Below are 72089 nucleotides of genomic sequence, written 5' to 3'. Positions count from 1 at the left end.
TACCAGTTCAACTAGTTGAAAATTGAACCATGGAGTTGTGAGCAATTTCTAATGCTCTGCTAACTGCTGGGTCAGAAAACAACTCAACAAATTTTGCTACTGCTTTTTCTACCTGGCAATTGAGGTAATTCTTCATCTCTCAGATCTTTCCAAATTTATAAAAGTATTCCGTCTTGAACTTCTACCCTGAACTAAGCCTGGAGAAAAAGTCAGATGAAGGACATTGAGTGAGTCTCCTCAGGGACTCACTAGCTCCCAAGCTCTCTGGTTCCCCCCTAGTAAAATCCATTCTTCCTATTCTGAGCTGTACTTGGATGACTTAAAAACACAAAATTACTTTGGTTGTTTTGGGGTTATTATTTTATATCTTACTACAATATGACATGAACTATTACATTAAATATATATATATATATATATATATATATATATATATTTTTTTTTTTTTTTTTTGAGTATTTATTTTTATTTATAATCATGATTTTGAAGAGGGACCTGTTGTGAGTGAGCTGTCACCAACATGGACCAGACATGTTTGTGTTTTGCACAAAGGCAGAATTTATTGGATGACAATAAATTCACAGCCTGCACCACTTTCATTGGTGCCAGTTTACTGAATATTTGTGAGGCACCTGATAGTCATAAGTCGGGCAAACACAAGTTCTTTTATTCTAGTCTTAATTTCTAATATCTGTAATATTCAAGTCACACATACTTTAAGCAATGATATATAAACAGATCACAGAAAGACTAAGAAAGGATTAAAGCAGCCATGGGGTTACAGGACATTGTGCCAAGAGCACAGGCAGAGAGAGATATGAATGCAGAGTCAAAGAGTCACTGGAGGTAGTCAGATAAGGATTTTAACAAACCGGTTCGGCAGAGTTGTCAAAGCACAACATCTGGATGGATGGCTGTGTCATTTTCAGAGTATCAGCTCAAAGTGCCAGGTTGGAGTGGGCTGTATATGGTCATCACAGGCAGGAGAAACTGCACTCTGTTGAAGCCTGTGGGGGGAAATATCAGATGTTCGTTACTGTGTCAATTTTCTTAGTCAAGCCTTGTGATGTCTGATTGATCAGGTGATGGGATCAAGATGCCACCATGTAAGTCTCAGAGGGTTCCTGCTTTTATGAGTCTTGAATGAGAGGTTCTTATCTGATGAGATTGTTAAGCTTCTATATTTGCTGTTTGTATAAAGAACTTCTAAGTTATTTATCAATTTGTGCCTTACGGTGGAGATGGTGTTGGGCAGATGGTGGTTGTTTGCTTGTATAAAGTGTAGAGTCATTCTATCTCGGTGCTTGCACTCAAGATGGAATTGTTTACGGCAAGCTTCTGTTTACAAAATGGAATAACTCAGGTTTAGGCACATCCTGAGAGCTGATGTTCTGTATATCAAAGAGTAACTCAAAGCAGGACATGGCCTATGGTCCCCAGGATCTCAACACTTTCAATGTCTTATATTTCCTAAATGAAATCCTTTCCTCATTCTTCATTCACTCAAGCATCTTCTCTTCCTTAGTCTACTAATAAAGTTGCTTCCAATTTCAGTGAGAATATAGAAGCAATCAGAACAGGACTTCCTCTCTCTATCATCAGATCACCAACACACACATCTGTGGCAATATAGTCTGGGCTCTATTCTTATCTCACCCCTTCTACTTACATCCTGGGCCTTGTGTTCTCTTGCTCAGTAAGTGCATTATGCTCATTAGCATAACAACATGCTTTCCTATCAACCAACAATAGCAACAAAAAGGCCCCATGACTCCACATAACCTTTCAACCACTGCCTCACTGCCCCAGTTTCTAAGTCCTTGCTTATGACAAAAGTCCTCAAAGGACCTGCCTATACTCACTGTCCACTTTCATTCTCTTTAGTTTCTCTCCAGCCTATTCTTCAGCCTATGGAAATCACTGTTATCAAGAGGCATCAATGACATCTCTGGTACTTAACCTGGAGACCCACTCTCTCTTGTCTTACCCCACTCCTCAGGAGCACTTGACAGCTACCCACTCTTTCTTCGAGCAATATTTTCTTGGCTTATCTATATGGCACTAGCTTTGTTTTCATCCTGCCTCACTGGCTTTTCTTCCCCTTGTTTTCTTGTCTGTATCTTTCTACATTTTTCGATTTATTAATGCTAGAGAATTACTAAGTCTTTGATTTGCTTCTCTGCAGGTCCAGAGTCACTCCTTGGAATTTAAATCCGTAGATGATCTAAATTCAGTGCCATAGCTTTAAAGTTCAATTATATAGCCAGGCCTGGTGGGGCACACCTGTAATTCCAGGGACTCAGGATCCAGGGACTCAGGAGGCTGAGGCAGAAAGACAAAAAATTGGAAGGCAGACTCAGCAAATTAAGGAGAACCTGTCTCAAAATAAAGTAAAGATGTTTGTGGGTCAAGCTTACTGGTAAAACATCCTAGATTCAACTTCCATGCCATAAAAATAAATAAATAAATACCAATTATATGCTTCTGGTTGCTACTAAATGTATGTATTATCCATGCTCTTCAATCTGAATTCATTCTCTTATTAACTCTAGATTTCTATGTTCAAAAATCTTCTTGATAACTACCTTTAGTTTCCAAAAGAGAAATACTGATCAATCCCTTCAAACTGTCCCCCCCCCCCCAGTTTCTTTAATGCATTGAGTAGAATTACAGTGCAATTGACTGTTCCAGCCAAAAAGCTTGTAGTCTTTCTTGACATCCTCCTTTCTCTCACATGGTACAGTGAAGATCAGCATCAGGGTATGCGTGCTGACGCCAGAGAAGATGACTGGGAAAGAGATATTGTGATACTAACATGACAACTTTTTTGGCCCTGGCCCTTTCAACTCATTGCCTGTCCTCAGATATTAATTATTAATGCAATGCCACAGAGAAGAAGGAGAGGAAGAAAATTCTTGAAACTTAATTTTTTAAAACCTTCAAATCACTTAATAATCGTAAATTATATTAAGCTTTCAGAAAAGTGACTAAATAAAATGCTATTAGACAGAAAGGAAATTTGAGTTAGTAATTAAGTTCAGTTCCAGAAAAAACAAAAATGTACATTATTATATGTTGGCCTGGACTGAAGATTCATACCTACTATTTTTAAGGTTTCTCTCCTTTTCATGAGCCTTATGAGTTTTCGTTCATGACTGGTCCCTTAAGTAGGTGAGGGGGAGAGTTAGGGCTGCACAAATTCCAGTGACCTTGTAAATGATCTAATAGAGCATCAAAGTACTAGTATGTTTATTAAATTTAATTCTATTTAAAATGAGATACAACTTAATCTTTACTAAGATATACACATGAAAGGGCATGGGTCCTTTGACTCAGGCCTATGTGATACTGTCAATCATGAGATATCCTTAGGGTAGAGAAAGTGATAGAGAGTGGCAGTCTCATTTTTCATCCCATTTCAGTTCACTGTGACTCATTGCATTGCATGTGGGCCCCATTGGATGAATTCATATATAAAGTACCTATTTTATTTAAACTTTGTGAAATTAGACCAAAAAAAAAAAGTCTAAAAACAGGATGTTGTGGTTTGAAAGTGAAGTGTCCCTCAAAAGCTCACTTGGGAGACAGTGCAAGAACATCTAGAGGTGAACTGATTGTGTTAGGAGAACCTCAACCCAATCAGTGAATAATCCCCTGATGGGGATTGACTGAGTGGCAACTGAAGGCAGGTAGCATGTGGCTGGTGGAGGTGGGTTATTGGGGCATGCCTTTGGGAGTATATATTTTGTATTTGGTGGGTAGATTCTCTCTCTCTGCTTCCTGGTCATCATGTGAGATGCTTCCCTCTGCTACATTCTTCTGCCCTGATGTTCTGCCTCACATTAAGCCTGAAGAAATAGAGCTGACTGTCTTTGGACTGAGACCTCTGAAACTGTGAACCCCCAAATAAACTTTTCCTCCTCTAAAATTGTTCTTGTCAGGTTTTTTTTAGTCACAGCAGTGAAAAATCTGACTAAAATATAGGATGCAAAACAGTGTTAATGTGTGTACAACTTAACAAAGAATGAATATTGATATGTCTTCCCAGTGCTAGGTTTTGTTAGTCACATTATAAAGTATAAATTCAATCAGTATAAATTATTTTAACAAAGAATAACTAAAATTTCGCAATACAAGTCGTCTTGCATACAGCATTCTATACAAGTTATCCATTATTTATACCCAGGTTTACTAAAGATAACTCTCACCCTAAGTGTGAAATTTGGCCTTGAAATAGTATTTAACAACTTTATGAGGCCATCTGCGATTAGCAGAACAATATAATACAATTTATTTATTAATCTATATTTATCTCATCCTTTTTGTTTTATAATGTTCACATTATGTTAGTATAATATATTCACATAAATTTTAAACAAATATGCATATGTTAGGTGGACATTCTTTAATCTATCATTGAAACATAAACAATATTTAGAGACCTTTGCTCAATGGAACAGCAATTATCAGAGTTGCTTCTAAATCTTAACAGAAGAAAATGATAGAGCTACACAGGTTCAAAGAAGTTACTTAAACGACAAACTCCCTTGAGACCAACATCAATTCCTTTTCTTTTCTTGGTTTTTTCCTTTGTAAAGTTATAAAGCAAGGCAACTAGTTTTCATATACTCAGAAATGAGTTCCACACCTTCCCGTGCATTAGTTCATTCACATATACTTATGAAACATATTCTTTATGTACAGTATGACAGTGCAGAGCCCAGAGGTTCCTCTTGGGAGTTTCTAAATTAGGCAACAAGAATTCTTGGAAACAATTCTAAATTGTTCTCAGTATTTGGCCACCATCTGTCCCCACAGGGTTTGCCAACTATGCAAATCAAATTACTGGAAGAGGTTTGTCTTACTAAAAGTTAAAAATCTAGACATGAAAATTAATTCTAGTTAATTTCTGACTTAAAAACTTATTTCCAGAGGCTGGAAATGCAACTCAGTAAAAGCACTTTCTTAGTATGTGCAAGGCCCTGGGTCAGATCCACAGCACTGCAAAAACAGACACAAAAAGCATCAAAAAGACATCCAATTAAAAAAAAAAAAAAAGACCATTTCTCTTCCTCTTTCATTTCTTACCTTTCTTTTTTTTTAATAAAATATTACAAGTTGTCATAAACATTTAATATTAACCAGGACTGAGAGGATATGAAAATGATAATAACTAACACATATTGAGTAGTTGCTGTGACACTATTCTAAGTGTTTTATTTGTAATTATTCATTTAGTCCTTACATTCACATTGTATGATGGTAATATCCATTTAAAAAAGATAGTAAAAAACAGAAAAGTTTAACAAAATTAATTTTTATATGGTAAAGAATGCAAAGAGGCAGGATTTAGATCAGGAATTACTATGCTCTAATACTCTATCGGTGGTTCATGAGGAAGTGTCATCTTTTAAAACTTTTTAAAGATATAATTTATATATTACATAGATTTAGCTTGATATAACTGCAGCCATCTTGAGTTGTAACCACCATAATGGCCTGCCACAGTCTGGCTGCAGCAAAACAACCGGGGGATGACGAGCAACTTGTGTACGTTGATACAGCAGGAGTGGGAGCCGTTTATTGTAGGACAACAGAGGTATTTATACATTCCACACAGCTTATATTAATTAACATAAACTAGATACAGCAGTCAATCAATAAGGCATCTCCACACTTAATGGCTCGCTGGAGTTACTTCACAAACCATTCCCTCTGGCAAAATGCCAGACACCATCCAGACTTGTTTACAGACCCTAACAATGGCCCCTGAGTAATCTTGTTTCTTCCTTCATACTTTCCCAATAAAACGTAAAACCATTAAAGGCATAAGTGGGGCTTTATAACCAGATCCTGACTTTAGGGATGTGCCTGACTCTTCCACATTATCGTAAGATAAATAAAATGCGTTTGAGTCACTGTTGCTTTTGTTCATAAATCTGACCTCTTTCTGAGCCAAACTGTTAGAATACAGCTGGTCTTATTGCCAAATCAGGAGCATACTTCAGTCAGCAAGTTTCCTGTTCTATCCTGTTTCTGATTGCCTCTTTCTTTGGACTCAAAGCACCTTGGGGCCACTCCTCAGGTACTAGGACTGGGTTGTTCAATAACATATATAATAAATGGACTCATTTAAATTGTACAGTTTGGTAGTTTTGACAAATGTATACACCCAGGTATCCAAAAATATCCCCAATCAAATGAAAAGCATTTCTCTCACTCTAAAAGTCCCTTCATGCCCCTTTCAAGAAATAACACTTGAATGATTGACTGTTTATCATTAGAAGATGTTCTTCTTGGCCACTTCATTGTCCTGAAGTCTACCTTATCTCATAATAATGTGACCACTTCAGCTTTCTTATGATTAGCATTTGCACAGTATATTTTCTACACATTTACTTTTTGGGGGATTGAACACAGGGCACTTGACCACTGAGCCACATCCCCAGTCCTATTCTGCATTTTATTTAGAGATATGGTCTTACTGAGTTGCTTAGCACTTCCATTATGCTGAGGCTGGCTTTGAACTCATGATCCTCCTGCCTCAGCCTTTAGAGCTGCTGGATTATAATTATGTGCCCCTGTGCCCGGCTCTATACATTTCCTTTTAAGAAATGTGGCTTTAAAGTAAATATCTTATGAACAGCTTACTTGGGAATTGTATATGTGTGGTTTTTTAATCTGATATTTTGCTCTTTGTTTTATACTTTATTTCAATCTATCTTCTTCTGTTCCTGCCTTCTTTTGAATTAATTTGATTTTTAGCAGTTTTTAGTAACCACTTTTGGCCTATTAGCTATATTTTATTTCATCAGACTCTGAAAAATAAGACTGGGGAATAACTTACATTCATTGTCCAACAGAGCAGGTGTTGTTTTTGGAGATATTTTTAGCTGTACTAAGCAAGCACTCTACCACTGAGCCACATCTCCAGACCTTGAACTGGTCACTTGAAGAACAATTGATCTTTTCTAAGTGGCTTTTTTTTTTTTTGAGCACAGCATATGTCATAGTTTATTGTAATATTATATTGAATTGATTACATTTATGTGATTTTTAAGCTAAACTTACCTTTATTTACCTGAGAACTCAAATGTTGCTGTTTTAGTTCCATCTCTGCTCCCCAATTCTTTTCAAAGGCTAGACATGTTTTCTATCTCAAAGTAATAATTCAGTAGAATTGTTTTGTTTGCCTTCCCTTAGAATCAGGAGGACAGCAGGTATTTGCTTCTGGAGGAATTAGGCAATGTTTTCTCACAAAGGCACTATTAACATACACAGGGCAAAGATCTCTTTGCTTGTCAGATAGGGTTTCCATGAAGTGAAATTTGAAAACTAACCAAATAATGCAGAAATGCCAGAGTTCTGGGATATTAGAGATAGAAGGAACCTAAGAGAGATGATCCCAAGTAACCTATCATTTCCAAACTGTGAATCAAAAGGTTAGGTTATCTAAGGATACATCCTGTGCTTTGAACCTGTCATTAATCATTCAAAATCAAAACAAGAAAATCTTTTCAAAATAGGATTTTAATATAGGGCAGCCAGAGATTACTATATTAATTAATCTAAGTACTAGATTTGAACAGATTTAAGATTAAAAATGATAATCTCTAGGTTGTGGAGTTTTGCTTCATGTTTTTTTCTGTTTAATTATTTTTTGCGACCCAAGGCTGTCTTGAAGAGAGTAAAAAAGGACTGAGAACACAGACTTATATGTACAAAATGTTTATTGAAAGAAATGTGAAAGTTTTGAGTACATGGAGCCACAGGTTCATGGTTGCTAAATTGGAAGACTGCATATAATAATGACCGAAACCTTCCTGAAAAAATGTATAAATTTTAACTCAGTTGTGATCTGCTAAAGTTTTGAAAAGAAGATTTTCAAAAGAAATCTTAAAGAAGGCATTGGACAATTGTTTACCACCCATCTTCTCTTTGATAAAAACTGCCTGTTTTCCCCCAATGTTGTAAGTTACAACAACAGTAATTGTGAACATGGTTTGAAAAATGAATCCAAGATTATCCCCTTTGGAAAAGGATGTATCTGGATGTATCCTATGTGTAAATTGAAAACCACTGCCTTAAAGTCTTTGTCATTGTTTAGAATCTGGACTTGATCCTGAGGATTTTGAAACATGACAGCAAACCTTGATCTTATCTCAAGTGGAAACTAAGCTGTCATGCAATCAGACTTCACTAGAAATACAATTACTGTAGAATAAATTGGGTTACCAAGTTCATTGCCTAATGTGTCTCCTCCTGCACCTCGTAACACATGATAAACATTATAATGAGAATCTCAGTGGATTGATTTTCTCTTCCTCCCTTCCTTCCTTCCTGTTTTTTTTTCCTTGTTTTTTTTTTTTTTCTTTTTGCTTTGTTTTGTTGGTGGTGCTAAGGATGGAACCCAGGGCCTTTGTATGCTAGGCAAGTCCTTTACGTCTGACTTACGTTCAAGATTTTTCTCTTCAAAATCAATACATCTCCAAATCAATGTATTGATTTTCAAGAGAAAAATCTCTTTTACATTCACATATAATGAAAGAAAATAACCCACACTTTTTCAAAACCTTCGTAACAGCTCTGTGTTTATTGAGTATCTAAATGCTACAGTGGAAAATGTTATGGCCAGTCCACTGATTTTTATAAGATTTTATGTATCTTTTTCTCTGATTGAATGTTTATTGGACTTTTTCCTTATTTTATATATTTATAGTTGCATTTCATTCAATGTGTCCTCTACTTTTCTTCTTCATTTTCTCTTTTGTGTTTGCTAAATATATCCACGAATTTCATTCTGGATTTGATTATTTTCTTACTTTTTAAAAAGTGCACTTGTATATATATATATATATATATATATATATATATATATATATATATATATATATATATAAAACAAACAAAAAAAAAACTAAAAACTAAAAAACCTACTCCAGATTGCTAAAGGCTCAAATGTTAAAACTTTAAAATTCTGTGTAGAAAATATGGGTGACTATGCTTTGGACCTTGAGTTGACTGTTTCCTTAAATAAAAACACAATACACATTGACTCTAAAGTAAAACATATCAACACATTTTGACAATATTAAAAGTAACAACTTTTGGTCATTAAAATTGCATTAATGAATATGAAAGTAAATGGAATATATTCATATCACCTACATTCTACAAGGATTAAGAATAAAAAATAAGAAACAGAATCAACTCATAGAAAAATGGGCATACAGACAGAGATTGCAGAAAGGAAGAAACCAATCAATAAAGAAATGTTGAGAACATGAAGAAATGTTCACTTCATAAATGACTAAGAAAATGCAAATCAAGAAAAAAAATTAGATGTCTTTGCATATGCATCTGATTGGACAACATTAAAAAGCTACCAATATTAAGTATTGGGAAAATGTGAATTCACTTTGGAAAAAAAAATTGGCATTACCTTCTAAAACTAAGTATCAACCTATAACTAAGCATTTCCATTTCAAGCTATGTACCCAAAAGAACGTATTGCACATGTAAGTTAATTCCCAGAATATTATGCAACAGCAGTAAATATTTTATAGAAATTTTAAAAACCCCTACATTAGTATAAATATTTAGGAAAATATATCGCTGCATTAAAATTAAATGAAATCAAGGAAATGTTGAACATGAGATTCTAGAAGATGATTACTTTGGGAGATAGCAGGGAAGTGGATGCAAGAATGTTTTCAGAGCCCCAGACTTTGTTTTTGGAGAGAGAGTTCACATGTATTTATTATACCAATGAAAACAAATAATCATGTAATTTACTAAGTAAATGAAAATTGATATTGTGTGGCCAAAATTATTATAACATTAACCAAGGAGTATAGCTAATCTAACTTTATAGTCCAGGTAATAGCCAGATTGCATAGAATTTTCTTTTAGAGGAGAACCTTTTATTTGGAAACACTTTAAGAACTAGTTGATAATACCAAGATTATGAATTAATATGGGTCAAGGAAATAGAAGATATGACTGAATTACTTGAGCTTGAAAATGAATAGAAATTTAGTAGTAGTAAAAATTATGGAAAATAGAAAGATGTTACTATTTAAATAGTTTTTGGTATTTTTTGCAGTATAAACTCTGTCTTCCTAAAACATTAGAAAAATGTGCCAAAGTCATAAAAGCCTTCTGTCAGTTGTTTTCTCTGGGGAAATGAATTAAAAACACAGAGTTCCATATCTTTCTGACATGATACAGAACAGGTTGAGCACATCAGAGTGAGGCAAACCATATTCTGAAATTTTTTAGCAGCAGAAATCTGAAAGTGACTCTTGAAAACTCACCTTAGGGAATTTGAAGATATTGTGATGAGGACAAAGGCATCCAAGAGACACGGGAAGGATTTCCAAATAATGTTATCTGATTTCAATTTCATTTTATAATCTCCAAGACTCAGTTGTTTTCCAAAATCCCTTATTTACAATTCATAAATTACATATATTTGTGATATAAATTATCATATGTAATTATAGATTCATATCTCATTTTAATTTTTACTTCTAGAAACATGTAAATACACAAAATGCATTCTTATATATGTTCCACATAGAAGTTTTTCCTTAACTGATTAAAACCTTCTTATAGGTACCAGAGTGGCAGAAGAAAATACATTCAGTGAATGTAACCGAGTTCCAGAAACACCTTAACTTATAATGATTTTTTCATAAAATCCCTCATATTTATCTATGTCTCAGTTTTTCCAAATGGATTAAAAACTTAATACAGTGAACAGAAAATTTTTGAAATGGTACTCTTTTCTTAAGAGTCCCAAATGTAGACTCACCTTTGACCAAATTGCTTGGTATAGAAGTTTGTAAAGTCATTTAAATATGCTTAAAAACAACAAGAAAGATGCCTTCAACTCATCTTTTCAGTTTCAAAACTTTCTTCAGAAATGAAAAAAAAAATTAAGCTAATGTCCTAATTTTATTTTGTTATTTTTATGTCACTGGAATTCAAAGATATAGTACTATGCTTTCTAGTCAGCTAGTGGAGGAAAAAATAATTACAAATTTCAATGACCTTGAGGCTGGGGATGTGGCTCAAGCTGTAGGGCGCTTGCCTGGCATGCGTGCGGCCTGGGTTCGATCCTCAGCACCACATACAAAACAAAGATGTTGTGTCCGCCGATAACTAAAAAATAAATATTAAAAAAAAATTCTCTCTCTCTCTCTCTATCTCTCTCACTCTCTCTTTAAAAAAAAATTTCAATGACCTGTTTAAAATTTATGATGATATTACTGTTCAAAGTATATTGATAGCTGCTCCAATAAATTATCTTTAAAATAATGTATTAAAAATACTAAAACTTTAGCTGGAAAATATTTACAAAAGGGTTCTATTTCTTCTTTAAAATGAGTGTGGAAATATCTTACTCATCGGAAGTCCCCATGGGACCAGATGCTCTTTAGGGATAAGTCTTTCCAATATTGTCAGAAATGTCGCCATAAAAATTAATAAAGTGCTGATTAAACTTTGTGAATCCTGCATATCTCCATTATGATTGGAGATAGCCTGGATTGTGGCACAGAGCTTTACGTGCTAACTTTTGTTCAATCTTAGGAATAGTATGGATCATGTTTTTTCTTGCTAAATATCACATGGCACTTTAATGCAGAGGCAACTTTTTGTTAAAAGTTGTGCCCTGCTGGGTGTGGTGGTGCATGCCTGTAATCCGGTGACTCAGGAGGCTGAAGCAGGAGGATTATGAGTTCAAAGCCAGCCTCAGCAATGGCGAGGTGCTAAGCAACTCAGTGAGATCCTGTCTCTAAATAAAATACAAGATAGGGCTGTGGATGAGGCTTAGTGGTTGGGTGCCCCTGAGTTGAATCCCCCAGTACTCAAAGAAAAAAAATTGCACTATTTCTGCAATCATCTGAGGGCCAAAAGACTAGTAGCATCACTAGATTTGTCCTACTTTAGTACTTAGCATTAAAGAAATATTAAAATTCAGATTTACTAATATGATTCTGACAATTTGGAAAGGACTAGTTTGCATTAAATGCATTACATATGTAGAATTTTAACCTAAGGTTTTGTTTTCCATACAAATTCCTGAGCCCCAGGCAGTCTATATGAAAACCTGTCTGGAAAAATTTAGAATTTGCATAATTATGCATCTCTGCAGGTGTTTCTAATGATCATCCAATTTTAAGTACTACTGCTCTACAACATTTCTGGACATCTAAGACCTCTTTATTTCTTCATTGTCCCTCTTAACAAACATATTTAAAACCTATCCAAATATTTCAAAGTAATGGATGAGTGCGGTTGATTGGCTTGTCTGACCTATGCCCTGCTTCCTTATAGGTCCTCTCTGCAGAAACAGTGAGCAAGCAACATCTCCAAATACCCCAGAGTGATGTAAGTTTTGCCTATCATACATGCTTATTGTGTAATACTAGAATGCAACTAAGTGACAGAGAACACAAGCAAGACATCCATTTGCTGTTGAACTGGACCCATGTGGTGTGATCTTGAAATCAATATTTCTAAGGGAAATTCCCTTGCTCCCAGATGACAACTGAAACAGGATATAGCTAAAGCCAGCAGGTGGAGAAGCACCTTCTCTTGATTCTCCAGCTTACTCGAATAGTTGAGATCACTGTTGTCTTAGCAGGCCAATTTCTTTGGTCATGTTCTGAGTGTGTTTCTAAAAGCTCAATTTAGCCTAAAATCTATTCCTTTAACTGTTCCAATAGCTTTGTAAGCATCTAATTCCCTGTTTTAGGTTCAGTTTTTCTGTTAAAAATAGCAATGGTTTCTTTAATCTTCAACTGATCCTAGGTTAACAACTTTCTTTACTAGATACCTGTCTGGTAAAACAATGCTTAAAGCTTACTCCAAAGTAAGATTTATGTACCCAGTAAACAGCAGAAATTTCAAGGACTATAAGAAGAAAAAAATATACAGGTTTTGAAGTTTTAGATTTACAAATCATAACCACTCATAATAAAGACACCAAAAGATCCACTAAAAGGACAGTTTCCACGCAAGCTCCTTGGCATCAGGTTTCCTCATATGACATGGCATACAACTCTTCTACTCTTGCATTAATAAATTCATCATTCATTTGAATGTTCTTCCAGACTATCTATGTGCTTTCACTTCAAAGAAAAACTCTAAAAATCTCTAAATTCTTAGTTTTCTCCCAAACAGGAATATTAACACAAAGCTTCCATATCCTGCCTTTGGGTCCTACAGGTTGCAAAGTGAGGAAAAGTTTGGATAAAGACTTGGAAAAGAGTACGTGGACAGCTGTTTAAATTCTTACAGTTTGAAAGCTCTGTTTCTCTTTGTTCTCTCTATTTGTTGATCCTACTCTATGGACTTCATATTACACTAGACAATGGCTTTGGAAAACACTGGGGAATAGAATTGACACATCCAGGATCTTGTTCTCTTACAAGGAAGAAAGATGTTTAGCTAGTGATTACAAAGTACTTAATTCAAATTGTGATATGTGTAAAAGATGTAACCAACACCATGGATGACATAACCGTAGGATTCAGACTAATCTTCCTCAAGGAAAGCATATTTGAGCTAAACTATAAAAGACAAGTGGACAATAATGAGAAAGCTAGAGAGAAGAGTTTTCTTGATAGAGTTGTGGCTTATCATTGGTCTGAGGAGGGAAGGTCCTGGAAGTCTTTTGTAACAAGACTGGAATAAGAACAGTTCTAATGTTGGCAGCAGGTCCACCCTGGCCCCTGGAGCCCTACCTCCACTAGTTTGTTCTGCATGCCAGTGTGGCCAGCTCACAAGGCCATGGCAAACTTGCGGTTTTTCTGTTCCTGCTTGTCCGTCTGAGACATATGTATCCCACGGGAATGCCTTGACCTTTTCTGGTCTGATGGACTTATTGTTAAGGGAGGTTTCGGTACCTGACAATAATAGATGTTGAAACTAAATTTCTCCCCCCTCCCTCCTGCTTTTGGGTAGTTTTCCACTTCTGCTGCTTGGGGTATAAAAAAAGGTGTGTTAGCAATAAAGATTATTATTGACTCCTGGATGAAGAACCTTGGTTTCCTGTGTGTCTTTTAACCTTGCCGTCCCTCGCCGGACTCGGCTCCCTTGGCCGGACGCGGCATTCTAACCTGGGATAATTTGTCAGATCTGGAAGCCAACTCCAGCCCTCTTTTATATTTTGTGTTTAAGAAAACATGGAGAATAGAAGATGTAGATAATGGTAGGGAAATGAAGGAAAAGCTGCTGGAAGTGGCAAACAGAGAAAACATTTCTCCTAAAATTCTTCTTTTCCAGGGTGTGACACTGGGAGATGCTTTTTTCCCCCATATCTAGTCCACATTTTTTTTAAAGTATAATAAGAGAAGAACTTCACATCACCAAGGGACAGAGAAGCCACTTGTTTTCCCTTCACTTCCTCATACTCATGAAATGTCATCACCATTATTGCATCAACTCCTGCTTGAAGTTTGGGATCCTCATCACTCCTGGCAAGAGCTGGCTTAGCTGGTTAATTGTGGAGGTTGGGATGATGAAAAGTGTGCACAGGGCAGACTGGTGAGCCTTAGGGTACGTCTGTAGCATTGTATTAGTCTGATGGTTTCATCTGATCTTATCTGTTACCTATCATAGGAGAGATTGTGGATCCAGGGTGCCATCCTTGTGTTGTCACAATACATTTCTTAGTACAGAGATATTCCATTAGTATTTTATTCAATATAATTTGGTAACAACAACAACAAAAATAAAAAAAACCCTAAAGCAAGTACTTTGAATGTTATTTAATTACTCTTGGTGTATACCCTTGGGTTATCTTGCAAGAAATAGTGTCATGGCCTTGGTTGGCTTACTTTGCTCAAGAACAGTATTAAAAATGTATTAGCAATCTGTTTTCTTAAGAAGGAAAAACTGTTAGAAAGAAGGCACAGTCTCACTTGGAGATTTTGCCAACATCTCTCACAGCATCTTCTCTCCCTTTGTTCCTTCTATTTCACTACTTAAAAACATAAATCTTTATAATAGATTATTTAGAGCCCTTATTGCCATTAGTTAACACGCAAAGGAAATGGTTCAGGAGAGGGATCCAACCTTTCTCTTCTTAAGCTTGAGGATGCATGGAAGTCATATTAAAACCACACAGTGCTCCCAGGTTTAGTTAAACTTGGAAAAAATATGTGTTGAATCCTCCTTAGCACAACAGTCTTTGTTCTTTGACTTTTTCTTCTATTTAAACCCTCAATAATCAGAGCAAATAAGCTCTTATTTGAAAGCAATCATTCTTAGGTATAAATATACTATGTAGCATTTTTAAAAACTAAATTAGGTTAAAAATGTCAGTTTAGGGAGTCACAAAATATTAAACTGCCTTTTCCTAAAATTTCTACTATGGACATTGGTATAGCAATTATTAGTTTGAGAACCTTTTCCATAGAGAATGGTTCACATAGATAATTAGTCTTCTGAATTTTCCCCCCAAAAGACAAAGATGATTTATTAAAAGCATGACTCAGGCTACTGGAGGTATATGGTTCAAGAGCTCAAATTATGTCACAGGGTTTGACTGTACAAGCTTTGCTTCCTCTGGGATTGTTCCACTTCAGGCTTTTCATGACTGCTAAAGGCATTTTCAAACTCACATCACACAGCACCAAGTTCATGTGCCCTCTCAAGTTTAGGGGGTTCCAGTCACTGCTGAAAACTCTGGGCTTCTGACCAGCTTCTGCCTCGTCTGCCCACTCACTGCTGCTCAGGTCTGATAGCATCTGCCCTGTGACCAGGAATGGGGCACTACCTATTGTAGGCAGTGTTTTATCTACAGCATTTATTGCTTTAGGTATATGGTATGTGAGCCACCATTTGGATTCTTACTCTAACTCCTTCAAACATCAGGGGCAGAACTGATATAGACAATCTCATTAATTTTGGTCTTTAACCTGAGAACAGGAAGAATCTATCTGAAGGAGTTTAAGTAACAGAGGGACAAGATCAAATTTAGATTTTTAAAAATAACTTTAATGTGGTAAAAATTAACATAAAGTCATTTGTACTTATTTAATATGTATTCTTAATATTTTTTAAAAATATTTTTCTTTAGTTGTGAATGGGCACAATGACTTCATTTTATTTATTTCTTTTTATGTGGTACTGAGGATTGAACCCAGTGCCTCACACATGCTAGGCAAGTGCTCTACCACTGAGCCACAAATCCAGCCCTATACTTAATATTGTTGACACATCAGTGAAACCATTTTAGCAACCAAAAAAATGAAGAAAAATCAAAAGAAAGAAAAAATTTCAAAACACATATCCAAAATTGACATTTACCTAGAATATAGTTACATAAAGAACACTTAAAGTCTGGTGGCAAGAAAACAAACAAACAAAAAAGAATTTAAAATAAGTAATAGTTTGAATAGTCACTTTGTCAGAGAACATGTGCACAAGGCAGAGAAGCACATGAAAAGATTCTCAATACTCTTTGTCACCAGGGAGATGTAGATCTGTACTTTGAAAGGTCACTTGGACTCCAGTATAGTGAAAGGACTAGAAATCAGGAGTGGCTGCAAAGGACAGTGAAGAGGTTATAGTCATACAACTAAACTAGTGAGAGCCAGTGCTGTTTGAATTAGATGGTGTTTATGGAGATGGAAGGAAAACAACAGAGAAATATTCAAAAAGCAAAAAGAGGTAGGCATTGACATTGAAATCCATCTTGGAGATTAAAGTTTTAGAAATGATGTATATTTTTGGTGTTGTGTAGTTGGGATGATGGTACTATTCACATATGCAGTCCAAATTAGAAGAAGAACAGGTGTGGTGAACGTCTCTGAGCTTCTGGTAAGCACCTTTGAGATAGCAAAGTAGAAGCATGTAGCTAGAAATTGGTTTTTTGTTCTGAGTATCATCTCTTGTATTTGGTGAGGACAGAAGCAGATACATAGTGGTCTGTGGTTTAAGTGATGTGGGGTGAAGAGCAGGAATTGCTAAGTCAAAGTCCTTGAGGGGCTGAGAAGGTAATGTTCATCTCTGGTCTACATGTGCAAAGCAGGGAGCATATCCAGGTGAAGAGGAGTTTCAGATACCTCCTCTAACTATTCAATTAGAACTTTTGAATTATTTTGCCATTCTTGGAGTACCCTGAGACAGGACAATCTGAAACCCAATTTCTCCTGGTTCCCACCGCTCCTCCCCTCATTGCTTATTGCTTCCACTCATTTCTAACTCCTAACATGGACACAGATTATATTTATGTAGATGTGGTCTCAGGAAATCAGAAGGTCCTATAGTGCATGTCGTTTAAGATCTTACTAAATGATCTTCTGTTCGATTCTTCCACTTGGATTCTATAATCTGTTAAAGGAGAGGAAAAAAGAACCCTCTCTTTATTTCTGTACCTCATTAATGAGTCCTAACCATACTCTTCCTTAGATCGCTTTTCTATTCCAGTCTGGTTCTCACATTCTTAGAGGGAACAATGAGATCTTTAAATTCACTCAGTTTGTGTTGCGAAGGGGCCAGATTTGGTTAGCTTCCATTGATACTCAGCATAGCAGTATATCCAGGGAAAGCCTTACACTTCCTCCCTGGCCTCTTTTCCCAGTTTGGCATATTCTAGCCTGCATTTTGCTCTCCCTGTAAATATAAGAGAAAATAAAGTACACTATTCAGACTCTTTTGTCTGAAAACTCTGGCATTTCAGTGGTTTTCTGTAAGGGGGTCCTCATTTGTAACCAGCTTTGCCATTAACGGAAATCAATCTGAATGTCCTATTGTGCATCTTTTTTTCTTTTCTCGCAGTTGGAGATTGCCTTTGCCAAGTTTTTTTTTTTTTTCCTACTGAACCTGAAAGACCCTCTCTCATCTTCTCTTTCCCCTGCCTCCAGTCCCACTGAAACCCTGCAGAGCTTTTTCAGGCATAAGGGCTGCCCTGTGTCCATTAGGAGGAACTTGACCTACTCTGCTAACCCAGTGGCCTGAGCCAATCACAAAGAGGATTGGAGCCTTCCTTCCCATGCCCTCCCCCTGGAACAGCCTACTGGAAAAAGACATACTGGAAGAGTGAGTTTGCAATTCAACTCATTGGCTTTTTGCCTGCTTATTTTCTAGATAAGAAGGCAGGAGCTGCTGCTGCGGTGCAAAGGGGTCTTCTGAATTGCAGTGGCAGAAAGACCTGAGAACCTCTGTGGCTTAGCTGCTTTCAAAGCTAAAGGAGGAAAGGACAAGAATGGTGGAGGCTTTCTGTGCTACCTGGAAGCTGACAGACAGTCAGAACTTTGATGAGTACATGAAGGTTCTAGGTAGGTAAAAATAAGACTTGCTATTTTCTCCTTTCAACCTTCAGCTTCTGACACTTGCAGATTTCTCTCTTTATCCATCTGGTCAGCATGAGACAGACAGATCACATTACCCTAATTTTACACCAGACTATACATTTTCCACTGAATGGATTTTTTTTTTTTTTTTTTTTTAATGTGGCACTTGCCTGCTTTCTTGTCCAGGGCCAAATAACAGAACATTTGGTGTTCTGTGGAGGACAGGAAGCTTCTGTGACTTTTTTGGTTTTTCTTCAGCATTCATTTATTACAATTTGTGCCCAGTAGTTGTATGATTAATGGATAAATCATTAATCATATTGTAATGCAACTTATACTTTAGAACCTGGATTTCAGGATTGGAAAGCAGATTTCTGCTTTCTGAGCTATCTTGGATTTGCTGCTGACCATTCTGGTTCCTTTTGCTATTTTAGGTGTGGGCTTTGCCACTAGGCAGGTGGGAAATGTGACCAAACCAACAGTGATTATAAGTCAGGAAGGAGACAAAGTGGTGATCAGAACTCAATGCACATTCAAGAACATAGAGATTAGTTTCCACCTGGGAGAAGAGTTTGATGAAATCAGTGCAGATGACAGAAGCTGTAAGGTAAGAGGCTGCTGCTTCTCAGTGTGGGGATGGGGGCAGGGGTCATAAAAGACAGATTCCCAAAGCCTGTTTGTTTTCTGAAATTGGAAAGTAGAGAATGTTTCAGGAAGAAGGACATCTAAAGTAGTGTTCTGGTGTGCATAGGTTGTATCCTGAACAAGGAGTAACTGCTCACATCGCAAACCTGTTTGTCTAACACGTTTTTGACATTTTATATCAAACTAGTATTTTAGAAAGTATGGAATCAAGTTCATTTGAAAGAAAGACTGTGCTTCATTTCCTCTCTCTGATTGCCTCTGGTCAACTAACTAGTTTGACTCATTCTAAGGTTTTTATTTCTAGCCTGAAGTTTTTGAGTCTAGATGCATGCATTTCAATCAAATTATAAATAGTTAGAGTTTACATAATAATGAGTCTAGAAGTAACAACTAATTGGATAATTAGTCAATGATAATTTATTCGATTATACTTTTTCGTGTCATTTGACTTCTGTACCAGAAATCTGACTTGTATATCTCTTGCTATACTCTGCATTTTGTTGTCGGTCTCAGTCTGTTGTTAACCTGGATGGAGACAAACTCATTCATGTACAGAAATGGGATGGCAAAGAAACAACTTTAGTCAGAGAAATTAAGGATGGCAAAATGGTTGTGGTAAGTGATAAGTGATAATCCTCCACTTTCCATTTCCACCACCTCTTCCCACCCTTCAGCCTTCCTCTTTTCCTTCCTTCTTCAGTTTTTCCCTCTCTCTTTTTTCATAACATTATGTCACTACCAAGATTTTTTAACAATGTATTAAACAGGAGAAATGAAAAGATTCTAACTAATTGTTTCCTCAGTTCAGCTTCTTTGATTGAAGACAGTCAATTTTGTGTACCTTAAAAAGCAAAACAAACATGCCCTTGTTTTACCCAGTATTGTGTGTCAAAATAAGAATTTTTATAGGATTACTGTGAACATTTGATCCTCAAATAAAATTTAAACATAAACCAATAATTATGAAAATATGTACAGATATTACAAAACATCAAACATGCTGAATCTTGGAAAAGTTACTTAATAATTCCATAATAAATAAGACCTTTAAACATTTTACATTTTAGTTTATAAAGATTATAGAAGTCCAGTGTATATGTTTAGTATCTAATGAAAAACTATAATGAAAAAATTAAAAATCTCTTTAATTTCTCATGTGAGAACTATTTTGATGTTACTTTTTTGTTCTTTTTTAAAAATGCATAAGGTGCTTTTTAAACATACATGTTCAATACTAGGCAGGCATGTAAACATTATACAATAGGAAATAATTTACAAAGAAGTTCCTAATGATAGAGTAGCATCAGAAACTGAGGAAGATGTTATGCCTTGATCCAGCTTTTCTCAGTCCTTTTTATGCTAAATAATGGTATTTTGATGATACTGGCATATCAAGTCGGTTTATTCCTTTGTATATGTGTATGTGGTGGTGGTGGGGGGTTGCTTTACATGTCCCTATTAAGCTAATAACAGAAAGGGTTTTTGTTGTTGTTGTTGTTGTTGCTATTTAAGAAAACCGATTGTCTTCCTCTTGGCTACTGTACTCATAGCAGTTCTAGTAGCAAACTATAGAAATGATCCTTGAAAGTATAGGCTTCTGACATATTCATATTTCTTTACATGCATGGAAGTAAGGATGAGAAGCATCGGGACAGTTTTTCTAAAATGAAAAAAGATATATGCCCACATTTTTCTGCAACGACCAACAAAAGAAAGGATTCATTTATTCTAAGAGATCCAAACAGAAGTTCTCTTTTATGTTTTACTACCATTTTTTCCCCCTGACTGTAGAAAGGAGAGAGCTCAACTCTGGCACATTTGACTGTGATCAGGCAAGACTGAGTTCAGAAGTGTAGATTAAAAGCAATGGATAACCAAGGCATGCTATAGCTTTGAAAATCAAGTCAATACTCAAAAATTATGAGCACGACATCTTTGCTTCCCAAATTTTATCAAGGTACATTATGGCTTTTCTTTAGGTTGGACTTGACATCAGAGGAGTAGAGTCAATGGTCCACATGATACCCAAATGACCACTTAGGTTTATATGGGCTAAATAAAAAATGACAAAATAATGAGAACATCTGTATAGTCACATTTTCCTGCTGATTTTGGAATGAGTCATTGCAAATACCATTAGTGTAAATGATGGGATTTTTCTCACAAAATGATCTAGATATGAATTGAAAACTTCTATGAAAACCTATTATATATATTATTCACATTTGATGCAGAGAGCCAAGAAAAAAGTGAACACACTCCATTTCTCACCTGGTCTTTTCCCTCTCTTCTTCTCCTCTGTCCCCCCCACCCCCACTTTCCCTCTTTGCTTTTCCTCCTTCTGCCCTTAATAATATTATGTCACTACCAAGGTTCTTTAACAATACATCAAGCAAAAGAAATGAAAGGATCCTAGCTAATTGTTTCCTCTTCTCAGCTTCTTTGATTGCTCCAGTTACCCTGATAACTTAAAACTGAAAGAAATCTTTTGTTCTGAATTTAGATTGTGAACTCAGTTTTTTGGTCCATTTTCATTTTGGAGATGTGAAAAATGTCTACTTGTTATTCACACATTAAACATCAAGGTTTCTTTTTTTTTTCTTTCTGTTTGTTTTAAGAAATTAAGACTTTTGCAGTATTTCATATTTGTAAATGTCATCATTCTTTTGTGTAGTAGATAAATCATATACATGATGACCTCTAAAAACTCAACTATGAGAGTTCCTGTGTAAAAAAGATTTGATTATCCTTTAAATCTTTCAGACTCTTACTTTTGGTGATGTTGTTGCTGTTCGCTACTATGAAAAGGCATAGAAAAGTTCCTGCTCTGGGCTGGAGAAGCTGGTTCCTCTCATCTCTGTGCTATCCTTGCTATTGCAGCAAGCTGGTCACTAATTGAAGGTCATCTTTGGCATGAAGGCAGAAAATAGTGACTTAAAAACTTGATACTTCAAGCAACTAGTCCAATTTTGTTATGTAAATTTATCATGGTTTATAATTTCCATTACAATTTTATCATAATTTTTTTTTATAAAGTAGTGAATACATTTTATGATTTCCTTTGGAATGCAAATCAAATTGAAATAAAAATCTTACTCATAAAATTTTGTAGTTTTCAATGTCGTTAATCTGTCTAGGAATTGTGCATTGGAGAGTTTTAAATAAAGTAACCATTCTTTTTTTTGGAGGGGGTGTGTAGGAGGGAGGTTCCTGGGATTGAACTCAGGAGCATTCAACCACTGAGCCACATCCTCAGCCCTATTTCGTATTTTTTATTCAGAAACAGGGTCTCACTGAGTTGCTTAGCACCTCACTTTTGCCAAGGCTGGCTTTCAACTTGTGATCCTCCTGTCTCAGCCTCCCTAGCCACTGGGAGAAAAGGAGTGTGCCATGTGCCTGGCTAAATTAACTATTCTTGTGGCATAAAGTAAGGCTGAAAAATTTGACATCTTGTATAAAATACTAATTTTAAAAAATAAGTAGAAGCCTTCAGAAAATGTGGAGATGCCACATGTTTGAGACTTTCACGAACAATTCATGATGATTGCATTTATTTAGCCAGGACCTAAGAAGTCTTGTCATAATGAGTTGAGCTACAGAAATGACTTTTTTGCTCATAAAAACACACAATCTGAAGAAATAAAGTTATATACTGCAAAATGTCTTGTGAAAAGATAAATATAAGACAAAACACAATACAGTCAAAATGCCATTTACTGAAGCTTCTTATTGGAAGATAAATAGGTAAAGGAAGTAGATTTTACACTAGATTATTAAAAGGAGTCTCCAGACAATGAAACTGAACTCTACTAATTCAACAGAAGTGCTAAAATGATGTGTATAAAGAATGTGCACAAAGGCATTCAAATTCCTCTTTATTTGAATCCTGGTAATGGGAAGAAATGGGATACTGGAACTGAGTGGACCAAACCAAAATAAGTATCTGTTTGCAACTTGCTATGGGTTTACATTTGCAATGTACAAACACACACATATTATTTTGTATTTTATCACTTACAAAATTGTTATTATTATTATTATTATTATTGCATTTTCTCAACCCACAATGTGAAGTAAAGCAAGTATTTATTTTACTTTCCTAATGAGGAAACTGAAGATTAGATTTACATGTTCAAGTTCTCATGACTCATAAAGACAATGAAAACTGCAAACTTTGCAACATTTAACATTGCAATGTTAAAGGACCTGCACTTTGACTGGCACCTGTCACATGAGTCAGGTGTAGAGTTTTCCATTTGTGGTGTCATGTCAGTGCTCAAAAGTATGGGACTTTGGAGTATTTTGGATTTTGGATTTCAGTTTTAGAGACAACATGTATTTTACTATGGCATAGGTTAGAAAAATATAAAACACAGCTATAGTATTTAACATGAATGTATAATGATTACTGTCAAGATAATCTAGCTAAGGTTTCCAGATTTACAGAGTCTACTGCTGTCTTAAAAAACATGAAACTGAACATTGCCCTGATAGCCATCGTCTCTGCTTCTGGTGAGAGTTGCTTGTTCCTGGTGATTTCAACCTGTGCTCTAGGAACATGATTCTGGCCTATTAACTCAAGGTATAACACCAAGGATGGAGAGTTCTCTTCAATTCTTTATGATGAGGGCAAATCACATTCAGTTGGTATTAATTTCCAACAGAACGGAAAGGTGTTGGGATTGGCCTAAATGGGAAAAAATGTCACCATGGGCTAAAGATCAAGGGTGGCAGTGTTAGATCACAAGCATATTTCAAGAAAGATTGTTAACAAATAAATTTGCCTCCTAATTTTTGTGGGGGAGGCACTAGAGATTGAACTCTGGGTCATTCAACCACTGAACCACATCCCCAATTCTATTTTGTATTTTATTTTTACAGACAGGGTTTCACTGAGTTACTTAGCACCTTAATTTTGCTGAGGCTGGCTTTGAACTCACAATCCTCCTGTGTCAGCCTCAGGAGCCTCTGGGATTATAGGCATGCGCCACCGGGCCTGGCTTGCTTCCTAATTTTTTACAGGGTAGGTAGTTGCAAATTCTTTTCCTTTAGGCCAAATTATTTCATAGTAATATGTTAATATGCTAACGTCTGGTTTGTTGCCAGCTGCTCCCCTACACTTAAGATAGAGGAAAGGAAAACAAGCCAAGACCAAAGGTAATTTGACCAACAGGCTTGGGAAGAATATTTCTGAAATTCTGTCTCAAAGATATAAACTAGTTTAAAAGCTATTTTGTGAAGCCCAATCATGCCACTGGCAGCCAGTATCCAGAAGATTCTGCTCTTACGTTTTCCCTCCCCCAAGTTCGCACACATACCTGGGAAATGGAGAAATACAAATAAAGGCCTAAGCTTGAGGAGCACTGCCAGGAATGTTGGGACACTATAGCTGCCTGCTTTAGAGTAAATAAGAAAACGAAAGAAAATAACACTTCTACTTTTTAATTTTAATATCTTTTTAGGGGTGCAAACATTTTGTAGGTTTCAAAATAGGTAAGACTTATTTTATGTTTACTAACTGAACTATTTCACAACCAATTTACTTCAAGTACAGTGTGTTGAAAATTGGAGAACACGAGAAAAAAATCAATATTTTTATAATTTTCCCTTTTCCTATCTTTAAAAAAAAAAAAAGAAGGTATTCTCTCAAATTCACCATTTTTTTTTTCCCTTTTTCCTGCCCCACTTTCCCTCATACTCCACAGGATGAGAACTGAAAAACTGCAAGGACCATTTTATCTGCCATTGGAAAGCACTGTTTTTTGAATCATCTGGAAGCTGAGGCTGGGTTTTGGCTGCCCTGGCCAAACTTAAAATTGAGAAATAAGGTGCTCTGGTTCCCATTTCAAGCCGGAGACACACTTTCATTAAACTACACAGGATGCAAAATAAGATTTTCTCTGATGGGAAACAAATACACTGTACAATATTTTTTATGAGGTTAGTAATTCTTATGTTATTTTCCTATCCAAAGAAATTCTATGACTTATAACTATTAGCATTATCTTAGAGAGATCAGCACCCTCATAAATGGTAAGAGAAAGAGCACAGGATATGTGCCTCAACACAGTTGGCAGATTCTGACTTCTTTGCGAAAGTGTCTTAAAAAATTTCTTGGAAGTGTAAAATCAGCTGCCTCTGTTCATTCTTTCCATACATCTCCAGAATTCATACTGCACGATTCAGAGACAATGGTGTCAGTTGTAATACATACATACAATCCAACCTGGAGCCTTTGAGCAGAGGTTTTCAAGCATCACTGACAATTAATTACCACCTGGAAGGCGTGTGAAAACACGCTTTGCTGGGCTCCCCTCCCAGAGTTTCTGATTCTTTAAGTCCGGGGTGGGGCCTGGGAATTTGCCTTTCTAATTAGAGTTCTCAGGTGCTACTACTCATCCTGCTGATTCAGAAACTGCACTTTGAGAACTACTGCGCTATCCCAAACTTCCGTTGGCCTAGATTGATCAAAGCACAGTTCAGGGCTCTCTGCAAGGCCTTTGCTAAGCAGCGTCCTCTATTTAGGGCCTGATGGCATTTGAGGAAGATGATGTGTGTGGGGTTGGCCCAAGAGCATTCTTTCCCAGACTGACGCTAAGAAACAAGACGGCTTGTAATCACAACACAGCAGCTGAAGGTCAGGCGAACCGACTCGTTGGGGAAATCTCTATGCACGTGATCGGCTGGGCGTCTACACCCGCGCCTCCTCTGCTTCCTCCCCACCCCCAGGCTTGCCGGTCCCAGTGGAACCGCAAGACAGGACAGCCTGAGCCTCCCGGGTCCGCGGCATGCCATGGCGCTGCTGGGCGCCTTCCTCTGCTGCGTGCTGGCCGCCTGGCACAGCCGCCCGGGCCTCGGGCTGCCCCTGGCTCCCGCTGGCGGCGGGTGTCCCGCGGCGGCTGTGGGTGAGTCGTCAGGGAGCTTCGGAGGGCGCCGGGCCAAAGGGCTCCGCAAAGTCGGGAAAGTGAGCGCGGCAGCTGAGCGCTGTGCAGAGGCCCGGGCAACCTGGGTCCCGGCCCACCCGAGTGCGGCCCGACGGCGCTGAGTGGGCCGCGGAGTGTACCAGGGCAGGGCAGGGCAGGGCGGCCAAAGCCGGGAATCGGGTCACCCGCCGGCAACTCGAGGCAGGCGGGGAAATGTCCGCGCCGGCGGGGGCGCTCCCTCGGGCGCACTGGGTTCCGCCCGCCGGGCGTTTGTTTACATCCTGCGTCTCGGTGGCCAGGCCCCGGGGAAGGCTGGAAAAGTTACCGGCTGTTAGGTGTCGGCCACTCTTGGTGTCCCTGAACAGCCCAGAGCGCAGGGGGCCACGCAGAGGTGTCCCTCTCACTTCAGGGGTGTAAGTTTCAGTGGTATCTTCTGTCCTGCTCAGTGAGGTCGCTGGCTTTGTCTGCCGTGCACTCAGCCAGAGAGCGACCACTCTCTCGGTGCTGCGCTCCCCCTTCCTTGGTCTACCAAAGAAGCGCTTGGCCTTTCATTTCACCAGATGCCCACCAGGCTTCCTGCTGCGGGCCCGTTTTATTCATTTCCAACCAAGAATGAGGTGCCTGTTATAACAGGCTTCTCAAAGTGTGGCCCCCGAACAATAGCAGGAGTATCAGCAGCACCTAAACTTTTTTGAAATGGAAAATTTCAGCGTCACGCCAGACTTCCTGAATCTGAAACTGCAACGCTGAGGCTCAACAGTGTTTTACAAACTCTTAAGGGGGTTCGGATGACGCTATAGCCAGTCTAGACTAAATAAAGGGTGAGAGATTGTACAATGCCTTTTGAGCCTTCAGTTTCAAAAATCAAGGAAGCTAACCTCCCTGACTCCCTTTTAAAATAATTGCTGTAGTGGCGGGGGGCGGGGGGGGGGGCGGGAAGGAAAAAAAAAATAGGTGTTCCGTTTGGGGATTAGCAGTCCCTGAGACTCAGAAGCAGGCTTAGTGCTCAACATTCGGTCTTCTCCCCCGCACTCTGTGTCACTCTTGCTTGCTCTCTCCACTCACAGGATTTCAGGAACACTTTGGCTCTCAGGAAAGTGTCTTCTTTTTATCTCAAAGCCAAGTGCTATTGACTCTGCTGTCAGGCAGTTTGAAGTTAAGAACTGTAAATCGGTTTTTCTGATTGACAAATGTTAGTTATAACCAGAAAGCGTCCCCAAAATGTTGATGTATGATGATGACTTCTGCTTTTATTATTGCTGGAGTTGTGTTGTGTTATGTTAACTATGTGGCTATATGGGATTTTCAGATAAAATGTCTCAGGTTGAAATTATTGAACCCTACCAATGGTAAACTCACCTTTTGGTTTTAATGATTGATGCCCAGGGTCTCCATGAAAACTTTATGGATAAGATGTGAAGCTTCTCTTCACTTCTTCCTGTTTTGGTAGGGAAGCTGCAGAGGAAGGGAAAGAGGTAAATGGATTCCAGAGGCCAGAGAAGTGTTGACTTAGGGTTTCTCTGAGCATGTAGTATTTTACATGTTTTCTACTTGAGGTGACCAAGTGTCCCCCTTTTACCTCTGAGCCCTCAGTGCTTAGATACCTCCACAGCTTCTACCATGCCTGTCTCCTGCTTGTTTTGTGTTTGTATGTCTAAATTCCCTGTCTCAGTTTCTGCTCTGCTGGGTCTATTTGGCCCCAGTGCTTTTGATTTAGCAAACTGGGGCCTATTGGTGTATTTAGTAGATAGGAACTAACATTATAAACAATAAATGACCCCATGTCCCAACATCTGAGCTAAGGTTCAGTGGGTTCTTTAGGATAAATGATACTGAAAGACTTGTATGATTTTGAGCATTTTTTTTTAGATAATGTTGAATACACACACACATACCCATACACACATAATTTTTGGATATTTTTTTTTTAAGCACTCTGGACTTTGAACCAGGGAACTGGGATTGGTGTGTGCGTGGGCTCGGTCACAGGCCAAGTCCATGTCTTTAGATAGACATACATACATACAGATAGGCAGACAGACAGACAGACACACACACACACACACACACACACACACAAACAGCACATTTTAAATACAATTCATTAGGGATTCCCTAATTAATCCAGAGTTCATTATGCATAAATCTCAGGTTAAGAACTTGTCAGAGTTCTTGGCTTCTATTTAAAGATTTCCTTTAGTCAATCTAAATAATTAGCCCCTCATTTATCTGTCTGGCAATGCCATGTAGTAGAAAGAGCAGTGGAGTCTGGGGAGTTTGGCTCCAGTTCAGCTTTCATTACTGAATCATCATGTGATCTTGAGTAAATCCCCCAAATTGGCCTTGACCTAAAATGTCATCATATATAAAGAATATTTATTGAGGGTCTCTGTTGGTCAAACATACTCTAGATGCTGGAGGTATATAAACTAGGTACTAGATTACATCGTAAAAATGTTCTCTTAATTGCATTTTAAGTCTTGGGTTACACAAATTTAGTAAATTAATTTTCTTGTGGGGCTTACTCTTCATAGTATCACACATAGATGCCATTGCCTATTTTTGTGTGAGGCAAGTGAGAGGATATTTGACTGAACACACACAGGGAGGCAGTGCCTGCAGTTCTGAAGGGCAGCAGCAACACTGGGTGGGATTCTGGAATTCATGTGGCAGCTCTGTTGTGTAAGATCTATGTGACTGGATTTAATTTCTGTGTACTTTAGTTCCCTATCTGTAAAATGCAGAAGAATAATGAATTAATGTATGTAAAGTATTAAAAAGCATAAACATGTGAGAAACATAATAAGTACTCCATAATTTTTAACTTACTTGCCAACAGGGAAGTTCAATTTTAAATTAAAGTTTTGGAATTATAAAGTAATAACAGTCAAACTAAAGGTGGTACGTACTAGGTGCCATGCGCCTCCTAAGGGCTTTCCTGCTATGGAGTCTCTCAACCCTCACAGCAGACACTATTATTATTCCCACTTTACAAATGAAACCAGTTAAGGTCACTCAACCAAAATAGTAGGTGGTGGAGGTTGTGTTGGAAGGCAGGTGATCTGACCTGTGCTTTAGCTCTCCACCACAGCACTTATGTCTTTTGTACAGTTTGCTATTCCTTAATATTCTACAAATAATACAAATACATGTTTACACAAGAGTGAGATGTCCAAGGAAAGGCAGCCTCTAGTATGATTGTGACCGTTTTGTCATCTCTACTTTGTGTACAGGATAAAGCAAATCTATACTGGAAATATAGGATAAGGTATTTTCTGCATTATGGAATAAAATCAATTACTCAGCAGATGTTTTCAAATGGTGACTAAGTACTGAGTAATTGACCATGAGGGCTATTTTATGTCTATGTTCATCTAGATATGTTGTCTGGCACTTCTTAGGTGTGAATTTGTGTTATGAAATTATAATAATAACATTGGCAGGAAACAATCAAAAAGATTACTCATACTTTCCATCTTAAAAAATCATATTTTCACTTCATTTTTCCAGCTTTGGGCTGTATTAAGTTTTATTATGTTTATATAAATAAAGGCTTAAATTCTTTTTTTTTTTTTTTTTGCTCTGACACTTCTGGTGTGTTTCTGGTATAAATTAATTGGAATCATAGTGAACTCAAAATCCTATGTTCTCATGTGTGTTGAAGATTTGTTTTGAAAGTCATTTTAAAAGCAAATTCATCTGAGGAAAAAGTGCACAGAATATGCTTAGTAAAAAAGTATAGAGATTAAATCAAAGTAAAGGAAATGTTTTCTTTTGCAACTCTGGAAATTAGTTATTGTCCTGAAGGTGTTTGTATTTACCCAAATTGGGGGAAACCATGGCCATTAAAGCTGCCTATTGATTATAGGCAGCTTTAAATCTATAATAAAGTGTCAAAAAAACCTCTCAGTGTTAAAGCAAGTTAAAAAATAAACATAAGAAAGCAGAAAAATCAATGAATTTATAATTTAATTATATAGATGCAAGGTTGGGGGCCCTTCAAACGAGGGCTCAGATTAACTGTATGTACTTGAGCAAATTTCTGGTACATGATTTCCTAGGTGATAGAATACTTTTGAGAATGAAATAACTTAGTATATTTAAATTGCTTATCACAGTGCCTAGCACATATTAAATAATAAAATGAGGTATCTACTATGACTATTTGTTTTAGTGTGTCCTTCAAGGAAGTAACCTTTCTTAAGATGATTTCCAAACAGGCATGTTATCAAATGGATTTGGTTTCTCCCTGAAAACCCAAAGGGAACATTGTCTTTAACAACTGCTTCCTGTAATACTATAAATGCTTTGTACAAGTATATAATAGAAGGTATACCTCTATTAAATAGCTTTTAAGAATCTGTGGGAATTCCCTCTTGGGGCATATGACTATGGTTAAAGATTTATGCTCTTTCCTTTAATGTTGAGAAGAAAGTTATATAAAAAATTAACTGAGGTATACCTTTCTTCATTCTGCAGTTAACCTATTCATGTAACTCTGAGAAATCACATATTTCAGTGTCAGTTTTTTTGCAAGATGAATGTAAATAATTTCCCAAACCTTAAATTCTGTAAGGAGACATGCTATTAAGACACAGTATGATATTATCATTGACCTCTCAGAAGGATGTCCCCAAAAATTTCATTAGGCAAATTCTTCTTTGTTAGTAGTTGTGCTAATAAGCTCATTAGTTCTGACATATGTAAGTGGGATATTCATCCTATGTTCTTTGAATATTCATCTTCTCACAGGAAAGGATTGTATTTAACTTCATGGTATAAGGACATTTAAATTATTGAATCTTTTCTAATCATAGGGAGGGAAAACTGTTTCTAGTCTTAATGTAAATATTTGTATGGGAATTCCAAAAGAAAAGTATTTATCAGCATTTCTTTTCTGATCAACAGGACAGTTCTGGCATGTGACTGATTTACACTTAGATCCTAGTTACCACATCACAGATGACCACACCAAAGTGTGCTCTTCATCCAAAGGGGCAAATGCCTCCAACCCTGGCCCTTTTGGAGATGTCCTGTGTGATTCTCCATATCAACTTATTTTGTCAGCATTTGATTTTATTAAGAATTCAGGACAAGAAGCATCTTTCATGATATGGACGGGGTAAGTGAGCATATAAATATCATTAATTCCTTAGTACTTAACTATAGTATCCTAAACTTCATATGAATATTGACGTTTATAAGAATAATAATTGTTTTAAGAACCATTTCAGTTAAAAAATACTAGATCAAATTAGTCAACATTATTAGAGATAAAACTATTTTTGAAGTCCTGTTTTCTTTTTAATAATACATACTTTAGAAGTATGTCAGTGTTGACAAACAGATGATTCCATAAACATCACACCTGCATGAATATTTTAAAGTATTAATTAATGTGATTATTGGTCTTAATTAAATAATCGAGGAAAAAAGGCAACATGGGAGTTAACATGTGATGATAATTTTGTCAAGTCTCATTTTTGGCTGGAACAACTAGCTAGTTCCATCCATCATAACAGAATGAAGAGGCCTAGATTTCTAGTCCCTTGAATAATCCTTGTAGTGTGTTTGCTTTGTTCTGTGGACTGTTTTAATTAATTTATACATTGCAACTTATTTAATTTTTACAGTAGGTACCATTATTATTCCTATTTTACAGTTAAGAAAATGAAGGCACTGAGCATCTAAATACCTTGCCCAAGTGTACATATTCAGGCCATTTGGCTCCAGAATGTGTGCTTTACAAATACTACAGTTTTTTTTTTTTTCCCTCTCACATTACATTTTTGTTATTTTTCTTTTTCTTTTTTAATAGGATTCTCCGTGGGGAAGAGGTAGGTGATGAGTAGTTTATCAACTCTCTCTATCTCTCTCTTCTTTTTCTTTTTCTTCTTTTTTTTTTTTTTTTTTTGTTGAGATGGGATCTTGCTATATTGCTCAGGCTAGGCTTAAGCTCCTGGCTTACATAATGTTCTTGTTTCAATTTTCTGAGTAGCTTGGATACAGGTGCATGCCACCTAAAACCTCACCTGACATTAACTCTAGTCTACTTTTTAAAAGTGGAAGTCTGCAGTGATGGGTATAGTTGCATAAGTCTCATGACTCTTAACAAAGATGGATTTTGTTCTTTACCATTCTTTCTCCTTTTCAGGGATAGTCCACCTCATGTTCCAGTACCTGAGCTCTCAACAGACACTGTTATCAAGGTGATCTCTAACATGACAATGACCATCCAGAGTCTCTTTCCAAATCTCCAAGTTTTCCCTGCCCTGGGCAATCATGACTACTGGCCACAGGTAAGTGTGACATCAATTTCCAGAAATGCTTAGAAAATTTTTCCCATCCCTAGTGTCAAAATTATGACAATAGCTAGCTAGGAGTAGGGAGCAGGAATGGGTCTTATGGAAGCAGAATGTATTCTTTGTGATAAACATCAAAGAAAGCAGGACAAATGCTTTGGGGACTTTAAAAGGATATTTTAAATAATTCATAGAAAATTATGTCAATAGTGAGTTTTTCAGAAGCAAATTACCCAGTATGTAGATAATTAATTCCTATCTATCTGGTTTGTAGATAATTAACCCCTGTTTTCGTTTACAATATTCTCTAGTTTCTCCATTTTTTTAGAATAATTTTCTTATTCATTTGCATTCCCATGGCAGAGTTAGAAAAGAAGATTAATGTTGTCACATATTTGTATTTTTCAGAATTTCTATTAGGCATATAGAGATCTATACTCTCTGATTGTGATTAAAAACAAAAAACATAAAATGCTATTAACAATCAAAAAGGGAGGTCTAATGTTCAAATCCATTTTATCTAATTAAGATGTGATTCACAACAGAAACCATGTTAGATTATTTATTGCCTGATGTAGCCCTGGCCCCACCACTCAGTGTGGCCATTTGTTAAGGTACCTGTGCATAACAGCTGGGACCATTTGTGGTTACAAGGTCCTGTTAGAGTATTGTAGAATTGTAGATTTGTGTAGATGTAAGATGTCTCAGAGATTACTGTTTAGTTAAGGGCTTGGCAAACTGGCCTGTGATTCAGATTTGGTTCATTGTATGTATTTTACTGGAACATACTATGTTTCCATTCTTTCTCTCTTTTTAAAAAATTGTCTGTGGTTGCTTTTTTTGTGCTATAACAGCAGAACAGAAAGGTTGTCACAGACAACATATTAACCATAGGCCTGGTGGATACACTGTCCTTTCCTTTATAGAAGAGTGTGCTGACCCTGGTCTGGATCAACACTCCATTTATAGATAAGAAAACTGAGGCCCAGAAATGTGGAGTTGCTTTTCTGAGTGCTCACAAGCACTTAGTTGCAGATCCGACGTTCTGGATCTTTTTATCCCCGTTCTGTGTGTGTTTGGAGCCACATCCTTTCATATATCCCTTGTTCTTGCCAGACTGACACACTCAGCATTTCCTAAATGTGATTTACTTTGTCCACATTTATCCCTCTACTTAGAATATCTTTTCCATCTGTGTCATTGGATAGCAAGTGGAAGTTTTGATAATTTAGCTATCTAAACTGAGTAGAGTGATTTTGAAAGTTGTATTGTTGGACAAACTTTACTTTCAAGTGACTTCTTGGCTTTGACCTGCAATCTTGAGCTAATAGTATGTGAGTCTTTGTGAACCAGCCTCTCAGCCAGTGGTCAACTTTTATTACTATTGGAATGTTAAAACTACACAGCATAGCAGCTTGAGGATAAATAATGTGCTGGAGCCTGAAGTTACGTACATTATTTTTATATGCCTTAGGTGACAGGCACACTGGAAAATAGGGAGTTCAGATAATATTCACTAGAATTTAAATCTCTATCCTGCCCTGCTTCTAAGAGCTTGATCTTGCATAATTCACATATGTCCCTTATCACTAGGTCACTTATTTGCAAATAGGAGAGGGAATACTTGCCTTGCAAAGTTTTTCTGAGAATTAGTGATACATATGAAAAGAAAACAGCTTGCTTCCTGGGACACTAAGTGAAGTGGTGGTTTTTGTAGCACTGAGGACTGGCACAGGATGCAATTTTTTTCTGACTCTTTGAAGATTTGTTTCATTTTATCTTTACCTCTGTCTTTTCATTAAGTCAAATTTTAAAATATTTCAAAGTTACAAATGCTAACTTATGCAACTTATCCTATTACACGTACAACTAAGATAAATTGGGCTGCACACATACCTTAAATTGTTTGTTTGTTTGTTTGTTTCACTTTCTAGCTTATTTTTTTGGGGAGGAAGGCAGTTGAACTCAGAGCTCTCTGTTCCCAAGCATGTGCTTTGTCACTGAGCTACACCAACAGATCCTAGCTTATGATTTTATATTTGAAAATATTTTTTTATAAAACTACCATCTTTCTACTTCACAGTTTTAGAAATATCAAATGTCACATGAAAGCCCCTCAACACATTTTCCCAAAGACTGACATCTGGGATCTAATTTTGAAGAATATGAAGAATAAATAAATTTGATAACTGTGATTTCTCCATGAAGATCCCATAAATCTTCACCATAGCTCCATAAACATGCATGCAGAGATGCATGTCCCACTCATTGCATCAGAGGCAGTGGGCAACCCAGGAGTTCCTTCTGTTGTGGTCTGATCATGGTCCCCATTTACTCCTATGCTGGCAAGACTGGTGGTACCAAGATTATCACTTCCTATTATGCCTCCTTTCTCTGTGGTTAGCAGTCAAAGTCCAAAAGGACTGACAAGGTGGCACAGTTCAAGAGACAATTGGACCTATGAGGGATGGTGGGAAGACCTGGGAATTTATCAACTGTCTTGATACATTATCTACTTTGTCTGCTCATATTTCTCATATTTAAAATACAAATATCTAGAGTGATTTTTATATATAGTCAGTCCTATGTAAATATAGCTCTGCATGTTCAGATAAACCAATTCTCAGAAAATATTTAAAAGAAATAACTTTATACTGAACATGTACATACCTTTTCCTTGCCATTACTCTCTGGACAACATAGAATAATGGCTATTTACATGACATTTAGATTGGATTAAATATTATAAGTAGTCTGGATATTATTTAAAATATATATGGGGATGTGTGTAGGTTTTATGCAAATTCTATTCCATTTTATATATAGGACTTGAGCATCCTCAAGATTTTAATATCTTAGGGGGATCCTGAAACCAATCCCCTGTGGATACTGAAGGATGGCTACAATTTTAAGATTATCCACCATCATTCTATACTTTAGCAGTCAACCTAAAATAAACCAAAATCCAATACTTCATGGATTTATATTATTATTAATATCATCATTATTGTTATTACCAATTTCAACTCAGAATCTAGTTTGGCAGAAGCTATGTGTATTTCTCAGGTAGGTGACCCTGATCTCTTAAACAAACTTAAAATATGCTTTGAAAAATTGTCTCCAGTTAAAACAAATCATTTGATTATTACATGTCCTGAATTAGCCTGAAAAATAACTAAGTATTTTGATCAATTTTTGTATTGGTTCATCATGGTTATATATATATATATATATATATATATATATATATAGAGAGAGAGAGAGAGAGAGAGAGAGAGAGAGAGAGAGAGAGTGTTTTGACATAATTATAAATGCATGGAATATAATATGCTCCAATTAAGTCCTCAATACTTACCATCCCTTTCCCCCTCCTTCTACCCACAATTTCCTTTCCTCTACTCTAAATATATATATATTTTTTTTATATATATATATATATATATATATATATATATAATTTTAGTGTCTTGTGGATATACATAATTGTGAGATTTACTCTAGTGTATTCTTATGTGAACATTGGAAAGTTAGGTCAGATTTATTCCATTATTTTTCCCTTATCACATCCCTCCTCCCTCCCTCTCAATCCCCTTCTTCTACTCCCCTGTTGATCCATGTTGACAAGAGACTCCTCTAAGATATAGGTTTATTCAGGCTGTGTATTCAGGGAAATGATATGAATAAAGAAGAGGGCTCTAGTTTTTCAGATTTTTTTAAACATTAGAAATTATTATCCAATTTCACAAATGGTTTATGATGTTTTATTCAGCACTTTTAAAAATTCTTTCTTCCTAGAGTTTATGTCACTATTAATAATATTTCAGGAAAACAAAGGTACTTTATAATGATTTAAGAAAATTGATACAATAAAAAGACACTTGAAGATGAAAATGCTTTATATTTTATAAAGTATTATTTTAAAAAATCAAAGCATATTGATATAACTTAAATGGCCATTAAGACACTTCTTCAAGTCAGAAACATGTGGTTGTAAATCTTTATTCAGTGAGCTGAGAACCTTCATAGTAGTTGTAGCATTCAGAGGACTTTGTTAAAGTCTTAAATCATGTTTTTTTTCTAGTTCCCACAGCATGCTAGACCAGGCCCTGAATGTTCAGGCTCCAACCTGTCTTCAGTATCTGTTTCATGAACACAACTCCCATGTCCATGCTATAGACCCTGGCCACATGAAAACAGGAGTTTTCTCTGTTTGTAGCACTGCTCTCTGTGCTTCTGGGTCCTTGTTTGAGCCTTTTTTTTTTTTTCTTTTGTTTTGTTTTGGTGGCCTTTCTTGTCAACCTGATGAAGTCACCATGCAAAATTGGGTGTGATTGCTCTCTTTGCACTCCTCTCTAACTTGACTATCCCTGCTTCTCTGCTCCCAGGACCTCTGTGGTAGCACAATGTCTCATGGTTGATTACGTTTGGCTCTCCTCCCCCAACTAAGTTATCAATTTCTTGAAGACATCATCTATCTAGTGTTCAGCCTGTGTCTACAGATGCCTGACACAGTAGTCAACACTCAAGTAATATATAAATTAATTAATCCTTTAAAGCTTAATTAATTAATATCTTTGAAGTTTCAATGTGGATTATATTGTTTGTGGTCAGGATCAGCTGCCTATAGTCACCAGTGAAGTGTACAATGCAGTGGCCAACCTCTGGAAACCATGGCTAGATGAAGAAGCTATTAGTACTTTAAGGAAAGGTAAGTGAAAAAGTATCCCCATTTTACCTACTTTTTTATTCATGTTGTTTAGAATTAAGTCTTGAGTGTTTTCTTGGATGAGCCAAGGATGGTGAGTAGTTATGTTGCCATGTGATGTGAACTTGTTTATCTTATAGGGAACTCCATCTCTTCCTTTCCACCCTCAATCAGGATGCTCCACGTGAAGCAAAAGCTGAACTTCAAATTAGAATGTAAATAAGTATATGTTTTCAATTGGAAAATTGATTGAGAAGAGAGAAAGGATGCTAACGTTTAGCCAGCAAGCATATTTTACAATGTTAACAGTTGGCAAAGTGAGACTAACTAAGCTTTTCACATGGACCTTGAGGTGCCTGGAAAAGTCATGTAGAGCAAGTGCCTGGTGAGGCCTTCCTGAGTGTTGTCTGAAGGTCCCTTCTCCACTGGCTCCCAACACACGAGGATGTAAACCCTGATGTTTTCTCAACTTCACTGCAGTGGTGATCTGTGAAACTTAACTTTTAGTCTTTTAAATTTTTGAGAGAATTATTAACTTAATGACTGAACTTCTCTCAGTTCAAAGTCTGTCTTTCACTACTTTCTTTAAACCTTTTGCCACTATTTTCTTACTGTTGTTTTTGCTAATGCTCAACCAATCACAGTAGGTATGACTTAGAGTCCTGTTATCTTAGAATTAGGCCATGGACCTTATTCATCTGGGGAATGATATCTAGTCCTATCCTCCCAAACCTGAAACACCCACGGAGAGCTTGTGTATATTGAAAGAAGAGCCATAAAAATATTCAAGATTCCTAAAGAGATGTTTTCTAGATTATAAAGAGGCTCAGCTCAACACAATGAGAGGAAGGCACAAAAGAGCTGATGTGGAATGCTGGTCCTAAGAAAGAGCCATATGAGTTGTACAATGATATCCACTTCAACCATGATTATCTAACTTCCACTTAGAGATTAGAGTTGAACATCATAAAAGGCTTTCAGTGAAAGTCTTAAAAGCAAAAGTGATTTGAAGGAACTCAAAGTTTATCATAATAAGAGCCCAAAGTGAGAATTGCTGTCATCTTCTACTACTAGGAAATAAGGGACAGCTTTTCAAAAACAACCCTGCTACTACCATAGTAAAAATTATAAAGTGTTCTGGCTACAGAGAAAAAGAAATTAAAGAAGTAGCAATCAGTCATTGAAAGTTTGTGAGTGGGCAAAGAAAGCTCGCCCAAGCTCTTACTATCTAACTCCGGAAGCACCAATGCAGCAGACCCATGAGTGATGATTCCCAGTAGTTCAGAGGCCTGAATGGGATCAAACTTTTAAGTCTCTCCTCCACTGGGGACTGTAACACCTCTGATTTATCTGACTTTTTTTTTTTTTTTTTTAGTAGTCTCTAGCAAGATCTCGGTATATTCGCATTATTTAGATTTTATATTTCACGATTGTTCATTTAAACTCCTCCATCCTATTCAATCAGGGGTTGATATATAACTCTTTCTTTTATAAAATTCAGTCTAATTAATTAATACCCAAACATTTAATTATTTTTTCATCTGAATATTGGCTGCAATTGTTGTATCCTCAGTATGTATACACTGAGCCTGGCACATACCAGGTTTTCAAGAAATGATTGTTAAATCGATTGTTATTTAAAGAGTGAGAGGCAGGTCTAAGCTTCCTGATATATATGCATTTCTAAGATGTATTTTTTAAATTGTTTTTACAGGTGGTTTTTATTCACAGAAAGTCACAAGTAATCCAAACCTTAGGATCATCAGTCTAAACACAAACTTGTACTATGGTCCAAATGTCATGACCCTGAACAAGACTGACCCAGCAAGTCAATTTGAATGGCTAGAAGATACTCTGAACAGCTCGCAGCAAAATAAGGAAAAGGTAGATCCCATAGACTCAAATCATGGATAAACAGAAGGCTAAATTTGTTTATTTATTGACTTGACCAGACACAGATATTAAGGATGATATTAAAATTTAAAGATTTAAAAAATTAAGATCAAGGTCATAGTTACTATATATTATCAACAGTGTAGTATAAATGAGGCAAGTGCAGATGTAGTGAACTTAATAATTTCATAATTTTCTCTCTTTTGTCATAAATAGGAGAGTTGGTATATTTGATTTCTGAATTTTAATTAATATACTTTCAATGTTGGGTATCCAAATATCATTTAGTTATGATAAATGTGCAAAAAGAGTCTCATAAGGCCTTTCTTGCATTTCTTTTTCCAGGTATACATCATTGCACATATTCCAGTAGGATATCTGCCTTTTTCGAGTGGTATCACAGCAATGAGACAATACTACAATGAGAAATTGATAGATATTTTTAGAAGATATAGCAATATCATTGCAGGACAATTCTACGGACATAATCACAAAGACAGCTTTATGGTTCTTTCAGATAAAAAAGGTAGTGTGACATTCTGTTTGCAGTTTTTTTTTTTTTCTTTAATTTGGTACCAGGAGTTGAACTCAGGATGGTTAACCACTTAGCCACATCCCAGCCCCTTTTATTTTTTATTTTGAGACAGGGTCTTGCTAAATTGCTTAGGACCTCATTACGTTGCTGAGGCTGGCTTTGTGATCCTTCTGCTTCAGCCTCTAGAATCATGGGGATTCCAGGTATGCACTACTGTACCTGGCTGCATCTGATCAGTAAAGATACTGGAGTAAAGCAGTGACTATCCAGTAAGTTTACTGATTCAGGAACTCAGAATCTTTGATTAAAAAAACCTGTCAGCACTGGCCTTTTGTGAATACCTTTAATGGTTATATGGTGAATGTCCAAATCAAAAGACTAGGCCTGTAATTAGATTTCTGCACTATAAGCTCCTATTAGATGCACAGAGCCAGCATCATTTGTTTGATGTCCACATAAAAATACCTGAAATGCTTAGCTCACTCCAATTTTCTTTCAGATACCTGAGTTTAGGAAGATATTACTGTTGTTAACTTACCTCAATTTCTTTTTATATGACAAGTTAAAAAAATAACTTGTCATATAAAAAGAAATTGAGGTAAATTTCTCTTTTTCATAATTTAAAAATCTGAGCACAATTTACACAATGACTTACCTATAGGTGCTTAACTGCTATTCTTGCTTATTCAGCAGTAAAAGAAAAGAAAAGGAAAGAAGCTCTAGCAGGACACTGAGAGTTAAAACATCAGAGTTCGGATTTTATGCTAGACCGAAGGAAAATCAATGTGCATTTTCTTTCATGATTGGGGAACAATTTTCAAATGTTTACCTCTCATCTAAAATGAGTTAGCTTGGTAAAAGTGATTACTTTCTAGCATTTGAGAAAATTTTTTCACTCAGAAAAAAATTTACTTTTATAACAGATAATCAAACATTGTGACACTGTAGTCAAATTCTTAGTATATAAATAGTGGTATATGGTTTTAGGTAGAGGTACAGAATGAACTAGTCCAAAACTTTTTGTGTGTGTTCCTATGATAGACTTGAACATTTTTTATTATGAAAATTTTCAAATATATAAAACAGTAGAGGGAATGATACAACAAACATCTATATTCATGATTTTATCATTCATATTCAACATCTATCAAGGTTTTGCTACATTTGCTTTTTATATAAATCTGTACTGTATATATATATATATATATATATATATATATATATATATATATATATATATGTATATACATATGCATACATACATGAATACATACATACATGTATGTGTGCGTATGTACACTTCAGTGTTTAAAATGAAGTATTGAAAAGTGAAATCAAACATCAGATCTTATGTCAGCCCTATGTATTCCTGAATTCATTATAAAATATATAGAGAATTGATAGAACCATAATTATATAATCATATTATCAACATTAATTCTTTGGTATTGATATTATGAGTTTTTTTCTTTCTTAAAAGTGTCTCTATAATTGTTTCAAGTCAGGATTCATCAATGATCATACATCATTTGTCTATTATGTCTGTTAATCTCTTAACCTGGAAGCTATTCCTATTTTTAATATAGTTAAGCTCAATTTAAAAGAAAATTTACATATTTTTTCTCCAGGAAGTCCAGTAAATTCTTTGTTTGTGGCTCCTGCTGTTACACCAGTAAAGGGTGTTTTAGAAAAAGAAACTAATAATCCTGGTGTCCGATTATTTCAGTATAAGCCTTGTGATTATACATTATTGGTAAGTTGGCATGATTTCAGAGTTGACCCCATATTTATGCATATCTTTGCAATTTTCTTTATTTTAGTTGAATGATTCTCAGCACAGCCTTGTGTGATGTATTTTATGCTGCAGTCTCATTTTATATATTATGTTATGTTTACATATATATATTATGTTATTTTATATATTATGTTATATGTTTACATATATATATTATGTTTGGAATGTCAGCACTTTCTAAGTGTGGGCTGGTGAGGTTAGTCTTGGGAACTATATCTATCTCTCTAAGGACTTCACACTTACTGAAGAGTTCATTGGATAGTGCTTTATTTATGAACTTGGATGCAAATTGAAATTTTTTGCTAAGCCATATTAATTACTTTTCCAAAGCATAACTATAAAGAAGAGTGTAGGCTTTGGGATCATATTCTTCTCTTGGGCTATATTACTGAACTTCTCTATGTTCTAGTTTATTTATCCCTAAAGTGGGAATTAAATATGCCTGAATTTACTGGGTAGCTGTGAGGATTCCATGGACAAATCTATGTGAAGTACTTAGAGAGATGATTAACTCATACTAAGTGCTCAATACATGTTTGCATCAAATCTTTGTAAAGAAAAAAATTCAAACTTGACATTTGCCTTTGAGACAAAAGTTCTCTGGAGCATATTCATGACTCTGCTTTAGAACAATATAGCACCAAAAGGATGGCCATTTAGCTTATAGGTACTTTAGCTTGGGTAACTGCCTCTCTCTACAAATATAATTTGAAAGATTTTTCCACTAGTAAAGCAATTGTTTATATAATTGCATTTTCCCTAAATAAATTTAAATAAGATATAACTCTTTTATTCCTTAAAATAACAAGGAAATAGGGCAACAAAAATCTGGTTTCATTCAGATATGTTCGATTAAATGGAGAATAAAACAATTGATAAACTAATTCAAAGAAATTCTTTTACAACTGTTAGTTGCATGCTGTTGGATCTGAACCTCAGATATATACACATACCCATACATGTCTATGCATGTACATAGATGAATATATATGATATATATATATATAACCTATATGAATTATATGTGTGTGTATATGTTTGTGTGTGTATACTGATATGCTGACATGGAATGATTCCCCTTAATTTGCATTAATTTTAAAAGTACAAAATACTTTATATAGTATGACTCCTTTTTTTTTTGAGAAGTCAAAATAGACATATATTTTCTAAATATTTATCTTTGTTTTGTATGTAAAGAATAGAACAAAACTTGTACATTGCAGTGCTGAAAAACATTTAGCTATTGCTTCACTGGGAAAATTAGTGCCTTGATTTGTAGTGTTTGTTGATTTCCAAGATAGAAATACTCCTGTCGTGGACAATTTCAAGGTACCAAAGTGACATTGTCTGACTTTCCAATGTTTCTGAACACTTCAGTCAGCTTTTGTGAGCTGGCTTGAGCAGCCTCTAGCCCACTACCATACTACACACAGCTGTTAGCAGTAGTCACCTTTGAGTTGTGTGAATTAAATGAAATTAAAAATTTTTATTTTGTACATCTCTCTTTATATTTTGGGTTATTTACTATATATCCTTTTATAATTTCTAAAATTTAAAAAGTGATGACAGATTTTGTTGAGCATTTTCTTTGAAACCAGTTTTAATGACAACAACTTTAAAAACGTCACATAAATCTTAATAAGCACTCTTCATATTTTGTAATGCTTCATATGCCATAAAAGTGAACCAAGTTTGTTACTGTCTTTAAATTTAGGATATGTTGCAGTATTATCTGAATCTGACAGATGCAAATCTAAAGGGAGATGCCAATTGGAAGCTGGAATATATCCTAACTCAGACCTATGACATTGAGGATTTGCAGCCAAAAAGTTTATATGGATTAGCTAAACAATTTGCAGTCCCTGACAGTAAGCAGTTCATAAAATACTACAATTACTTCTTTGTGAATTATGACAGCAGTGTAATTTGTGATAAGAAATGTAAGGCCTTGCAAGTTTGTGCAATTATGAATCTTGATTATGTTTCCTATGTAGATTGCCTTAAGCAATATTATATAAAGTATGGCCACTAGAATTGCACAGTTTGTGTTCATAGAAAATAAAACATTTCTGTTTTTGAAATCAGTTGTGGGAATTGTTATGTAAATTGTTGTGAATTACTGAATGGGCAAACAGAATTATTGTTTTTGCTTTCTTTCTTGTGATTCCCATATGTAGATATCCATAACAATCTAATTTTATTTTATTAAATACATTTAAAGTGCCCATTAATAGAGTGATGTTTGGATGTAAAGATCCTTTTTCCAGTTTGTATAATTATATCTAATTTATATTCTTGTTGAAATTGTCAATCATAAAATAAAGCAAATTACTTTTCTTTAAGCATGAAGTGTTTTTAATATAATTTTCAGTTTTAATTCACTTGCTAAAAACTCATATGTAAATTGAGGTTCAAACTGTTTTACATCTCATGTGTAAACTGATGCAAATATTGTTTTCCATGCACTGTCTACTCTTGGGAAAACACCAGTGTCTCATTAGAGCCATCTCTGCCCAACTTTCTTCATTCTGTGCTTTTGACTTTATGCAATAAACACAAAGCTGGGACTTCATTTGGCTAACAGTAGAGGTGACAGCTCTTTCTGAAACTTCTTGTTGAATAAAATCTGAGACTTGCTCTCATCATTAATTTCATCAGATGACAAAGTTGTGAGACAGTCCCCCTTAAAGGTGGTACCCCTGGTGGTCCTCTAACTCTGGGAGCCACCAATAAACTCTGTAAGAACTGAACCACTGCAAATAATCAGTTGGTCAGTTCTCTAAGGCCAGCTTGGAAAATGGAATTCTCTATTGCTTGGCAACTTAGTTATAGAGGTAGGCTTAAGAGTTCAATCTCAAAAATAAATGCTAAGAGTCATGTATAAAACGTCTAGGATAGCATTGTTTAAATATAACAATAAACCAAACCTATAAATTATTTAAATATATATCAACAGGAAAATGGATAAATGGAATGTGGTTTATTATGGAATATTATAGAGAAGTAAAAATGAATATGGATAGATGTTAGCATAATGATGTTTTAAAATGGTAAATACAATATATAGTATTACCATTTAAATCAAACTTAAAGTTTGACCTTTAAACTTAAGGTTTTTGCATTTCAAAAACAAGGAGGGAGGCAAAAATAGCATTTATATCTTAGAGATAAGTGAAGTAGACCAAAAGAAGTATTACTAAAATAGATATGAAATACAGAATATATGGGCTAAGGCAAATGGAAGAGTTGTTTGAAAAGAGATAAATAGGGAGATTTAACTAATGGCTATATAAATAATGCTCTATTTTTCTATATATTAATACCTATTAAAATCTTATAATATGTAGTATACTCTTTATAAGGAAAGATGTAAGTTAAGCCTTTAAACATGATGATCTGGCTCTTCCATGGAGAATGACTTATAGTGAAAGCACCTGAGGGTTGAAGTAGTCTGACTGAGAGGGATCCTTGGACTCAGATGGTGGAAGAGGAGAAGGGTAGCCCAGTTCATGATATATTTTAGAAGGAGAAGCAACAGGATTTGTTGATGAGATGGATGTAAGAGACAAAATAAGATTTTACCTGGAACAACTGGCAGATGGTATATTATGAAGGAGTTGGGATTATTATGAAAGGAGAATAATGGTGAGAAGGGCATGAGGGTAGAGCAACAGGTTATCATTGTGCATTACTGCTAGCTGGGACTACCTAAGGACTCCTCCATCTCATTAAATGTTTTGTCATTACAATTATTTCTATATTGAGGATATGAAAGTTTCTTTAACAAAATAATTGGTATCCTAAGAAAGAAGCCAAACCAACTCAAACTCACTTTATTACTTTATTTCTACAATATTTAAAACTTGTTAGGAATAAATATGACTTGCTTATAGAAGTGTGTCATCTGCCCACCTCCCTGCCGGTACAATGCTAGACAAATGTGTGGACATTTAAGGAAAGGGAAGATAGCACTAATTCAATTACTGATGAGCTATCTATTCTTTTGTGGAAAAAGGATTCCTTTGTATAGAATCCCTTATTTGAATTGCTCTTTCTTGGAGCAATTCTGTGCATAAGCATAGTGTAGGTAAACCACACAGTGGACCCCTGGTAGAAATAATGAAAAGATAAGGAGCATTATCTACATTATAGATAACGTTTCCCAAGATGTACCTGAAGTTTCTGTTTACAAAATTAGCCATATTAAATGCAGGTGATTCAGCATCCTTACTTATTAATAAAGGGAATTTCCTTCTTTAATTTGTATATACTACTTAATTTTAAAATTGTAAATCATTATAAAACTCTTGTATCTTTTATAGTACAAATTCAGTCTTGTGCATTCTATTCCATACACAAACATTTCCTTTTGAAAGTTTTATGTCCTCAAACTTTAAATACTGGAGACAAAGGAAATGGCTATGCATGTCTACTGACGTATAACTCATAGGCTGGAGACGTCTTTACATACAGGACCAGGAATGGATGCGCTCTGTTGATTTCTATGGCCCTTTTGCTGCCTCTGTGTAGATTCCTACATCTTCCATCACCATCTCGTATTCCAACTAATTAGAATGGACAGTTTCTAAACACAAATGCAATTACCCATATCATATTGTTGTTTTTCAAGTCTAAATGCCTCCATTTCTTCCTCCCCCCAAACTATTTTTTAAAAGCTTTAGTGTATAAATTACCTTTGTTGTCAAAGCTTCCAACTTTTCTTCCTGAGGCTATCAGTTGATCATATGTCCTATTCTCTATTTCCTTCTTCACCATTAATTGAGAGAAAAAGGGCTCTGGCTTTACTCAAATTTGTATTTTTATTACCTAACATGGTACTTAACAAATAGGTAAGTTTTTTAGTTCTGCAGGACTGCCATACAAAATATCACACTGGGTGGCTTAAACAACAGAAATTTATGTCCCACAGTTCTGGAGGTAGGAAGTCAAGACACCAGCAGGTTTGGTTTCTGGTTTCTGGTGAGGCATTTCTTCCTTGCCTCCTCTCTCAGAGGGCTGCCTTCTCTTGATTTCCTCACTGGGACTTTCCTCTCTGCATTTGGAGAGGGATGGGTGGAAAGTTATAGTTATATACCAGGTGCCCCCCTCCCGAAAATCATGTATAAGACAATGAGAAAATTTAGAGGTGAAATGACTGGGCTATGATAGTTTTAACCTAATCAGTACATTAATCCTGTGACAGGGATTAACTGGGTGGTAACTGTAGGCACGTAGGACATGGCTGGAGGAGGTAGGTACCTGAGGTTGTGTCTTTAGGGTATATGTTTTGTCCCTGATTGCCATGTCCTGAGCCATACTCTTCCACCAGATGTTCTGCTTCACCTCAGGTTCAGTGCTGTGGAGATGGTCATCTATGGACTAAGACCTCTGAAACCATGAGCCAAATAAACTTCTCTTCTTTTAAGTGTCTATTCATTTTTTTTCTGATCATAGCATGAAAAAGTTAATTGAAACAGAAAACCTAAAAGTAAACTCTGGTTTCTTTCTCATCTTTACTATTCCTATAAATTTAGGGTCTCACACTTATGACTTCCTTTAATTTTAATCACCTCCTTAACAACCCTATCTCCAAATATTGGAACATTGGGGGTTCGAGCTTCACCATATGAATTTGGACAGGAAGTTTTATAATAGTATTGAATAAATCAAATTAAATAATTTTCAGAGATGTTTCTTTTAATTAATTGCTGATACCTGAATTCCCTTACAAATAGAAACAATGTATTATTGAGTAGCAGAGTTACAGGTTTAAGATGGTCGTTTGGCAGAGGCACTCCTGTGCACTGTGTCCTATTCACACTGAAGTATAATGATTAATAAGTCAGCTCCTAGGCAACAGAGCCAATGCACCCTCATTCCAGTCTACACAGGCAGAATGGATTTTGGCATTGGTGGGCTGGGGAAAAGGAACTGAGAAAGGAGATGGAGATGTTATGAAATAATAAAAGTTGAGCAGTTCACCCCCTCATATTCTGGTGGTAAGGAGGGCTTTGTGACTAGGAGGTGATATGATAAGGGATTGAAATTCAGAGCTTCCAGTCAGAGACATTTGAGACCGATGTCAGCTCCTCCATGTTTTTCTGATGGCAGCCAAGGTACTTATCTGTCTATAATTGAATTTTTCTCATCAATTAATTGAGGGCTGTAGTATCATCTAACTTATAAAGTTGTGGGAAATAAATGAACACACCCCACTGTCTAGACATAGTAATCATTGTAAAAAGTCATAAGTATTAATATTATTTTTGATATGATCAGATGCCTAAAGAAATTAGAGTGTATTTGGCAGAGACACAGAAGAAATCAGAAAAATTGAACCCAGGGGTAGTTAGCCACTGAGCCACATCTGCAGACCTTTTTATTTTTATTTTGAGGCAGGGTATCACTAAGTAGCTTAGAGTCTTGCTAAATTGCCAAGGCTGGACTCGAACTTGGGATCCTCCTGCCTTAGCCTCCTGAGTTGCTGGAATCACAGGTGCTTACCTCACATTTTTCAGAGTTGCTCTGGAGAATATTCAGTTTATATACAAATGAAGCCACAATGATGGTATCTTTACGGCTCAGTTCTCTCTATGAGTATGTATTGAGTTCCTCTAATGTTCCTGGCATTGTCTTTGGTGCTAGTGATACAGAAATAAGCAAAACAAAGATTTGGGTACTAGCAGAGTTCCCCGGAATGCACATTAGTGCAATGCATGTGTGTGTGTGAATGGCTTTGAGTGTATACTGATTGCACTTGAGCCACATTGTATATAATAACAACTGGTTTAATAAATGATATGCATTTTATAGGGCCACATTTATTATAATGGACTGTATTCCTAGAGAACTAATTAGCTGTGATTGTCATGTCACAAAATGAAAGCTTCACAAACACGGACAGTTGTATTACAAAGATGTCCATCATTCTTAAATATTTGGGATGAATGATCAAAAGAAACTAAAATGACTGCTTCATCTGAAACCATGTAATTTTATAAATATGGAGATGGATACTGCAATGTGGAAGAAAAACCTGTTTCCAACCAGCCTATGGCAGATTTCATGATTTTTCTTATCAATGTTGAGGGAACTGTGTAATAATTACAAAAAAACCCTTTTTGTGGAGGTGCCATGTAAGCATTTGCTCTCAGATCACTCAGACCATGAGGGAGCAGGGCTTGGAACAATGATAGGGTTCCACAGGGCATTTTGCTAAAGTGCTCATTTTCCCTCTTCCCTGTTAAGTTCTCAAGATGCTACCAAAAGGTGTTGAAGCACCATAGCAACAACCTGAGGAGGTTTCTAGTCACCTGAAAATTCATTAACCCACATTTTCTCTTCAATTATAGCAAGACTCTTTAGCTGAAATCTGTGTAATTCCTCATTATCTTTTGTTTGGAAAGGGTTGATGGACATTATCTTAAAATATCGGGTAATAAAACTATTTGACAATTTGAAAGATGACTTTAAAAATTCAAGATGACATTCACTCATTGTTTGTATTTTAGTAGTTATTTTTGCTCTCCCAGGAAAAACCCAAATCTTTCATTTGGAGTCTCTATGCTTTAAAAGCTAAACGGGACCCTGCTAATATGTATACATTTAAGATACTGTTTGTCTTCTTTAGTTGAGGATGGTAGGCTGTAGAATATTAAATTGGTATTTCTTTGTTTAGAGGCTGCAGTGTGTTTGTTTATGTTATTCATAAGAGACATTTGAGACCGATGTCAGCTGCTCCATGTTATTCTGATGGCAGCCAAGGTACTTATCTGTCTATAATTGACTCTTTTATGGAAAAGGGAGGAGTGGATTCACACATTGATCAAGCATTTTCTTAGAGTCTATTATGTATATGGGGGTTCAAAGACAATTGAACGAGGAAACAAAAAGGAAGGCATATATATAAATAGGTAAATAAAAATTATTGCAGTACAGAAATTGTATTGATTTTAATGTCACATTTTGCCCAGTTCTTTGTAGTTTTATTTTGTTTGTCTGTGTTTTTTATTTGTTCATTCAATTATTTAACAGGGTTTCCTTATGCTGCCCAAGATTGACCTTCAACTCAAGATCATCTCACCTCAGCCTCCAGAGTAGCTGTGATTACAGACATGACCTCTTTCATTTTAGTTTTGAGTTTCTGGTTATGACCTTTAACTGAGAGTTTGAACAAGCTTTATCAATGTATTTCAGACTTGTTTTGAATTATTTTAGAAATATAGTACCCCTGTGAGTCTTAGGTGGCTTTTTCTACTTTTGTTATGTTAGTTGCGTATATTATCTATGGTGGACTTATTCTGTTGGCCAGCTTCCAATGAAGTACACTTACTTCTTGATTTGACCAAGATCAAGGAAAGAGTTTTCTGCTTTGTAAAGCAGAGGTAGTAATAGAACTTCATAGTCTTGTGAAGATCAGAATCTATTGTGGCAAAGCATGTACAACATGCCTGACACATAGTAGATTCTACAAAAATGCATTTAAACCACAAAAGTCACATACTACCCTTTAGGTTCATCATGGTCTACTTGGCTGTTGTGGTATACCCAAGTCAACTTTCTTTGTTCTTTTGTGGTAGAAATGTTAGCCATTGCTAAATTCTTGGATGCCAGGTTAAAGCAAAAGCAAGTTTTGGTCAAATTATACCACAGATACAGGTATTAATTAACTAAATACTTATTTTTAAGAAAACATAGAGAACAATAATAAGTTAAATGACAAAAAAAATTTATACAACTAATTTTATGGTCATGAGAAGCCCTGACTTCTCATCTATTGAGATGCTTTGAATGCTACCTAAATGAAAGTTTTCCTGGAGATGATTGCTGAAGTTCTAGAAACAGATATTTCAGTCTTACAGCTATTTAGATGTGCAAAATGAGGACAGTGAGGCACCTATCAAAGAGGCAAAATCCAAGGAGGCACCCCAAATTCTGTGTTCAAGAGAGGTAATATTATAAGGCAATTCTTAAGAATTTTAATTGAATGCAAAAAATATTACTGTGTAAAAAATATCAAAATTGTAATTAAAGGCAGGCTGTGGCTGTTTGATGTCTTGACATTATGGTAAAACAAATGGTCATTCCATGTAGTCAGTGGTTCCTGGCCTTCCAGTATAGATTTATAAGGTTTGAAGATGTCTTGCAATCACTGGATAACACAGTGGGCAACATGGGACCTGATATGGGTGTTTTTTTGAATATGTAGATTGCATGAAGTGTTTCTAGTTGGTTCAGAATATCGGAAAATATTTTAGTAAGTGTAAATAAAGACACACTTTGTTTTTATTTACTGAATTTTGACTCTCATATGGTGCTGCTCAAAGGTCTCAGGAATTTGCCTCTGGAGGGAGGACAGAGTAAGGATTTAGCCTAAGGTACCATAGCTAAAGGTAAAACTTTTGACCTTTTGGGGTTCTTCTACTTTGTTCATGTATGTTAAGTATGTTTTAGCCAGCTTTTTTGCCACTGTGACTAAAAGACATAACAAGCACAACTGTGAAGGAGGAAACGTTTATTTGAGGGCTCACAGTTGCAAAGGTCTCAGTTTATAGACAGCAGGCTCCATTCTTTGGGCCTCAAGGTAAGGCGGGACATCATGGTGGAAGAGTGTGGTGGAGGGAAGCAGCTCACATGATAATCAGAAAGCAGAGAGAGAAACAGAGATCTCTACTTGCTAGATACAAAGATATACCCCAATGCCCCACCTCCTCCAACCATACCCTCCCGCCTTCAATTACTACTCAATTAATCCCATCAGGTGATTAATTCACTGATTGGGTGAAGGCTTTCATAACCCAATAATTTTTCCTCTAAACCTTCTTGTATTGTCTCATACATGAGCTTTTGGGGGATACCTCACGTCCAAACTATAACTGTATAACATGTGTCTCTGTGAAGGAAACATATATGAATGCACATTTGAGTATCTGCATATATATATATATATATATATATATATATATATATATATATATATATATATAATTTCATCATTGAGCATTGCATTGTGCTATTTCATTGAGCATTTCATATATGCTAATCTATAGGCAAATGTTTTCACCAGTGAAAACCCTTTTCTTGGATCCAGGCTGTTAATTAAGAAAAGAGTAATGGCTTTCTGATTAGAACCCAAACTGACTCCTTCTAGAAAATGCATTATTGATAGTGGGTTACCCTAGTGTGTGAAATTTCCATCACAGCAAGTCTTCCCTTCTACTTGAGCTGTTATGTTATTTTGTCTCTTCTGTCTGATTGTCTGAGATGCTAAAACATCGGAATTATGAGATATCCCTAATTGTCTACATGCAGTAATATTTGGAATCATCCTATCTGTATACACACTTATATATTTATATCCCAAAGTTTACAAATATTTCTCCTACATTGCCCAGTTTCTTTCTAAGGGTTTTAGTCACTAGTTTTAGATAGATAGGTAGATAGATAGATAGATGAATAGGTAGATAGAGCTAGATATGTATGTCATATGGTACATGTGTGTATATCTCTATATCTGCATGTATATAGATATACACATCTGTCTTGTATATCTATATCTGTCTGCATATACACACATTTGCCGATTGTATATACACACCTGTGTATAGATATAGATAGACTAATTGAGGACAGAGGAAACTGATACTCAGTTATTGATCTGGATGAAGAGAGTTATATGCATTTGTTTCTGGTTGGTGTATCCCTGTGACTCCTGCTACCGGTAGATAGTGGTGTAAGGATGATGGTTTCCCTTTTTTTAAGGCAAAAGGTTTTCATTGCTTGATTTCTGTTTTAGTCAACTTTTTCATTGCTGAGACCAAAAGACTGAGACAATAACAATTTTAGAGGAGGAAAATTTATTTGAGGTACAAAGTTTAAGAGATCTCAGTCCACAAACAGCTAACTCCATTGTTTTGGTCCCTAGGTGAAGGAGAACATCCTGATGGAAGGGTATGAAAGAGGAGAAAGTGGCTCAATACATGGCCACCAGAAAGCAGAAGGAGCCACTCATTGGGGATAAAATATATATCCAAAAGGCATGCCAGCAGTAACCTACTTCCTCTTGCCACCCCCAACCAACCTACAGTTACCACCCAGTTAATGCATACAAGTGGATTAGGACACTGATTATTAGATTGAGGCTCTCATAACCCAATCATTTCACCTCTAAACTTTCTTGCATTGCCTCACATATGAGCATCTGGGGGACACTTCATACCTAAACCATAACGATTGTACATTGTGCAGGGTCAGTAATTTTCTTCATATCTAGTCATTAGCTATAATTCTTTCCAGATTCTGACAGCAATGTAACACCAAGTCTTGGTTAATTATTTTCTCCTTTCATTAAATGCTTACGGAATTTCTGTTACACACTAAATGCTGTTGAGTCACTGAAGACAGACAAAAAGTATCCCTGCCTTAATTCAGCTTAAATTCTTGATGTGCCTTATTACCTTATTCTGTGAATTTAGGGAGTAGCAGTAAAAAGAGCTACTAGACAGATGTCAAACACTTCAGGCCTGTCTCGTGAACTTCAAATATTGGGGATTTCTTAGTTCAATCTATTCTAATATTAATAAATTACTCATTAGGGAAATTCATATCATTAAATAAAACTGTATACTATTTTATGTATTTACTACATGGACTTTAAAAAATTTCTTTAGTACTTTAATTTTTCAGAAGCATAGTTGTGTGTATAACACATTATTTATGGGCAGAGTTAGCTCAGAAAGATTAAGCAAACTGCTCAAAGGAAATATCTAAGCTTTCTGACTTCAGATTCAGAATAATTTCTATTATACAGGTCAAATTTGCAGTTTCCAGCACTTTCTATGCTGATGTATAATTCATTAATTCACTAGGCAATGGATAATAACTCTTCTCTTCAAATAATTTCAGTTATATTTTCACAATTAAGCTAGACAATGAATTTTTTTTCCTAAGATCGTTTGTTGGTATTTCAAAGCATTGTGTTTGGTATGCATCTTGGCTCTGCCCTGTAGAATAGGCCTGTCCTGAGCACTGAGGTCACCACTCTCCTCAGGCTTCACACCTCCCTGTGAGGAACCATTCACTTTATTCTTGTTAGTAAGCTGAGCACACAACCAAAACTAAGGCTGCATGGTATTTCTGAACCTGCTTCTAAACTTTTCTTTATATTTTAGTTTCATTTTTTTCCTGACCAAAATATAATTTAGGAATCATTTAAGAAATAGCCTATTCTTTTCCTATTACTTCTGAGTAGGTAAAATGTAACTTTTCAAATATTAGGTAGTTTTTTATAGTCTCAATTTTCATAAATTAAGTGCATGATTACTTTCAAGTATAGTGCTAGAAAGACTTCTTTTATCTTCTAATAACCTAATATACATTTAATGGTACTCAATTATTCATTTAGCATGGTCTATTAAACAGCCATTTTGTGCAAGGTGTGCAATTAGTTCCAATAAACCTGATCATTCCAATTTATGGGATAGTTTTCAGCTTTATGCACTGTTACTAGATTATAGAGGTCCTCTTGAGCATTTGGTATTTAAAAGACTCCATCCTTTGGACATCCATACACCAATCCTTTTATTCAGAAAGTAATAATAAATTCTATAAAAATAAGGATTGTATTGGATAAAATAGAACCATATATAATTCATATGATGCCTCAGAACTGTCTTAGGAAGCATGAATGACTAACTGCTGTACTGTACACACACAAACACACACACACACACACAGACACACGCACACAGTGCAACCTCATGATAGTAAAGTGTCTTCATTCAAAGACACGAGAATGAGAAAGGAATATCTCAAGCAGTCAATTAAATTGCATGTTTGATAAAATTGCAGTTATTTCTCAATGTATCTAAAGGCATAAAAGTGAGAAATGACACAATCCAAAATTCTTTTTAAATTTGTACTAATGTAGTTTTCTCAAAAGATACTAATAGGGCTGGGGATGTGGCTCAAGCAGTAGCGCACTCGCCTGGCATGCATGGGGCGCTGGGTTCGATCCTCAACACCACATAAAAATAAAATAAAGATATTGTGCCCACCTGAAACGAAAAAATAAATATTAAAAAAAGATACTAATAATTCTTAGTGTTTTCAAAACATAGTAATAATTATTTCAAGTAAGTATCACGAATGGATGCTAAAATAATTGGATGATAGTCTTAAGAGGAACAGTATATTACACTACCTCTAAATATCTCTCCACAGATTACAAGTCAATTGCAAAAATTAAAATGATGAATTTACAATACAAAAATCTGGTGGTGCCATTTTAACCAAGTATTCATAGTGTCACCAACAAGGTACAAACAGCTTAGCCTCCTTGTTGTGATGTACTACTCCTGCTTAAAATGAATAAACAAACGTACACTTAAAGAAACAACAGACAAATTCACTCTGGGGAACATTCTACAATTTAACTGGCTTTTAATCTTCACAAAGGCCAATGTCATGAAAAAAAAAGAAAGACAGACTGAGTCATTATTCTGAATTAAAGAGAATAAAGAGAATTGAACAAATAAATATAATGCATAATCCTGGGTTGGGATGAAAATATTCCATAAAGAATGTTATTGGGATAATTGGTGAAAATTGATAATAAGCTGTTCATTTGTTTATAATTTGTATTTTCTTTAAGTCTATTGAATATTATAAAAGTAGCATAGACATAGTATCACACTCATATACATATATAGAGTATATGCATCAAATTAAAATAATGTGTTACAAAGTAAAATGTAGAAAATTTAAGAAAAAATACAAGTTAAAAGATATAGCAAAAAAAAAAAAAAGCAGAAAACCTCAGAAACTATTAAAACTACAATGGTTGTTTTTCTGTCTTCTGTGACTTGAAAATAGGGACAAAATTTTTGAGGCTTTCACTATTTACACTCCTTTTTTTTATTATGGAAAACTCTCTAAAATGTCCATATTTTTGCATTAGTGACATAAGCTCTTTCTTAATTGGGTTAGGTAGCTTATGAAATTTCACACAATATGCAATTTAACTATGCTTCCTTGAAAATTTTCCCTCTTCCTGTACTCTGTCTTCAGGCGAACTATTTTGTTGCTATAAAATGAGGAACCATTGGGTTTCACACAATTTGGTCCCTAGTGCCTTTGTGTAATCTCCTCTCACCCTCAGCATTTTTAGCATTGTTGTAATGAGCCTGCTTAAACCATGGCAACCCCTTGTAACTCAGTAAACATGGAAATTAGATGGATCATTCTTCTCTCTTGGCGTGTCATGAGGTAATCGGCTTTCATTACAGGCTTTTTTTTTTTTTTTTTTTTTGCTGAGGTGATAGGGATTAGATACCATGAGCACAGGGTAGAACATATCTGTTCTCTCAAAAGGCAAGTTCAAGAGCTGCATGAATTATGCTTTTATGTTCCCACAGCTGTTTTCAATTTCTTTCTGAGCCTTCAAAATGGCTAACTTTGCTTAGCATGGCTTCCTTCCACTTTCAACATCTCTTTAAGACATCTGGGTTCCTCTATGGAAATGATCCACAAGAAAATAGTTCTCTTCCCCCCCCCCAAACATTAATTCAGTAATGAGCATCAAGAAAATATATGACTATAAGCTATGTTTCTTTAAGGAAAAGGGATTGCTTCTCTCAGCTTACCATTGAAGCTTGGGAGAGAAGGAAATATAAAGCTTTCCTTTGTGCATGTGGTTATGAACACTTACTGTCTTACACAAAATTAATTAAATACAAGATTTTCAGCATTCTTAAAGTTGTTTTTATTAATTGATAAAAATTGGAGGGCTGTAATAAAAGAACTTACCCAGCATTAGGGTATAAAGTATTTTTGTAATAACAGTGACCTACGATTTTCACTTCCTGGTGCTTTTGTGCTATTCTTTTTTTTTTTTTTTTTTTTTTTCAGGACAATTGATTCTCTTTATTTTCACAATAAAGAGCTGTTTCCCTTGTGTCCTCTACATGTTTACCCAGGAGATTGGTTCTTTAAAATATATCTTTACTAACACATGGATTCCTATTCTCTTTTTTTTTTTTTGTATACTTTTTTTTTTAATTGGTTGTTCAAAACATTACAAAGCTCATGACATATCATCTTCCATACATTTGATTCAAGTGGGTTATGAACTCCCATTTTTTACCCCAAATACAAGTTGCAGAATCACATCGGTTACACATCCACATTTTTACATAATACCATATTAGTGACTGTTGTATTCTGCTACCTTTCCTATCCTCTACTATCCCCCCTCCCCTTCCCTCTCATCTTCCCTCTCTACCCCATCTGCTGTTGTTTAATTCTCTCCCTTGTTTTTTTTTCCCCTTTCCCCTCACAAACTCTTATATGTAATTTTGTGTAACAATGAGGGTCTCCTTCCATTTCCATAGTTTCCCTTCTCTCTCCCTTTCTCTCCCCCCACTCGTCTCTGTTTAATGTTAATCTTTTCCTCATGCTCTTCTTCCCTGTTCTGATCTTAGTTGCTCTCTTTATATCAAAGAAGACATTTGGCATTTGTTTTTTAAGGATTGGCTAGCTTCACTTAGCATAGTCTGCTCTAATGCCATCCATTTCCCTGCAAAATCCATGATTTTGTCATTTTTTAGTGCTGCGTAATACTCCATTGTGTATAAATGCCACAGTTTTTTAATCCATTCATCTATTGAAGGGCATCTGGGTTGATTCCAAAGTCTAGCTATTGTGAATTGTGCTGCCATGATCATTGATGTGGCAGTATCCCTATAGTATGCTCTTTTAAGGTCCTCAGGGAATAGACCGAGAAGGGCGATAGCTGGGTCAAATGGTGGTTCCATTCCCAGCTTTCCTACGAATCTCCATACTGCTTTCCATATTGGCCGCACCAGTTTGCAGTTCCACCAGCAATGTACAAGTGTACCCTTTTCCCCACATCCTTGCCAGCACTTATTGTTGCTTGACTTCATAATGGCTGCCAATCTTACTGGAGTGAGATGGTATCTTAGGGTGGTTTTGATTTGCATTTCTCTGACTGCTAGAGATGGTGAGCATTTTTTCATGTACTTCTTGATAGATTGTATGTCCTCCTCTGAGAAGTGTCTGTTCAGGTCCTTGGCCCATTTGTTGATAGGGTTGTTTGTTATCTTGTTTAATTTTTTTGAGTTCTTTGTATATTCTGGATATTAGGGCTCTATCTGAAGTGTGAGGAGTAAAGATTTGTTCCCAGGATGTAGGTTCCCTATTTACCTCTCTTATTGTTTCTCTTGCTGAGAAAAAACTTTTTAGTTTGAGTAAGTCCCATTTGTTGATTCTAGTTATTAACTTTTGTGCTATGGGCGTCCTATTAAGGAATTTGGAGCCGGACCCCACAATGTGTAGATCGGAGCCAACTTTTTCTTCTATCAGGTGCAGAGTCTCTGATTTGATATCTAGCTCCTTGATCCATTTTGAATTAACTTTTGTGCATGGCGAGAGAAAGGGGTTCAGCTTCATTTTGTTGCATATGGATTTCCAGTTTTCCCAGCACCATTTGTTGAAGATGCTATCCTTTCTCCATTGCATGCTTTTAGCGCCTTTATCAAATATAAGAAAGTTGTAATTTTGTGGATTGGTCTCTGTGTCCTCTATTCTGTACCATTGGTCCACCTGCCTGTTTTGGTACCAGTACCATGCTGTTTTTGTTACTATTGCTCTGTAGTACAGTTTGAAATTTGGTATCGCTATACCTCCCGATTCACACTTCCTGCTTAGAATTTCTTTTGCTATTCTGGGTCTTTTGTTTTTCCATATGAATTTCATGATAGCTTTATCTATTTCTACCAGAAATGCCGTTGGGATTTTGATTGGCATTGCGTTGAACCTGTAGAGAACTTTGGGTAATATCGCCATTTTGATGATGTTGGTTCTGCCTATCCATGAACAGGGTACATTTTTCCATCTTCTAAGATCTTCTTCTATCTCTCTCTTTAGGGTTCTGTAGTTTTCATTGTATAAATCTTTCACCTCTTTTGTTAGGTTGATTCCCAAGTATTTTATTTTTTTTGAGGATATTGTGAATGGGGTGGTTTTCCTCATTTCCATTTCAGAAGTTTTGTTACTGATATACAGGAATGCCTTTGATTTATGCGTGTTGATTTTATATCCTGCCACTTTGCTGAATTCATTTATTAGTTCTAGTAGTTTCTTTGTAGACCCTTTTGGGTCTTCTAAGTATAGGATCATATCGTCCACAAATAGTGATATTTTAAGTTCTTCTTTTCCTATTTTTATGCCTTTAATTTCTTTTGTCTGTCTAATTGCTCTGGCTAGTATTTCAAGGACTAAATTAAATAGAAGTGGTGAGAGAGGGCATCCCTGTCTTGTTCCAGATTTTAGCGGGAATGCCTTCAGTTTTTCTCCATTTAGAATGATGCTAGCCTGAGGCTTAGCATATATAGCTTTTACAATGTTGAGGTAAGTTCCTGTTATCCCCAGTTTTTCTAGTGTTTTGAACATAAAAGGATGCTGTACTTTGTCGAATGCTTTTTCTGCATCTATCGAGACAATCATATGGTTCTTATCTTTAAGTCTATTGATGTGGTGAATAATATTTATTGATTTCTGTATATTGAACCAACCTTGCATCCCAGGGATGAATCCTACTTGATCATGGTGCACAATTTTTTTGATATGCTTTTGTATTCGATTTGCCAGGATTTTATTGAGAATTTTTGCATCTATGTTCATTAGAGATATTGGTCTGTAGTTTTCTTTCTTTGAAGTGTCTTTGTCTGGTTTCGGGATCAGGGTGATGTTGGCCTCATAGAATGAATTTGGAAGAGCTCCTTCTTTTTCTATTTCTTGAAATAGCTTGAAAAGTATTGGTATTAATTCTTCTTTGAAGATTTTGTAAAACTCCGCTGTATACCCATCTGGTCCAGGGCTTTTTTTGGTTGGTAGTCTTTTGATGGCTTCTTCTATTTCTTCCTTTGTTATTGGTCTGTTTAAATTGTGTGTGTCTTCCTGACTCAATCTGGGCAGCTCATATGACTTAAGAAATTTATCGATGTCTTCACTGTCTTCTATTTTATTAGAATATAGGGTTTCAAAATACTTTCTAATTATCTTCTGTATTTCTGTAGTGTCTGTTGTGATATTGCCTTTTTCATCCCGTATGTTAGTGATTTGAGTTTTCTCTCTTCTTCTCTTCGTTAGCATGGCTAAGGGTCTGTCGATCTTATTTATTTTTTCAAAGAACCAACTTTTAGTGTTATCAATGGTTTTTTTTGTTTCAATTTCGTTGATTTCCGCTCTGATTTTAATTATTTCTTGTCTTCTGCTATATTTGCTGTTGTTTTGCTCTTCCTTTTCTAGGGTTTTGAGATGTAGTGTGAGTTCGTTTATTTGTTGTTTTTTTTTTTCTTTTTTTGAGGAATGAACTCCAGGAAATGAATTTCCCTCTTAAAACTGCTTTCATTGTGTCCCATAGATTCCGGTATGTTGTGTCTGAATTGTCGTTTATCTCTAAGAATTTTTTGATTTCCTCCTTTATGTCTTCTGTAACCCATTGATCATTCAGTAACATATTGTTTATTTTCCATGTGATGCAGGATTTTTCCTTCCTTCTTTTTTCATTGATTTCCAGTTTCATTCCATTATGATCAGATATGGTGCATGGTATTATCTCTACTCCTTTATATTTACTAAGAGTTGCCCTATGGCATAATATATGATCTATCTTTGAGTAAGATCCATGTGCTGCTGAGAAGAACGTGTATCCACTTGATGATGGTTGATATATTCTATATATGTCGGTTAAGTCTAGGTTATTGATTGTGTCATTGAGTTCTATAGTTTCTTTATTCAGCTTTTGTCTGGAGGATCTGTCTAATGGCGAGAGTGGTGTGTTGAAGTCACCCATAATTATTGTGTTGTGGTCAATTTGACTCTTGAACTTGAGGAGAGTTTGTTTTATGAACGTTGCTGCACCGTTATTTGGTGCATATAAATTGATAATTGTTATGTCTTGTTGGTGAATAGTTCCTTTTAACAGGATATAGTGTCCTTCTTTATCCCTTTTGATTAACTTAGGTTTGAAGTTGATTTTATTCGATATGAGTATGGCCACTCCTGCTTGCTTCCGAGGGCCATGTGAGTGGTATGATTTTTCCCAACCTTTCACCTTCAGCCTGTGTATGTCTTTTCCTATCATATGAGTCTCCTGAAGGCAGCATATTGTTGGATTTGTTTTTTTGATCCAGGTTACCAGCCTGTGTCTCTTGATTGGTGAGTTTATTCCATTAACATTTAAGGTTACAATTGAAATATGATTTGTACTTCCAGTCATGTTTATTTATTTATTTATTTTAGTTTGGCTAGTTTTTACTTTTTGGTTGTTTTCCTCCCCCTTTACTGAGATACCTCCCGCTGTTGGTTTTGGGCACTGTTTTTCCATTCCTCTTCTTGTAGAATTTTGCCCAAAATGCTTTGCAGTGCTGGTTTTCTGGCTGCGAAATCTTTTAGCTTTTGTTTATCGTGAAAGATTTTAATTTCATTGTCAAATCTGAAGCTTAATTTTGCTGGATACAGTATTCTTGGTTGGAATCCATTATTTTTCAGCGTTTGAAATACATTGTTCCAGGATCTTCTCGCTTTCAAAGTCTGTGATGAAAAATCAGCCGTTAACCTAATTGGTTTACCCCTGAATGTAATCTGCCTCCTTTCCCTCGTAGCTTTTAATATTCTCTCCTTGTTCTGTATGTTGGCTATCTTCATAATTATATGTCTTGGAGTTGGCCTATTACAGTTTTGGATGTTTGGGGTCCTGTAGGCTTCCAGGATTTGGCAATCCATTCCATCTTTCATCTCTGGGAAGTTTTCTAGGATTATTTCATTCAATAGGTTGTCCATTCCTTTGGCTTGAATCTCTGTGCCTTCTTCTATCCCAATGACTCTCAAATTTGGTTTTTTGATGAGATCCCATATCTCTTGGATAGATTGCTCGTGAGATTTAAGCATCTTTTCAGTATTGACTATATTCTTTTCAAGTTGATAAACTTTGTCTTCATTATCTGATGTTCTGACTTCTACTTGATCTAGTCTATTTGTAATATTCTCGTTAGCATTTTTAATCTGGTTTATGGTTTCTTGCATTTCTAAAATCACTGTTTGGTTTTTTTTTTTTTTAAGATCTCTATCTCCTGGTAAAGCTAGTTCTTTGCAGTTTGAATTTGTTTGTTTAGTTGGTTTTCAAAATATACTTTCAATTCTTGGATTTGCTGTCTCATGTCTTCTCTAAAATTCTGTTCCATCTGAGTTAGGTATGCCTTGATTTCTTTCCCTATCCATATTTCTGATGCTTCTAGGTCCTCCTGTAGATTTAAGTTGTCCTGCATTATCTGTACTCCTTTTTTCCCTGGTTTTTTCATGTTGTTCACGTTACTTTCCAGCTCTGTTTGACTGCTTTGTAACTGCTTTCTCCTATACATTTGTTTTGGCTTTGTTTATATCTGTTGTCTCTCCTTTGTGGTGGCAGATTATGCCTATAGATGTTGGGCTTTATTGTACTTTAGAGCTGATTCATTCAATTTATAAAGGGCTTCCGGATTTTGTATGCATATAGTGATTTGTTTTTTGTTCTTAGGACTTTAGGTTAGGTGCTATGAAGGTATAAGGGTTAGTATGTCTTGGCTACTTTAGAAGATTGCTCTACTGAAGGGGGATGCTAACCGTCAATTGGATCAGGGTGTTGGTAGTAGCTAGGTATTTAGGAGCACTATAGACGGCCTCGAAACATTCACCTGTTTGCATTTAGACAGTTACACGAAATGGAGGACGTAATGCTCGGGATGAAAGTTGGGGGGAAGGGGAAGGAAGGTGCTCTTGAAAAGAAAGAAGGAGGGGGAGTTAGATAGCATAGAGGAGAATGGAAAGAACAATAAAACTTGGAAGGGGAGAGAAAGAGGGAAAAAGAGAGAGAAAAAATAAAATAAAATAAGAAATAAAATTAGGTCTTAGAGATCCATTTTCTTCTCTTCCCATAGGCAAAGCTGTGCCCTCTGGGCTGAGATTTGCCCTCAATGTGTCAACAGCAATCCCTGTAAGGCGGCTCCTGGGAGTCTCTCAATCCTGTTGGTCCAGAGCCGTTTCACTTCTACGGCCCCTCCTCCCCTTCCTCCTGCCAGCCAGCCAGGTCCTGTGCACTGGAGGAGGTTCTCCAAGGATTTGGTTACACTTTCAGCCCCTCTGGGTGCTCTATTTCCCTACGACTGAGCACTCTCTCTGTCATTCATCTAAGCCCCAGTGCTGTGGAGCTGTGTTCTGGGAGTCAATAGTTTAATTTTTCCGGACCCCTTTGGTGGGCACACCTTCGGAGTCTGGCGGCTAAGACCATTGGTGTCGCCACTGGTGGTAATGGGAGTTGGGGGTTGAGGATCCCCTCTGCTTCCCTCAGCCCCTACAATCACGACCACTCTGCTGGAGGTAGGAGGAGTTGGGGGTCTGGAGTGTCCTCTGTTTCCCTCCGCCCCTACTGTCACGCCCTCTCAGTTGGCGGTTGGGGGAGTTGGGGGTGGGGAGTCTTCTCTGCTTCCCTCCGCCCCTACAGTCACGCCCACGTCACTGGCAGTATTGGGAGTTGGGGGTCGAGAGTCCTTTGGCCCTTACGGTCACGCCCACGGAGAGATTTTGAAGTTTCCCGGTTGTTTGTATCTGATGCAGGTGGGAGTCACACACCTGCTAAAGTAGATTCCGCTGGGAAGGAATCTCTTTGGCTGAACTTTGGTGACTTCCCCTCTCTGCTATGGCGGGCCCCTGCCTCCTTGCTGGAGTGTCCGAAGGGTGGGGTGGAACTGGCTTGTCTCTGGTCTGACACAATCTCTGGTTTTAGTTCCCAGTTCGCTATTTCATAAAGGCTTGGTTAGATTTCCTTCACGTTGTCTCGGGGGGGGGGGTGCCGTTTGCCGGGTGGGCGGGGCCGTTTGCAGAGCCGGGTGGGCAGGGGGCCGTTAGCCGTGCGGGCGGGGCGTTAGCAGAGCCGGGAGGGCACAGGCCGCCTGCCGGGCCAGGCGGGGACCCTTCTCGCTGCGCTGGCCGCCGGGGGCCGCTTGTAGAACCCGGTAGGCAGCGGCCTCGTGGCTAAGAGCCGGGCGGGCGGGGTGGCCGATCACAGAGCGAGTGGGGCCGCCAGGAGAGCCGGGATGGCGGGGGCCGTCTGCCGGGGCAGGCGGGGACCCTTCTCGCTGCCCCGGGCCGCCAGGGGCCGCTTGCAGAGCCGGTTGGGCGGTGACTGCAGGATTGGACCTCTGCGCCCGCGTGGCCGGCCAAGATTCACTTGTCTGGGGCCAACTGTCACCTCTAATATAACTTACTAATTCCTGGCAGGTCTCCTTTCAGCGGAATTTTGCTAGAAGTTCCTCAGTAGGTAGAATGTAGCTGTTTTAATGGGTGTTTCTGATCTGGTTAATGTGGAGATACTGAAAGTGCTGCTTCCTTGCCGGCCGCCATGTTGGATCTCCCTTTTCTCTTTTTGTGCTATTCTTAAGTCACAGGAAGAAATGTATTCTTCAGCAACCAGGGCTTTTGTTAGCATGCTTTTCATTGAAGAGTTTGCATGTTTAAGGAAGACTAAACCAGTCCCACTGTGTCTCTTTGACTATTAAAGTCATTTCACTTGTGTTCCCTTCAGTTGCTTTTTTTGGAGAGGTGAATACTAGGGATTGAACTCAGGGAAACTCCACAACTGAGCCACATCCCCAGCCCTATTTTGTATTTTATTTAGAGACAGGGTCTCACTGAATTGCTTAGTAGCTCCCTGTTGCTGAGGCTGGCTTTGAACTTGAGACCCTCCTGCCTCAGCCTCCCTAGCCACTGTGATTATAGGTGTGCACCACTGAGCCCAGCTCAGTTGCATTTTTTTAAAAAGAAGCATCTGAACTTATATAGAAGTTTGCATTATTATATTTGGAGGAAGAAAAGTTTGAAAGTCTGCTTTTGATGCAAGTGAATAAATTCTTTCAGGTACAGATAATCATTTGAAAAACCTCCTGTGAAATTTGTGATAAGAACCAGTGGCCTTGCCTGAAAGTTCTAGAAATATTTTGATTTTTTTTTTGCATATCTAACATTATTTTTGTTTGTTTGCCTGATGTAGAGAGAAGGGCTTGATGGAATTCTCAATACTTGTTCTATTTCTAGAATTACCTGATGATAGTAACTAAAGCTTGAGTATGGTGTTGTGTCATGAGGAGGTAATGATAACAAGGACTTTCCAGGTTCTTTCTAACCCATTTATATGCCAAAGAAGCATTTATGACAAGAGCATCCGCAATTCTTTCCTTCTTCTGTATTTATAACCACCTTTTCTATCTGTTACCTGCCCATTAATTACTTTTTAATAGTGTCAGTCAATGCAAACTCAGAAACTGAAAAAGTAAAAGGGACTTTACTTGGGGGGTCTTTGGAATTGCAATTTGGGAGACTCAATTTCAGAAAGCCATGAATCAGTGTTCCAAGGAAGGCAGGAGAAGTGGGAGATTATATGGGGCATTGAATATTGAGAAGGAGCAGGGCCTTAAGTGTCTGATAGAAGATAAACAGAAAAATATATACACAGAATAGAAATGTCCATAAAAAAGTATCTGACCCATAACCTCTTGATTTGCATCTTGAGCTTCTAGGCATGATGTCAGAAACCTGCAGTCAAGGGATAGAGGTGACAAAACTTCTCATTTCTAGGCAGCAGCTGAATGGTGCACAAATTCTACCTCCTTAAAGGTCTCTCATCTCCATTTTTAAAAGTTCTCTCAGTGTTGCTGTTAGGATTTTCCTTCTATTTTCACAGCAGCCGTCTTGGTGATGTCATGGAGGTACCACATCATCTCAAGAGGAATTCTGTGCAACAGGCATGTTGAGAGACAAAGACCACTTTATACCACTTTTATTACAGCATGTTGTTGTAATTGTTCTATTTTATTATTTGTATTATGATTAATTTCTTCCTGTGCCTGAATTATAAATTAAATCTTTTTATCATATATGTGTATGGGTCCAAAAAATCATAGTACTATCTGCAGTTTCAGATGTCCGCTGGGTTCTTGGAAGATAACCTCCTACAAAAACGGGGACTACTGTAAATTGTAGTCTAGTAAGTAAACTTTTGAGTGTAGTGAGTCCCTGTAGCAAATGATCAAACCTGAGGAAGAGATTGCAGACAGTGGGTCAGAACTGGCAATCTGGACTTATGATTGCACTCTGAAGTGGGGGCAGTTTTGTGGGACTGTGATATCTAATGCTATCTCCAGATAGTGCCAACATTTAATAAAATTGTGAAACACTCAGATAATGTTAAAGGGTTGTTGGTGGAGAAAATTCCACACATCTGGTGTCACAAGTGAAGTACTGAGTGTTGTGAAAGTACGAACAGTCTTTTTTTTTTTTTTTTTTTCTATTCAGAAACGAACTTTACTTCTTTTGTAGGAAGAAACGCATGACAAAGAATCAAGGGCAATCATGTGGCATCTATTGAGCCAAGGAGTTTGCTTTCTTTCAAATTACCTTATGGGTGAAGAAGCCAAGGGAGGATCTGGGGGTAGTACAGCTGTACAGATTAGGCTGCTGGTCCCCCCAATGAGATGAGGCAGGAGAGAAGCAGCTCAGCTGGCTCACTTCCATCCTCACCTCAAATAGGAATTCTGAGGAAAAGTTCAGCCCAGGCAGTGGACATACTACAGATCAAACATTACAGACATTGTGTACTTTGAAAAGAGTTTTTCAGCAATTTATTTTAAAATGTTCATGGACATCAGGACATACTACCCCCAAATATGACATGTTGGCAAAGAAACATCCTTATCTATGAAGACACAGAATAGGGACAGAAAAGAGCTGTAAAACAGGCCTTGCTAAGTTTCCCCTAATTTATTACCAGTAGATTTTATCCCTTGTCTAGTCATACTTTTCCACAATCCACTTTATCAAACCTAACATAAGAAATATACAAAGTTTGCATACTTTTCTATTGTTAATTTGTCTCTTATGATAGGGATCTCAGCCATAAATCTAGTGCCGAGTAAGGATGTAAATCTTTTCTTTCCCTAGGATTTCTGGTGCCCAGGGTGGACCCCATCGACTGGGAAATCTTCTATGAGAACAATTCATTCAGTGCAAAAAGTGCATTTAAGAGATCCTGGCTGGACCTTTGACAAAAGCCAGGAGAAGGTATGTATTTTACCACATTAGTCTTTCTGCTATCCGTGGGGTATAATAAAGCAAGAGTGGTAATAAAGGGTAAAAATACAGGGGTATAATCAAGCTTTCAACATTTAGATTACCAGGAGAAAACATGTGTGTGTATGAATGCCTTTTCATTCATGGTAAAATCAATCTCTGCTCTTTTGTTTATCTGTCTTTGTCAGTTTTATTTCCAGACACAGCCTAAGAGAATCAAGGAAAAACTTCCCTTCCTGACGATGTTGAATTGTTGGATATTTCAGAATTCATATATTTTGCAATTGTTAAACTCAGGTTGGGTGGTTTGCTATGTCAACCTGATGTATGGGAAGTGTAGGGGCAGAAAGGTGTGACATCTTTCATCATCCTTCATAAGTGTCATTGTATTTGCTCCTTGGTTTCAAAGTCAGGTTAATAAAAGAATAGCAGAATATGTTTATTTAATCTAAGTTTTTTGTGACTGGAAGCCTTTAGAAATAAAAACCTAAAGACCCAGGAAATACTGTCCCCGTTTATGCTCAGTGGTAATGAAGAAAGGACAGCTGAGTAGAAGTGACTGGACAGAAGGAGATGAGTTCACAGTGACGCATTGGGAGGGAAACCCAGAAGGTCTGGGTGTTCAGAGCCCCTTTGACCTTTCTGTGTAGCAGCATTTACCAACCAGGAATGGGATAGGAACATTAGAGGGGGAAGGGAGAAGGGAGAGAGAAACCTTTCCAGATTTTATGGCTTCCTTTGGGAAAGCGGAGTTCTAGTTTTTATAGCTCACCTTGGGGAATAGGAATCTGGTTTCTATGACTCACTCTGGGGGAGGAAAGGGGGTGTTCTATGGTTTGGATGTGGTTTAAGTGTATTTTCCCCAAAGGTTCATGTGTTGGGGGCCTGGGCCCCAGGGTGTTGGCATCATTTGGAGGTTGTGGGACTTTTAAGAGGTGAGGCGTAGTGGGAGGGATTGTAAGACCTCGGTTTCTCCCTATGTCTGTCTTTTGAGAAATGTTCCCTTTTTCCTAAGCTCTTACTCCTACCATCCATCATAGGCCTTTACCAGAGCCAGCTTCATGCTGTTTGATCTTTCAGCCTCCAAACCTGTGAGTTAAAATCAACCTCTTTTCTTTCTAAAGTTAGCTTGCATGGGGTATTTCACTATAGTAATGAAAAATGGACTAGTACAGGATTCTAGACAAGAGTATAGGAGAAGGTCAGAAAGACACTGCTTCTGAGGCTCTTCAGTTAAATGTACTTAGCAAGACAAAGTGCCACACTTTAGAATGTTGTATTCTAAGCTCCAATGAGGGTACATAGTTTTGAAAATTATTTTTGAAAGTTATAAGTAAAACTATTTAAATAATACTATGATAAGATTTTGATTATAGACTCTTTAGGAAGGAGACCTGATGGAATTGTGGTATATTAAAATGTCACCCCAAAATACCCAAGATTGTTGAGCAAAGGAGCTCTCTGACCTCCTTCTAATTGCCTAAAAGTAGAATGTAGATTTATGAAGTAAAAATATTTATCCTGCCCTTCACCTGCTTCTACTGGGGAGAAAAATATTTCATCACTGAAGATGACCTCAGATCCATGTCCTCTGAAGATGATACCAGAGAAGTCTACATCCACAAACTTTACAAACTAGACATTATCTACTATATCTACCTTTCCACAGGATGCTGTTCCTAGAGACTGTCTCCCTTTGTTTCTATAAATATTCATTGCTCTTTGTGAAAATGAGATATATAGGCTTCTTTAAAGTCATATCTTTGAAAACTAGTTATTCTCTGAGTGTCTCCCACATATATATGAAATATGTTAATAAACTTGTGTGTTTTTCTCTTATTAATCTTTTATTACAAATAAAGGCCTATAATTGAATAAATAAAATCATTATTCTTCCTCCATAGGGTCCATTCCCTAAGATGAGGTGCTGCCTGTGGATACAGGTAGAGATGGAGATGTTTCCAAGGCCAGCCAAAGGGGCCCAAGGAAGTAGACTAACCAATGCTTCAGGGATCACTCTCCAGATATAATCATGATGCTACCAACTTGGTGCCACTTCCACACAATTTTTTCTGCTCCTGTCATCTGCAGATTCCTGAACCTGAAGTCAATGAGAGTTCCTACACACAGCCTCAGATTCTGACCAATAAGAGATTTGAGTAACTGCTTTGACTGCCTGGATCAAACTTTATTCTCTACCTCCTTGGTGAGGCTTCTGCCCCACACAGATTTCCTAGAAAGTGATTTCCTAGCCTAGCTCTGGAAAACCCAAACATCACTTGGATGCTTAATGTCCATGACTTTTTCCATGACTAATAATGATAGATTTAGGCTTAAGAAGTTTGCTAACTTAGTCCTTCCCAGAGACTGTGGGACAGGGTATCTGTTTTCCATTGCTATAACAGATTATTTGAGATTGGATCATTTATAAAGGAATGCATCTAATCCACTGGCCTCTGGTGAGGTACTTATGAAGTTATGTAACACATGACAGAGAAACAGAAAGATAAGCTGACACCTGGGGAAGATACAAAATATGAGGGGTGGCCTTGTTTTATAACTGATCCAGTCTGATGAGAACATAAGCTCACTGTCTGCTGTGAGAATTAATCCATCCCCATAAGAAAGGCTTTAGTTGTTGTTCGATTTTTTTTTTTTTTTGGTGGTGCTGGGGACTGAACCTAGAGCCTTCTGCATATGAGCCAAGCACTCTACCAACTGTGCTATAGCCCCGACCCTATATTAGTTCTTCTTAATGACCTAAATGCCTCTTGGAGGGCCCACCTCTTATTACTTCCACAACAGCAATCATTTTCAAAATGCATTTGGAAGGGGACAAACCACATTCAAACCATAGCTGAAGGGAAGGCAGCTAAGAGATGAGATGTTGAAACAGATTTTGCAGCAAGTCATTTTGTGGAGAGAGCTGAAAATCTGAGTAACTAGAGAGGGAAGTGACTAGGGAGCAGCTTGTGATATATTGGGATTTATTGGGATGAAGCCAGATGACAAGGTGGAGTCCAGCCTCTTAGGCACTGAGCTGGGGGAGAATAATTAGCACATTGTCTTGACAGGGTTTGATAGCAAATGTCCTCTTAAAACATGCGTAATCTTTGGCAAAGCAATCAAAGTCTTAGCTATATAACCACTTAATATTAGAATTCCAGGTTGCTTCCAATGTTTTCCATAATAATTAATGCTATGTGGGATATTCTTAGAAAATCGACCTTCAAGTACATTTTAGTTATTTTCCTTGAATTAATTTTTAGAAATCAATTATAATGATTGTTATCATTTTTAAAGACTTTCAACCATGTGATCAGTGACAATATTACCTCATTACATATTTCTTTTGATGAATCAATTTTTATATTAATAGTCATTTTTTAAGGAAAAAATAAAAGATGTGACAAATGAGAGTATTCAAACATTAGATTATGTGATAAAAGGATTATAGATTTTGAATTCTGATTCACTATATTCCCCTTCCTTCTCTTCAAATCCAAAGAAAATGTTTGAATTATTTGGTTTACACATCCTCAGTCAGACTATGCATTATAGGCATGCCTCTCTGGAATAGAATTGGTCACTATTTAGACTTTTAGTTTCTACTTCTCAGTAATAAAATCATAATAACTGTTATTATTATTAACTTTTTGCTGTTTCAAAACAATGGGATTTTTTAATAGTTTAACTGAGACTCAATTAAAATATAAGCCATTTTGAAACTATTTTTATACTTTCACAACATTTAAATTTCTGCTTGAGGCTATATTTGGCATGGTCTTAAGGTACCTCCCCCATCCTCTGTGTTGACTTGCCCAAACCTAGTATGTATGTATCCTGCTTGCTTTGGTTGCTTGATGGCCTCTAAATGGAAATGTGACCTTTATGGAGATAAGCTTACTTAGCTAAAAATAGAGGGAAATTTTGACTTTTCAAGGCCAACTCCTACTAAAAGCTCTGATACCATATCAGCACAAAGCTTGGATCCACCTTCAGTGCAGAAAGATGATTAGGGGCTGGGACTGTGGCTCAGTGATAGAGCACTAGCCTAGCATGTGTGAGTCTCTGGGTTTGAGCCTCAGCATCACATAAAGATAGATAAATAAAGGTATATATATAAAAAAGATGATCAGAACACTGGAGTCTGATGCCATCATACATTGAATTGCATGGCTGCCTCCTCCTGCTCAGATTCCTTCCCATCCAACATCCTTCTAGTGTTTTGACTTCCCAGGTAGCTAGAATTACATGTCAGCTAAGCTGATAAAACTGTTTGACCTATTTAATGCTCATATTTCCTTTGGTATGTTTGTAAACTAGCATTTAGCTTTAATTATAAAACAACACTGAATTGTCAAAACTCCTTGAAAGGGTTTGATGGATAATCTTAAACATAACTTAACCCAGAAGTCTGTGTAGCAAGGAGATTAAGAACTCAACTTTTGGATCTGAATGGCCAGGACTTAAGTCTTATCTCCACTTTGGGTTTTTATTTCTGTTTGGTTTGGTGGTGGTTGTGGTGCTGAGGATCTAACCCAGGGCCTTGCACATATGAGACAAGCAACATCACCAGTCCTGTCTTCACCAATTTTTACTATAGTAATTCTGCCATTTTCTAGCCCTCAATTTCCTTATTTATAAAATGTGTACTCCCTAAATCTAAATTAGTGTTATTAAATAGATGGAGTAAATTATTCATGGGTGAACTAATCTCTTAATTATTTCCATCTTATGTGCAATTCATAAATCTTATATAACTTATTGTTAGTAGGATAAATGTTTTTATTATTAAGCTTACTCAATTAAGAAAAAATTGACATTTGCATACTATCAAATTAGAGTTAAGTCTCCATAGAGGGATCTTACCAAATGTCTCTCTCTCTCTCTCTTTTTTTTTGTATCAGGGATTGAACCTAGAGGCACTTAGCCAGTGAGACATATACCCAGCCCTTTTCATGTTTTTATCTTGAAATAGAGTCTTGCTAAATTGTTCAGGCTGGCTTTGATCTTGTGATCCTCCTGCCTCAGCCTCTGGAGCTAGGATTGCAGGCATTCAACACTACACCCAGCCCAAATGTTTTCTTTGCTCTTTCACAAAATGTCTACTAGAATCTTTCAAAGAAGTATGTGACTTGGTATTGTTGGAGTCTTTCAGAAAGAGGAAATAATAATAATAAGGTAAATACAGCCAAGCAATAAGTGAGCTGTTGCTGAGTTTTCACTAGATAGATGCATAGAGAAGGTCAGGCGGGCAGGTGTGTAGATGAGGTTAAGGTGCATAGAAAAGTAGGAAAAGGCTCATATTTCAGGCTCATATTAAGTTAGAGCTTGTAAATTTATTACAGTTACAATCCATTTCTGAGATCCACCAATAATGTGTTTATGATAATTTAAAAATTATTAACAATCTAAGCCCAAGAAGAACTGATTTGCTATAGGGAGTCTATATTTTAGATCTCATATATTGATCTTTGGTTATTATTAAATTTTAAAAAAAATGTTGTTTTTTTTTTAAAGTCATTAAATTAAAAAAAAATGTTTTCAAAAAGAAGTATTTCCAAGAAAAGACTCCTTCCTAATGCTTACCCTGAAAATAAATGACATGCAGAGAATATGCAACTCACAAAACTCCTGCTTGGGAATAATTAGCCAAGCTCACTGGAAACCAAAGATGTAACAGCCCTCATCAGTTCTGGGGGTTACTGTAACAGACTGCATTTCCTTCCATATTCTTCCCCCTCTTCTTATTTATCTGTTTATTCTTTGTCTTGACACTTTCCTTCTGTTCCTGACAC

The 72089-nt window shown here is 36.6% G+C and overlaps 2 protein-coding genes and 1 pseudogene across 3 annotated transcripts; 2 read left to right on the top strand and 1 right to left on the bottom strand.

Annotated features, from left to right (window-relative positions):
- The first annotated feature begins 18223 nt into the window (after positions 1–18223).
- Fabp7 (fatty acid binding protein 7) lies at positions 18224–21770 on the top strand. Its single transcript, XM_027953054.2, has 4 exons — positions 18224–18296; positions 18746–18918; positions 19470–19571; positions 21720–21770. The coding sequence occupies exons 1-4, from the start codon at positions 18224–18226 to the stop codon at positions 21768–21770; spliced, it is 399 nt and encodes a 132-aa protein (XP_027808855.1).
- On the bottom strand, positions 20472–20553 carry LOC114106234 (small nucleolar RNA U3; annotated as a pseudogene).
- A 3757-nt stretch (positions 21771–25527) lies between the features above and the next one.
- Smpdl3a (sphingomyelin phosphodiesterase acid like 3A) lies at positions 25528–43451 on the top strand. Of its 2 annotated transcripts, none has more exons than XM_027953056.3 (8): positions 25528–25593; positions 30788–31001; positions 32034–32178; positions 36793–36889; positions 38601–38770; positions 39125–39305; positions 40943–41067; positions 42824–43451. In XM_027953056.3, exons 2-8 carry the CDS (start codon positions 30988–30990, stop codon positions 43139–43141), a joined length of 1050 nt encoding a protein of 349 aa, XP_027808857.2. In that variant the 5' UTR covers positions 25528–25593; positions 30788–30987; the 3' UTR covers positions 43142–43451. The 2 variants fall into 2 exon arrangements, with proteins under 2 accessions (XP_027808857.2, XP_027808856.1); XM_027953055.3 differs by lacking the exon at positions 25528–25593 and adding an exon at positions 25660–25861.
- The last annotated feature ends 28638 nt before the right edge of the window (positions 43452–72089 follow it).

The sequence above is a fragment of the Marmota flaviventris genome, chromosome 6, assembly GCF_047511675.1.
Source record: "Marmota flaviventris isolate mMarFla1 chromosome 6, mMarFla1.hap1, whole genome shotgun sequence".
In the NCBI taxonomy this organism is placed as follows: domain Eukaryota; kingdom Metazoa; phylum Chordata; class Mammalia; order Rodentia; family Sciuridae; genus Marmota; species Marmota flaviventris.
This window is presented reverse-complemented; position numbering and strand designations above follow the sequence as displayed.

Bases quoted from the DNA above. Each gene is read 5' to 3' on its own strand.
- Fabp7 (XM_027953054.2), top strand. From the start codon at position 18,224: ATGGTGGAGGCTTTCTGTGCTACCTGGAAGCTGACAGACAGTCAGAAC. The intron at 18,297-18,745 runs GTAGGTAAAAAT...TTGCTATTTTAG, and splicing joins TGAGTACATGAAGGTTCTAG to GTGTGGGCTTTGCCACTAGG. The intron at 18,919-19,469 runs GTAAGAGGCTGC...TGTCGGTCTCAG, and splicing joins CAGATGACAGAAGCTGTAAG to TCTGTTGTTAACCTGGATGG.
- Smpdl3a (XM_027953055.3), top strand. From the start codon at position 25,750: ATGGCGCTGCTGGGCGCCTTCCTCTGCTGCGTGCTGGCCGCCTGGCAC. The intron at 31,002-32,033 runs GTAAGTGAGCAT...TCTCCTTTTCAG, and splicing joins TCTTTCATGATATGGACGGG to GGATAGTCCACCTCATGTTC. The intron at 41,068-42,823 runs GTAAGTTGGCAT...CTTTAAATTTAG, and splicing joins CTTGTGATTATACATTATTG to GATATGTTGCAGTATTATCT.